At 41.5% G+C, this 72,089-nt stretch overlaps 1 long non-coding RNA gene across 1 annotated transcript; it reads left to right on the plus strand.

Moving 5' to 3' along the window:
• The first annotated feature begins 28,090 nt into the window (after positions 1 to 28,090).
• LOC129059417 (uncharacterized) lies at positions 28,091 to 53,739 on the plus strand. The gene is made up of 4 exons (XR_008525292.2): positions 28,091 to 28,228; positions 47,648 to 47,792; positions 49,624 to 49,808; positions 53,515 to 53,739. It is a non-coding gene; the product is annotated as an uncharacterized LOC129059417 (long non-coding RNA).
• Positions 53,740 to 72,089: the final 18,350 nt, after the last annotated feature.

Here is a 72,089-nt window from a genome sequence, read left to right on the forward strand (position 1 = left end):
TCCCTTATTTGCCTTAATATAACTGAGATAAGCAGTTGGGTTCAAGCAGCATTTCTTAAAAAAAAAAAAAAAAAAAAAAAAAAACACAAGATACTGGGGAAAGTAAGAAATTGCAAATAGGATCAGACAAAGACATAAAGGACTCTAATCTCAAGAATCTCAGTAAAAGCTTGAGACCTCTTTACTGAACCCCAAATCTCCTGCCAGTAACTGTTCTCGAACCACAGACAACTTAGTGCAATGTGCACCGTATTATTTAGGGTACTTCTCTCTGACTTCCCTGCCCCATGTCAAAATTGCTGCTTATTTTTATTTGTCAATATGTGAGGGCTATCTATGGAAGTCCTCCATCTAAGGACACCATCTTCTCAATTACGATCAGAGGAGCAAACCCGATTTGAGTTTCTCCCTTGGGATACAGGGCACCCCAAAGAATGATCCTACACAGGCTGGTCAGTTATCACCTCCACCCACCCACTCCCTGGTTCTGTGACTCATCCCTCAGGGCCACACCCTTCCCGCTTCCCCACATGGTCCGCCCCTCAGGGAAGTGGTCTTTTATAATTAGAGTTTTAATATTTAAAATTAGCTTATGCATACGGTGACCATAACACAAATAGACTGCAACAGGTTATTCTCTTACAAGGCCTTTCCTGAGTATTTATCCAAATCTTCCTAATATAACAGCCTGTTCTAACAACGGTGGACCAAATATCTTTTAACCCCTTAAGACCTAGAAGTGTGCCTGGTACAAAGGCAAACACTCACTCTTACCCATTATCTACAGAGATCCCCATCGGGCGTTACTTCAGATGAAATTTTTCAAATAAAATCTTTAGCAAAATATCATTAGGCACTATTCTTATTTTTGCATACAAAAATACGCTTATTTAGCTTTTTCTTGCGTTCCAAATTGACTAATTTTCCTCCATAATAAAAAAAAAATCAGACTATTAGATCATACAGACTAGAAATTACTGGGTCATAAAAGAATATAATTTTTAAAAGAGCTAATAATATGCACTAACCCTTAATGTCAAAGCCAAAGATTGAGATTCCATATGAATGCATGAATCCATTAAGCAGAAGTCATTTTCAATTATCAAGAAGAAGAGATCTGTATTCTTTGCAGAAATTAGAAATGGCAGAAAATAACATAAACATTCATAACTGCTACAATTAGGACCAATAAAATTTTTAAATCAAATTAAAATCAGAGTGATGATAATAAGAGTAATGAAATTTATGTACCACCATGTGGCCCTATTTCCACAGAGAAACCCCCGAGTCTATTATTTTGCAGGGATGAAAGGAATCAGTAGTCACTGCTTGCTCTTTCCAGGAGACTGGACTAAGGATTCACCTGCTCCAATAGGGAAATGTACCAAATGTCATCACACGGCTGTGGCTGATGCCTCTCCAGCTCCCCATGACACCCAGCCCCCTCAGCTTCACTTGAGTTATGCAGTTCTACCAGGAGCCAGGGCAGGGTTTTTTGTTTTTTTTTTGATATATGTTTAAGGGGTACAAGTGGAGGGAGTTTTGGGGTTGTTTTGAAACAGAGTTTTGCTCTGTTGCTCAGGCTGGAGTGCAGTGGTGCCAACTCAGCTCACCGCAACCTCCATCTCCTAGGTTCAAGCAATTCTCCTGCCTCAGCCTCCCAAGTGGCTAGGATTACAAGCATGTGCCACCATGCCTGGCTACTTTTTTGTATTTTCGGCAGAGATGGAGTTTTAGCTTGTTGGTCAGGCTGGTCTCGAACTCCTGACCTCAAGTGACCTGCCTGCCTCGGCCTCCCAAAGTGCTGGGATGACAGGCATGAGCCACCACACCCAGCCAGAGTTGTTTTTACATAGATATATTGCATGATGGTGAAGTCTGAGTGTTTAGTGTCACCATCACCTAAATAATGCATATTGTACTAACGAATTTCTCATCTCTCACCTCCTCCCACACTTCTAAGTCTCCAATGTCTATTATTCCATACTCTATGTCCATATCTATATATTATTTAGCTCCCACTTATAAGTGGGAACATGTGGTATTTTACTATGTTTCTGTGTTGTTTCACATAAGTTAATGGCCCTCAGTTCCAGCCATGTTTCTGCAAAATACATGATTTCAGTTTTTATGGCTGAATAGTATTCCATTGTATATATAGATACATTTTCTGTATCTAATCATCCACTGATGAACACTTAGGTTGATTCCTTATCTTTCCTATTATAAATAGTGCTGTGATAAACATACAAGTATCTTTTGATATGATTTCTTTTCCTTTGGGTAGATACCCAGGAGTGGGATTGCTGGATCAAATGGTAGTTGTATTTTCAGTTCTTTGAGAAATCACCATACTTTTTCTGATAGAGGTTGTACTAGTTTACTGTATAAGGATTCTCTTTTCTCCATCCTGCTAACATCTGTTATTTTTTGACTTTTTAATAATAACCATTCATATTGGCATAAGATGATATTTCATTATGGTTATAATTTGCATGGCTCTGATGATTAGTGATGTTGAGCACTTTTTCATATGCTTGTTGGTCATTTGTGTGTCTTCTTTTAAAAAATGTTTTTTCATTTCCTTTGAAGCCAGGGCAGACTGAGCCTAGGAAATGCCTGATCCTATGGTTCCACATATCCCCTGCATTCATTTGGCACTTGTGGATCCCTATCCTGGGTAACCTGACACATAAGGGAACGAGAATCAGAATGGGCTTTAGAACTGAGAAGTCGGGCTGGGTGCAGTGGCTCACACCTATAATCCCAGCACTTTGGGAGGCCAAGGTGGGAGGATTGCTTGAGCTCAGGAGTTTGAGACCAGACTGGGCAACATGGCGAAACCCCATCTACAAAAAATGTGAAAATTAGCCGGGCATGGTGGCACACACCTGCATTCCCAGCTACTCAGGAGGCTGAGGTGGGAGGATCGCTTGAGCCTGGGAAGCAGAGGTTGCACTGAACCAACACTGTGCCACGGCACCCCAGGTTGGGTCACAGAGTGAGACCCTGTCTCAAAGAAAAAGAACTGAGAAGTCAGATTTGTATAATTTAGCACACCAATGGTGGCTATATTTGTTTTTAAGGACTTATCTTGAAGATCCCACCCTATCAACATAATGCACATTTTTCATAATCCAGAATCAATAATAGGTATTAATATATTTAAGCCCATAAATCACCTTGAGAGTCTGATAGATGTCTCAAACCCTCTCACCAAAGACAGTATACAAAAAGTATACAAAATACAAAAAAAAAAGCTATAAATATTTGTTTTTAAGGACTTATCCTGAAGATCCCACTCTATCAATATACTGTACATTTTTCATAATCCTAAAATCCAGAATCAATGATAGGTACTAACCTATTTAAGCCCACAAATCACCTTGAGAATCTGATAGATGTCTCAAACCCTCTCACCAAAAAAAAAGTACACAAAATTCACTCAAATTTTTTCATTCAATTTCAGGAGGTTCACAAGCCTACCAAAGCCCAGCCAGACCCTCAGGGGACCTATGAATTAATCCCAAGCTAAGAAACCTGCTTTAGGGTCTTTTTGCGTTTCCTTGATACTCAGGATTAAAATTAACTGGCTTAATTTGAAGTAAGAAATTAAAGTGCTAAACTAATAAGGTTGATGCTTATTAATGTTATTATGTATTTGGGGCCATGTCAAGACAGCCAGATATCTGGTCCCTAGTCTGGGGTCACTGTTTGGACAAATAGGAGCTTAAAGAGAAACAAAATAGCTCTATGGAATTGTCACTGGACTGGGCATTTAAGTTTTATTCTAATGAAGTAGGATGCACTGTCCTGATGCCTTTTCCTGACACTAGTCTTAAGCAAACCTCACAGAGAGGAGAAGACACATATATAGAGAACATGTGCTCTAAGATGTCCTCTCACTCAAGAATCAGGAGCATGATATGACATCCTGACAGGTTCTTCTTGCCTGCTGCCCAGGACAGCCAATGCACTGAGAACAGCAGGTTTTGCAGCAAAGAGAAGTTTCATAATCACAAGGCCAGCCAAGCAGAAGGATGAGAGATAATTCTTAAATCCACCTCCCTGAGAGCTCAGAGTCTAGGGTTTTGAAGGATAATTTTGTGGGCAGAAGGCTATAGAATGGGTGCTGCTGATTGGTTAGAGATGAAATCATAGGAATGTCCCAAATGTCTTCATGTGCTGAGTCAATTTCTGGGGGGAAGGGGGTGGGGGGTCACAAGACTAGGTGAGTCATGGGTCCTGGTGGAGTCAGTCAATTGCCAGAATGCAAAAGCCTGGAAAATATTTCAAAGACCTACCTTAGATATATTATCTATAGGAACAATTAGGAAAGTTTCAAATCTTGTGATCTCTGGTTACGTGACTCTTGACAGTAAACAATTTTAGAAAAGCAAGCTAGGGAACAATACTGGTTATTGTTTACACCTACATCTCAGCAGAATTCAGGCCCCTCCCATAATGCTAATCTTATTGCCTTTCATCAGTATCACAAAAGCAATTTTGGTCCCCAAGCAAGGAGGGAGTTGGTTTTGGGAGGAAACTGTTATCATATTTGTTTTAAAGTTAACAAAGGCAGTTAGCTTGTGAGTTTAGAAACGAGATGGGGCTGGGCGCAGCGGCTCAAGCCTGTAATCCCAGCACTTTGGGAGGCCGAGGCAGGTGGATCACAAGGTCAGGAGATCGAGACCATCCTGGCTAACACAGTGAAATGCCATCTCTACTAAAAATACAAAAAATTAGCCTGGCATGGTGGCGGGTGCCTGTAGTCCCACCTACTCGGGAGGCTGAGGCAAGAGAATGGCGTGAACCCAGGAGGTGGAGCTTGCAGTGAGCCGAGATCGCGCCACTCACTGCACTCCAGCCTGGGCGACAGAGCAAGACTCCATCTCCAAAAAAAAAAAAAAAGAAAAGAAAAGAAACAAGATGGAATCAGTAAGGTCAGATTTCTCTGTTATAATTTTTGCGAGGCAGTTTCAATGACAAGAGTACTTTATGAAGAACTGAACACACTACAGGCTCTTAAAAATAAACATAATAAGCCATATATAATTTGATGTTTAAAATATAAAGAAAAATGCTTTTTTATTGCACCTGAGTGTCATGGAGCCAATTCATACACAAGTTAGAGACTTCTGACCTAGAGCCTCTTTCTGAACTAAGAATCATGGAAAACCATGAATTAACTCTCCCTTCTTCTTTGTGGGCCTTGGTTTTACACATATCTTTCAGCAGTCCACTTCAGTTCTCTTACTCTTGTCCTGACACGGATGTAAGCTACTGACAAAGAAATCATGAGTGATGGGATCACACAGAGGGTAGAGTGAGAAGATATGACTGTGGTGCCCATTCTTTACAGCAATTTCTCATTCCAGGCTAAAACTGTGAAAAGAAGAGGAAGAGAGGGTCCTCGGGAAAAGTACATTAGCAGTGGCGAGTATCCGAGTCACCAGCAGCATATCCATACAGGTCTACAGCAACCTCAATTCTTGCCTCCTCAGAAGAAAGAATTTGACTGAGGGGCATAAGGCAGAAAAACAGACTGAAGCAAGTTTTAGAACAGAAGTGAAAGTTTATTAAAAAGCTTTAGAACACGAATGAAAAGAAAGTACACTTGGAAGAGGGCCAAGCAGCCATCTTGGAGGACAAGTGCAAGGTTTGACCTTTTGACTTGGGGTTTTATATGTTGCCATTCTTCCAGGGTCTTACATCCCTTCTTTCTTGATTATTCCCTTGGGGTGAGCTGCCCACACGGTGCAGTAGCCTGCTAGCATTTGGGAGGTGAGCATGCACAGTGTGTTTACTGGAGTTGTATGCATGCCTACCTGAGGTGTTCTTCCCTTTATGGCCTCTGAAGGTCATAATATACCAGTTAAACTCCACCATTTTGCCTCAATGTGCATGCTTGGGCCCATTTGCCCGACTCCTGAGATCTTATTGGTAAGCTGCTGATCACCACTTTCAGGTGATTGAAAAGCAGTTTCTCAATTGCTGAAAATACTGACAATGGACAGATTAATAGGAGAAAAGGCATACTAATTTATTGAATGTACATAAACCCAGCATGATTCCCCAACAACCCAATGGGGCACAGATGCTTATATACCCTTCTTCACAGGGGATGGGGAAGTTGGGGAATGTAGGCAATTCTTTAAAGGGGTAGTAAATGATTATTAGGGAGAATGAATGGACCAGGGAGACAAAAACTATTGGGAAACTGCCTTTCCCTGGCACTGGCTGTGACTGATTATTATTTTAGAGACAGCTTAACAACTGCCTGACCATCACCTGATGGTTTCCTGCTGAGAGGTGACAGCGTGCTGGCAGCCCTCGCTCAATCTCGGCGCCTCCTCGGCCTTGGCGCCCACTCTGGCCACGCTTGAGGAGCCCTTCAGCCCACCGCTGCACTATGGGAGCCCCTTTCTGGGCTGGCTGAGACCAGAGCCAGCTCCCTCTGCTTGCAGGGAGGTGTGGAGGGAGAGGCGCGGGCAGGAACCAGGGCTGCGCACAGCAGGCCAGTGTGAGTTCCGGGTTGTTGTGGGCTCAGCAGGCCCCGCACTCAGAGCAGCCAGCCAGCATCACCAGCCGGGGCAGTGAGGGGCTTAGCACCCGGGCCAGCAGCTGCGGAGGGTGTGCCAGGTCCCCCAGCAGAGCCGGCCCACCAGTGCTGTGCTCGAATTCTCTCAGGGTCTCAGCTGCCTCCCCATGGGGCAGGGCTTGGGACCTGCAGCCTGCCATGCCCAAGCCTCCCCCCAGCGTGGGCTCCTGCACGGCCTGAGCCTCCCCAAGGAGCGCAGCTCCCTGCTCCGTGGCGCCCAGTCCCATTGACCGCCCAAGGGCTGAGGAGTGCGGGTGCATGGTGCAGGACTGGCAGGCAGCTCTGCCTGCAGGCCCCGGTGTGGGATCCACTGGGCTCCTGAGTCTAGTGGGGACTTGGAGAACCTTTATGTCTAGCTAAGGGATTGTAAATACACCAATCAGCACTCTGTGCCTAGCTCAAGGTTTGTAAACACACCAATCAGCACCCTGTGTCTAGCTCAAGGTTTGTAAATGTACCAATCAGTGCTCTGTGTCTAGCTAATCTAGTGGGGACTTGGAGAACTTCTGTGTCTAGCTCAGGGATTGTAAAGGCACCAATCAGCACCCTGTCAAAATGGACGAATCAGCTCTCTGTAAAATGAACCAATCAGCAGGATGTGGGTGGGGCCAGATAAGGAAATAAAAGCAGGCTGCCCGAGCCAGCAGGGGCAACCGGCTTGGGTCCCCTTCCACACTGTGGAAGCTTTGTTCTTTCGCCCTTTGCAATAAATCTTGCTGCTGCTCACTCTTTGGGTCCACACTGCCTTTATGAGCTGTAACACTCACCGCGAAGGTCTGCAGCTTCACTCCTGAGGCCAGCAAGACCACGAATCCAACACAAGGAAGAAACTCCGAACACATCCTAACATCAGAAGGAACAAACTCCAGACATACCACCTTTAAGAACTGTAACACTCACTGCGAGGGTCCGCGGCTTCATTATTGAAGTCAGTGAGACCAAGAACCCACCAATTCCAGACACGCTGCCATTCCTTATGGGGGCGAGGGCCCTCTAGTGCCCTGCTCATGTCTGACTATCTACCTACTGTAACAAACATAGCTACCAACAAGATTCCTTAATATTGCATCCTTGCTAATGTCTCCCTTTTAAACCGTTAGATCTCTCCAAACGACTCTAGTTATTTACATTACTTTTTTGTGGCATTTCAAGTTGTTTGCAAGGAAACACTCTATATATAGGTGAAGTAGCCCAGGGAATTCCACTCCAACATATAGCACCATGGTATACTGATATTTTAAATTAAAGGCACTTGAAGGTCAGCAGATGCTTGAAAGAGGCTGTCCTCTGATATTCCATTATCTACCTTAAGACTGGATCTGCCAAAGAGAACACAATTGCCTTCCATCCCTGCTCTGAAATCTCACTGTCCATCACAGAAAAGAAGACTGAGGAATGCAACCACACCTGGATGGACTTTTTCACAAGATAATGCCCGCCTCTTGGGCTCATTCAAATTGCAAAAATAATCATTTACAAGTTAATTTCTGTCTCCCTGTTTCATTCATTCTCCCTAATAGTCAGTTACTACCCCTTAAAAGAATTGCCTACATTCCCTAACTTCCTCATCCCCTGTGAAGAACAGTATGTAAATATTTGTCCCCCACTGGGTTGTTGGGGGAATCATTCTCATGCAATTCCCCTGGGCTTATGCACTTTAAATAAATTGGTACACCTTTTCTCCTATTGATCTGTCCATTGTCAGTACTGTCAGCAAACCTTCAGAGAAGTTTTCCTCCAGGGAAAGCTTTCCTTAGCTCCTTCAGCATAAGTCTAAGCATAAAACAAGAGAAGAAAGCAACAAGAGAGCTCAAAGGGGAAACGCAGGTGAGACCAACAGGATTGCAGGAAGCAACCTGCTCCTCTTAGATTCAGGTGGTATTAAGACAGCCCTGCTGTGAATGTTGCTTTGAGGGTTGGATTTAAGGTGAAGTCACTGTTGAAAGAATAAGGCATGCCCTCATATCAATGATAAGTCTCCTAACCAGGATTGATGATTCTTATGTATGGACTCCAATTATTTCAATGCCACATATTAAATTTCACCCCAGATTCTCAAAAGTGAATTCATTTTTTAATTTTAATAAGAATAGATTTTCAAGTTTTACACACTTTCAGTTAGATGATGGCCTTACAAAAAAAAAAAAAAAAAAAGGAGGTGTTGCCATGCCAAAAGATTTTAGAAATCCTGGTCTAGAAAGCCCTTGAGAGAAGTAGTTCACAACTCTGGCAACCCTGGCTGCACATTGGAACCTCCTAGGACCCACTCCTAGAAAGTTTTATTGAATTTTTATGCCTCATACTCAGGCATTAGTATTGTTAAGGTTGAGAACCAGTTCTAGAAACTTGTTATAACAAATATGTACTTTTTTTCAATATCCCAAGAACTGATCCCACATTCTTTTTGCTCTTGACTCTTTATAGCAGGTGTCTACATCCTGAAATTATCAGTATGAGAGAAAAAATAAGAAGTATGGCCTTCCCAGATTGGTGAGGCAGGGGATGACCTAGGGGCAGAGAATAAGATGCATGATTTGGTCCTATATAGTAGAAACACCTGTCAACAATAACTTAAGCATACCCTGAGAATGACCCTTGTGGCAGATGCACCTGACAGCAACAATTTAAGAAATTAGGGCTGCCACCAGGAGGTTGCTAGGGAGAGGGTGCTGAGTGAAGGTGCTACATAAACTGCGTGCTTTTCACAAGTGGTTGTTTCTTCTGTGCAGCCCACTCCCTCTGGACCGTCCCTATATATTCCCTGTATGTAAGTTCCCCCAAATAAAACCTTATGTCTTGTTTGCTGGCTCCAGGTCTCTTCTTCGGCCTCTTGAAGTTGGTGCCATCCCTAGTAAAGTTAATAGAAGTCTGGGCATCTGGGGTGACAGATTCCTCCCCAACTCACATTCCTGCTCACACCTGTGCATAGTCTCAAAAAAGGATGTGATGACTGAAACTCATTTACATCCCCATTATTCCTGCATTATCATTGTTTGTAAATGCCATTTTTCTTTACCCCTGCCTAAAAGAGAAATGAAAGCAAGAGGAGACAAAAAGGCTAATGCAACATTCCAGTAGAATCACAAAAGCAGGGCATGGGACTGCCTTATTAACTTGTTAATAAGGACTGCCTTATTAACTTCATTGTAGTGATGTGTTATAAAATGCAAATTGCAGAAAGGGGGCAGTAATTTGTTAATAAATATGTTAATTAGGCAGAGTAAATGCCATACTGCATGGAAAGGGGAAGAAAATCACTGATTGTAAGCTCCACGCACAGCAGATTTCAGAGGGCAAGATGTAGTTAATAAAACTACCTTTATGTTTTATATTGCTGCTCTTTAGCATAAATAGCTAATAAGCAATTTACATTAATGGTGTGGGCACAAATGTAAATTAGCCCGTCTTTGGTTTATATTACTGCAATGTGGTCCTAATGCTAAAGTGTTGCATTTGGCGATTTCATTAAGGGAAAGATCTGAGAACCCCATACAGTCCTAGGGCCCGCTTCAAGGGATTTTAATATGAAACCAAAATTACACTGCACATTCTTGTTCACCACGTGGGAATTTCCAGAAAGGGCTCTGCTATCAAATATTTCCCTGTCCATGGCTATGTCCACAACTCTGAGCTCCTGTGGGTGTTCAAAATATCCTGCTCGCCAAAAATGCCTCACAACCCTGAGGCTGCAACAATATGGTCTTGTGCAATTGCAGTCTGGACTTCTGCTCAACTCTCTGCTTGCCGACTGGTAGCAGCCCTGACTCAACTACAAACAAAGAGACCCTTGTTATCAAAGGGACTTTCACGGGTCCAGGTGGCTGGAGGAAGGAACTGAGGAGGACCTGCAGGGCCTTCTGAGTCTATATTCCTACTAGCCACAAAGATCGAATGCAAATGCTAGCAAATTCCAACAACACACGTTTGTGCTGCTTGAACCCATGGAAGTTTTCCATTTCTGGCCTCATTCATCTGCAACCTCTCCTACTCACAGGGTCTTTCTTTAATCATGCTGTGCAAGCAGCTACTGTATATACCAAAAGTTAATTTTACTACACACTTCAGTGTGTCGCCGGAGGTGCAATAAATCACGAACCAATTTCCAATTTTGTTATGCCCTACTTGATAAGGACGTGAAGCATTCTTTCCCCCAGTATACATGTTTTTAAACATAAGGATTAGAAGTAGGAACACATCTCTTGATGCACAGTGAAATTTTAGCCTTCCTTTACGAGAGAAGTTGACCCCTGCAGGTCCTATTAGAATAAAACATCAACTTGGGTCCAGAAGCTGCCTACAGGTCTTTAGAACACCTTGTAGAAGAAGTTTTGGTTTTATTTTTTTTCCCAACTTTAGCAAATAGATTCCTTTAGATGAAATACAAGTTGTTGGGGCAGTTTTATTCTGAATTGTGCTGCCTTTTTTTAAAGGTATAGAATAAGGTATTGAAAAGTTCATAGAATCCTGTTCTTAGAGATGGATAAAGAGACTTTAGCATTCCTTCTACAAATTTAACTTTTTTTAATTTGCAAGTAAAAATTGCTTACATGTTTATAGTATATGATATTTTGATATACATTATGGAATGGCTAAATCAAGCTATTTAACATATGGTAACATATGACAACTAACCCTTTATATTAATTCCCTTGCTGCTATCTATACTCACAATGAAAATAAAGCATATTTCTTGAGGTTATTCTGAGGTTTAAGTAAGATTATACATCACTAATTGGCAATCACCACAGTAATAACTGTGTTTAGTGGTAATCATCAATGGATGCTAAAACTAGTGGGTAACACTTGGATGAGAAATAGGGTATTACATAGTCTTTAAAAATGTCCCTACAAGAAAGATATCCGCCAAAAAGTTGCTGGGTAGTTAATCTAGCAAGCAAAATGATACTGGAGTGGAGAGAGTCGAACAGGAGACACATATTACTTGGGTCTCAAAAAAAATGGAGTTAAGATTTAGAAGAAGAATGAGGAAAAGAAAAAGAAATGCTCCATTACAGTGCAGGAGAAAAATATATTTTCTCATCTATCACTAGATTCACGGCTAAGCCTCCTATAACAAAAGAGATTAACAAGAAAAAAACATAGAAATCTATTTCATGTAAGTTTTACGTGACATGGGGGCCCTCATAAGGAAATGAAGACCTGAAGAAATGGGTAAACCTATGTGTTTTTTATGCTTGGTTTGATGAAGTGGACAGTTGTAGAAAACACAATTGGACAAAGAGTATGATCTAATGGTAATAAACTGGGGGAAACTTAACAAGACCTAGGTGTTAGATTCTTCTATGTCCCTGTGTCTTTAAAAATAAGGGGGCTCCCTTCCTCTGGATATAGGGAGGCTGCCTCTCACATGAGGGTCTTATGACTTGCATCAGGGAAAGGTCAGAGAATCCTTACTAGGTTTATGATTTGTTTCAGAGGAGAAGGGAAGGGGAAGGTGAGAGTGACCCTCCAGCTTCTGCTGTTTTGTCACATGCCAAAATGCCCTATTTTGGTGTAGTACATCCTGAACCCCACCATCAGCAAAAGAAAGGGAGCCAAGGATTAGGGTCTCCTCCACAATCACATAAACAAAGTACCACCCAAGCTACACATGAACTGATACTTTCACTTAGGCTCAAATCTCATATGCAAGGACGTAGGATGCCTTCAGGTAGAGGAGACAAAATATGAAACAACAGAAAGTGCACAGAGTTTGAAGTAGAAGTCCTGGGTTCAAATCCCAGCCCCATCTCTTGCCAGAATCACACCTTTTGAAAAAAAAAGGACATTAATAAATAAATCAATACAATTCCAAAACCTGACTATTACACATACATACCACTCTCGGTCAATAAATAAATTTGAAAGGATACATACAATCACTTTGGAGAACAGTTTGGCAATATCTAGAGAAGTTTAAAATACACATCCTATGACTAAGGAATTTTCTTCCTAGGTAAATACCTTAGAGAAACTCACACACTTACATCGGGAGGCACATATAAGACTGTTCATTACAGTATTGTTTATGGTAGCAAAAACTGAAAGCAACGTAATCATCCATCAAAAAGAAAATTAATGTATAGATTGTGATATATTCATATAATTAAATACCATATAGCTATGCAAATGAATACAGTAAAAGGCTGTATATACCTATGAAATGGGAGAGTTCTCTGGCCCCTTCACGGGACTTACGATAGGGGTGGCTCATTTATTCGGCCACCACATTCAATCCCATATGGAAGGGAGCACACAAGTGGACAAGTGTGAGAACTAGAGTGAACCAATGCTGGAGCCGGCCGCTTCTCTCTGGTGGGAGCAGGCTCTATGTGGGCCCTGTGGCAGCATCCAAGCATGTTATGTTGCTGTTTTAGGAGGGTATGTCTGCAACCCCCAGAGCCCCAGAGGGCATGTGTTAACAATCAGTGCTCTTTTAGCTTTTGCCGTCTGCAGATGGCTGTTAAGCAGCTCAGTGGAGTTCAGGGTGACAGCCTTTTACACCCTGCCCTCTTGGTACCTGAGTTCTTGTCCAGCATCCAGGAAAAATCAGGTCACATGAATGAATTGAACTATTGTGAATGTGGAGGACTTTATTGATGGTGAAATTGGCTCTCAGTGGAAAGGGAAGATGAAAAGGGGGTGGAGCGGGAAGATAATCTTTCCCTGGAGTCTAGCCATTCCTGGCCAAATTCCTCTCCAACCATAGTCTCCGACATCCAGCTGCTGCTTCTCCTCTCAACATTCAGACCCTTCTCTCTTCTGTGTGAGTCTCCTGAGTCTGGGGTCTGGGGCTCTTATGGGCACAGGATAGGGGGCAGGGCAGGGTAGGCCAAAAGGCAACATTCAGGTGGAAAAACAGGGATAGTTCTTACTTTGGGCCACAGTTCCAGGCTTGAGGGTGGGGCCCTCGCTGGGGAATCACCCTCCTGCCTCTATCATGGCGTCATCTACATGAATGACTCTTATAATGCTGAATGAAAAATCATGATTTTCCATGCCACATACAATATGATTAGAATATGTACAATATGTATAATATATAATATGATTCTATAAATATATTATTTTAAAACATTACAGTTATGCACCACAAAGACATTTTGGTCAATGATGAACCACATATACAATGGTAGTCTCATTAGATTAAAATAGAGATAAAAATTTCCTATCACCTAGTGATTTCTTGATCATCTTGACCCTACGTAGTTCTAGGCTAATGTGTATGTCTCTGTCTAACTTTTCAACAACAAAAAAAAGCTTAAAAAGTAAAAATAAAACATTTTTAAATAGAAAAAAAGCTGGCTGGGCATGATGGCTCACGCCTGTAATCCCAGCACTTTGAGAGGCTGAGGCGGGTGGATCACGAGGTCAGGAGATCGAGACCATCCTGGCTAACACAGTGAAACCCAGTCTTTACTAAAAATACAAAAACTTAGCCAGGCGTGGTGGCACACACCTGTAGTCCTAGCTACTCAGAAGGCTGAGTCAGAAGAGTCTCTTGAACCCAGGAGGCAAAGGTTGCAGTCAGCCAAGGTCATGCCACTGCACTCCAGCCTGGGCAACTGAGCGAGACTCTGTCTCAAAAAAAAAAAAAAATGCTGATAAAGATATAAAGAAAATATTTTCGTACAGCTATACAATGTGTCTTTTAAGCTAAGTGCTATTCCAAGAGTCAAAAGTTAAAAATTAAGTTTATAAAGTAAAAAAATTACAGTCAGCTAAGTTAAATTTATTACTGAAGAAATATTTTTAACAATTTAGCATAGCCTAAGTGTACAGTGTTTACTGTAGTAGTGTACAATAATGTCCTAGGCTTTCACACTCACTCACCACTGACTCACCTAGAGCAATCTCCAGTCCTGCAAGCTCCTTTGATGGTAAGTGCCATATACAGGTGTTTCATTATTTTTCATACCATATTTTTACTGTACTTTTTCTATGTTTAGATACATACATACTTACCATTTTGTTACAATTGTAGTATTCAGTACAGTAACATGCTGTACAGTTGTATAGCCTAGGACCAATAGGCTCTACCATGTAGCCTAGGTGTGAAGTAGGCTATACCATCCAGGTTTGTGTAAGTACACTCTATGATGTTTGCACAATGATGAAGTCACCTAATGATACATTTCTCAGAGCATACTCCCATTGTTAAGCAACTCATGACTCCCTATATATTGTTTAGGACACATAAATATATCATAAAAGTATAAGGAGTGAGCATAGCAACCAAATTCAGAAGAGCAATTACCTCTTGGAGGAAGATGGAATCAGGAAGGGGTTTCAACTGTATTGGCTTTATTTATTAGAGGGTGAGAACACATATGCTTGTGGCATTATTCTTCATACTTTTGTCTTAAATATTACTTAATAATTACCCAATTTTCAAACAAAACTATATACATAGAAACCAACATATTCATAGATTTCTGCAAGGAATCAAAAAGAAACTAAGGACAATACTTGCCCTCAGAGAGTGAACTGGGGGCCTAGGGTGGAAGAAAGAGTCACCCTTCATTATTATACAGTTTGAATTATACTGTTTGAATTTACACCATGTGAAATGTTATTTTCAAAACAATAACAATTTTTCTAACAGCTTAGCAAAGAGGAGTCACTTGATACTACCATCACAAGGGCTTTTGTGCTAATCGTGGTCTAGCTCATTGCCTCGTGTATCTAAGCAGTTAATGAGCTCAACTCCCCTTCTCAGGAAATGAGATATTAACTCTGTAGAGTGATATGGGCCACAGATGTCATGAACTCAAGGCACGTTAGTACCGCATTTCGTTCTATGTGTAATATTTTGCCTCCATTAAATCCTGTGTATGTGATCTTACAAACCTTCAGAAAAGTGAAAAGAATAATTTCAGTATAGAGTCATGTTTCACTTAATGATGGGATATGCTTTGAGAAACACTTTTTTAGGTGATTTTGTCATTGTGTTCTTACACCACCCTGAATAGTATAGCCTACTACACATCTAGGTTACATGGTGTCATGCCAAGTGTCAGGTTCCAACTAAGGTCCAAGGGTAGTCGCTGGAGTGGTAGGTAGCTGGAAAAACACTCAAAGAATCATAGACAGTTTTGACATGGCTTTACTCTATCTCTAGGTACAAGTAAGCCTGGGCACAAGCAAGCCATGGGCACAAGTGGTATGTACAGCATCAGCAGGGTAATTATATCTTTTACAGACCACAGTGGCTCCAAGTCAAGCATAAGCTCATGTGAGTGATCACCTAATGCAACTTACGTGGTGTGGTTACATGACACGCCTCATGTGGCGTGGTTACATAACATGCAGAGTTGTGCCCCTGCGCTCTAAACCCACTGAGTCATGCTGTGCCAGAAAGCCACCTCAGACTACTGCTGACTAAAGCACAGCCATCTCCCTTACACTCCACCCTCTAGGCTGAGGGCATCCTCCAGACAGGGACACATGCCCATAGGGTGGAGTCCTGAATTAATAACCCACAACAATACAGACAGCAACAGTTCCAGATTATGGCAGGCAACCACTTCATTGTGATGTTACCCCAGTGTTGCTTTATACATCAAGCCAGGTTTTTATTTCCCTACCTTTAGAAGCACTGGGGCAGGCAACAACAGGTTACGGTTCATTCCCATACCTGGTCAGAGGAACTCGTTCTTCCTTCCATAAGTTTTGCCACATGGCTTGACCCCACATAGGCCAGTGACCAACTATTCACTTTTGTAACTTCTAGGTAGTTAACCACAAGGTTAACCCTCGATAAACTGCCCAGCTATTGGTGCAGATCATTATAGGTGTCACCTCCTTGGTAATCACCATTCATACTGCTCTAAGTTCAGCCCATTGGCTACTTTCCCACCCCTGGTTTCAAACCATATGATGTCAGTACTAGGCTGGACTGCAGCAGTGGTCCAGGCAGCAGTAGCACCTTGGCTAGACTCATCTGTGTACCACGCCCCATCAGGAATGGGAGAACACTTCTTCTTAAATGGTGAAGACTCAGGGTCTAGGGGTGCCTCAGGCCCCATGGCCTTATCTTGCATTAAGACTACAGGTCCCAAGACCTCTTGCAACTGTTCTGCTAAGGGACTTTGTACTCAGCGTGCTCTGCTGCTCTAAGTAGGTGCCCCACTTTGCTAAAGTGGAAGGTCTGTGCTTTCCCAGTCTCAGGGGTCATTATCCATGAATACACCCATCCCACTATCAATGACTGTAGCCCGTCCCATCATGCTCCCATGAGCCTGAAGGGTGGCATATGCAGCTACTAACTGCCTTCCCAGTTCAAGAGGTCATTATCCATGAATGCATCCATCCTGCTATTGGGTAAGTCATCCACACAACAACTGTAGCCTGTCCTGCCATGTTCTCAGGGGCCTGAAGGGCAGCATATGCAGTTACCAACAGCTTCTCTATCAATGAATATCAGAAGTCAGCTCCCTTCCATAGCTGGAACCAAAAGCCCACTGGCATTCTCAAGCACTCCATGCACTATAGGCTCCAGCCAAAACTATCTGTGGTCACATACACATCCAGCTTGGGCTCCCCTGGTCAACTACCTGTAGGGCTTGTGCCTGCTAAATAGCCCACTTGGCTGCCAGGAAGGTGGTCTCAGCCACACCATCTCAATTCTAGGCAAGTAGAGCATTGCCACTTCTAAATCTGCAAGAGAATTAGAGGTTAGTATAATATCATTAACAAGACCATGACATATGGTGGGGCTACGCATATAGCCCTGTGGCAACACTGTGAAAGTCCATTGTTGCCCTCCCATGAAGGCAAACTGTTACTGGCTCTCTGGAAAAGAATGTATTGGCCAAGTCCACTACACAGTGGTACTGTCCCAGCTCTGTCAAGTGGTCCATCGAGTCCATGATAGATGGCACAGCTGCCAAGCCATGTAAAATATCCACCCCCAGAAGGTGTTTACACACCCAGAATGTATTTACATGTATTTGCAAAGATACAAGTTTCACTTTCATTGACCAGCTTTCATAGCTGTCTATGCTGCCTTACCTGGAAACTTATACAGGTTCCCATAGACAAGGCTACAATCTGAGCTGGTACCTACCAGCGCCAGTGCCCACTGTACAAATTAAACAGAAAAGGCTCTACACCCCCGCCTGGCTGCAGTACATAGCCTTTGAACTGAAGCACCTGGAGGGGACCAGGTCATGCAGCAGTGTCCTTCTCCCCCTTGGCCATTTTCTGGAATTGCTGCTCCTGAGACAGCTGTCTCCACAAAGTTTAGAGTACTACATTGGGCTGCTTATCAATTTTCTCTCAGTCAACCCCAACCAAAATCAAATCTATCCACATTTGTGAGCGTGTCACTCATTGGGGCCCCATTTTCTCCCATGGAGGGAGTCCCCTGAAGGTGGGGCATCTTCCCCTTCTTTACAGCGCAGACTCCTTTGTCCTGCCAATGGCTTCCTCAATATCAGACCAAGTGGGGATCTCCAGCCGAGACGACAGACCCAGGCCTGCATTTACAGCAGCCTCTAATTCCTTTTCCAAGCTCTGTAGCCAGGCCTCCAGGTGCTCCACCTGCACCTGAAGGTCCCCATTCATGGCAGCTTCTAACTCTTTTTCTGAACTGTGGAGCCAGGCTTCCAGGGACCCACCTGTTCCTGCAGGGCCCCTACCTCTGCTGCATCCCTCAGAGAATGGGTGTGTACTTCTCATAGCATAGTGAAAAACACCCATCCAACTCTGCCAGCAAAGGCTTGCTCCTTCTCAGTGCTCTGTGCTTCCAACTGCTTCAGTGCCTTCTCTGTGCTCATCTACCACTGCCCAGGTTTCCACTGGAGCCCATCTGAGCAGCACAGCTCTGGATCCTGTTCATGATATCAATTGTTAGGTTGTAACTAAAGTCCAAGGGGAGTCAGTGGCATAGTGGGTAGCTGGAAAAACACTCGAGGAATTGTAAAGAGTTTCAACATGCCTTTACTTTATCTCTGGGTGTGAGCAAGCCTGGTCACAAGCCTGGGCACAAGCCACGGGTGCAAGCTGTATGTACAACGTCAGCAGGGTAATTATGGTGTGGTTACATAATATGTGGAGTTGTGCACCTGCACTCCAAATCTGCTGAGTCACACTGTGCTGGAAAGCTGCCTCAGCCTACTCCTGACTAAAGTGCAGCTATCTCCCTTACATATGATATAGTCTGTTGCTCCAACCACCATTGTATATGTGGCCCATTGTTGACTGAAATGTCATTATGCAAAGCATGAGTATTATTTTGTGATAGTGACCATTAATATTTTTAGCCATACAATGTAGTCTACTGCCATTTCAAATTTAGTGCACTTTAATTCAAAAAATGGTTATTGAGTTCCTACTGTATTAGAAACTAAGGTAGAAACAGGAATAAGACACAAGCCCTGATCTCTAGAACAGAAGCTTGTATTCTAATGAAGTATAATTGGCCATACTTTATCTTCAAAACTAATAATCTGAACTTGTTTTGAGAGCAGATTCATCACCACTGCTTACATTTATCTTTCTTCAACCTATCAATGAATAGCAAGCGTCTTCCAATATTACCTCCTTGTTTTCAAGGTGTGAGAAAATGTCCATACTATGTGAACAACTCACAAAGACAACTGAGCAGATGTGCACATTGATTAGCATTGCAATCAAATCTTACAACCAACTTGATCTGCCACACATTTGATGATATGCATAATTGTTATCATGCCGCCTGGTAATTAAGGATAATTGGTAAATAATTCATGTAAATTACTGTAATTGTTTCAGCTCTGCAGTTAAGCCAAGCATTTCTAGGGTCAGCTGAGTGGAGTAAGAAGTAGTAAGTTGGCCCAACTGAAAACCCCCTGGATCAGCTAACACAGAGGAACCCATGCCTTTACTTGCCCCACAAAAGCCTCCCACTATCTTGTTCCCCAGGAGCCCCAAGCTGATGGCTGCACCCACCCCACTTCCCACCACAGCTTCCTAACTCTGACACTTCCAAAGTTTACAGTTGAGCTTGGTTTCCTTTAGGTAGTGGAGTTTTCTCCTATTTATAAAGGAAAAAATGGTCAATAAGGTTAACACAGACCTCAGGCTTTGAGCTAGAAGCTTGGACAGAAGGCAAAGGAAGACAATTAACTCCTTTCTCCAGCATTGTGAGGGCCAAACATGGGTTTTCTAAGGGCTGTGGCTGCAGCTTCCTTTTACCGCTCTCTTTTTTCTTCAAATTTTAAGTTCCAGGGTAGATGTACAGGATGTGCAGGTTTGTTACATAGGTAAATGTGTGTCGTGGTGGTTTTCTGCACAAATCAACCCATCACACCTAGGTTTAAAGCCCAGCATCCATTAGCTATACTTCCTGATGCTCTCCCCACCCCATGACAGGCCCCAGTATATGTTGTTTCCCTAACCCCATGTGTCCAAGTGTTCTCATCATTCAGCTCCCACTTAGGAGAATATGTGGTGTTTGATTTTCTGTTTCAGCATAGTTTGCTGAGGATAACAGCTTCCAGCTCCATTCATGTTCCTGCAAAGGACATGATCTTATTCCTTTTTATGGCTGCTTAGTATTCCATGGTACCACTTCCTTTTTAAGGACAGGCCCTCATTAGGAAAAACTGTCAAAGAACAGAACAAAAAAAAAAGGCTTCTGCCTAAAGTTTCTCCTCTGAAATTCTCCAATTTGCAGACTAGTACTCTGGAAGTGTAAAGGGGGCCCTCAGTCATTTGCACCTTGCACCTCTGGGTGCTTTTGTTTACTCAGCTTGGTTTCCCTACCCAGCTAGGAGTAGAATAGTAGTGGGAACTCTGATGGGGTTCTTGCTTATGAATCATAGGTGGGAAATCATCCTAAAGGAAAGGAATGTGGCAGAGAATAGGACCTAGGTGAGAGCAAAGTGGTGACTGGGTGCCGTAGCAGCAGAGAAGCAAAGAGAATAAAAGGTAGAAGAGAAACTGAAACATACCCACTCTTTGAAAAGAATATACACATTGGTATACACAAGCAGTAACAGAGTATGACTTCTTTCCTAATTTCATAGACTGAGCTTGTCTGCTTCTCAGCTCACTGTACAACAGAAAGCCATATGTGTGTCCTGTTTGCTGAAAAAGAAAGGGCCTCAGCAGGCCTGTGTCCTAGCAGCACTGAGGCAAGTGCAGGTCTTTCAGGTCTGTCCCAGTGCTCATCTGCTAATCCTTGTTATTATCCCAGACTTGGAAAGTCTCTCTGCATGGTTAATCCATCCACGTATATGGACAGGGTTCTAGGAATATACTTCAAGTGCCTATTGCCTCTGGGCTCACATCATTAATAATGCCAAGGAACATGCCTGTGTTTTTGATGCCTAATGGAAGAACTGCAGTGACCTAGAAGCCCACAGAAAGCCCTAAGGAAAGAATAACCTTTCCAGGAATGTTGGAAAGCATAGTCCTAGAATGCTGGAAAGGCAGTGAGATTGAGGGCAAAAGAGGGTTCAGATGAGTTGAGCTTATAGGACAGAAACAAGCATTGTCCCTCCATGAGAAGACACCAGAACCTGTTCTTATGGTCTCCTAGGCATGAACAGTAATGTGTTCACACAGAGCTACCAAAGATTTCCTAAAGAGCATTCATAAGAACACTAGTTCTATGGGATGTTAGTAGGTTCAGCGATCAAATAAATTTGGAAGCCTCTGGTTTAAACCAATTTAAACTGGTTTTCTTATTACAGGATGATACACTTTGGATCTGTGTCCCCACCAAATTTCATGCCAATTTGTAATTCCTAATGTTGGAGGTGCGGCCTAGTGAGAGGTGATTGGATCATGGGGGCAGATTTCTCATAAATGGTTTAGCACCATCCTCTTGGTACCATCCTCGTGATCATGAATTCTTGAGAGATCTGGTTGTTTATAAGTGGGTGACACCTCCCTCTTCTTTCTCTTGCTCCTGCTCCTACCGTGTGAGATGGCCCACTTCCTCTTTGCCTTCTGCCATGATTGGAAACTTCCTAAGGCCTCCCCCAGAAGCAGAAGCTGCTATGCTTTCCATACAGCCTGCGGAACCATGAGCCAATTAATCCTCTTTTCTTTATAAATTACCAAGTCTCAGGTATTTCTTTACAGCAATGCGAGAATGGACTAACACACAGGACTTCTCAGAGCCTTTGCTATGTCAATATATGTACACTGTGGAAATCCAAGCTAGGAAAAGAATAGGCACTGTTTCACAAACTCATGTGATAAGATAATTTTGTGAGATATCAGTGCATATTTTCTCCCTATGATTTTCATTTTCCCTTTCACCATTAGAGAAAAAGGAAGGCTCTACTCTGTCTTGCCTCAGGGGAGAGGGATATCAGGGCTTCTTGATTCTTATTCCCAAATCAAAGAAGTTTGGAAGAGAGAGAAGGTTAGAGGTCTTAAGAGCAGAGACACATGCTCCCTATTCCCTAGTTTTACCCAAAGGCAAATCTTTGGGGCTTCTAACCTCATCAAAGACCGTGTGCCCCAAGCACAGGACAGAGGCAGCAGCAAGCCCACCTGAAGGGACTATGCAGGTTGGTATAGTGAGCATCTCCACAACAAGCACTGTGGGTAGCATTTCTCCATTCCTTGGCAATCGGTAAGGCCACAGAATCTTGACACAACCCTTTGGAAGGAAAAGTTTGCCCAAGTTTGTCTGAGTTGAAATTTCCCATCAATCCGGAGGGATGGCAGATCAGAGCTAAAATCAGGTTGATTCATGGAAATAAAAGAATGTGATATTTCCCTGTATAATTAAGTTTGTGCACTGAGAGTCATATCTGCAATGATTATTGTCCATGGAACCTTTTTGTTGTTGTTGATTATCTCACTAGTTTTTTGCAGAACGTACATAAGAAAAATGCTGAGGTAGATTATCCCATCTGAAAAGAGACAACCACTGATCGATATTCTTGACTCAAGAACTGTTGCCTCTACAGAAAAGCTGTGATCTCTGAGTAAATCAGGAAGAGAATACCCAGAAGACCCAGAGGAAAGCAGGAGGCCCTTCAAGGAAATGTGTTGATGGAAATTGTGATGTTTGAGACCCCACTCTTTGAAGAAATAATTTTGAATGCCTAGAGAACAGCCAAAATTTTTAACAAAAATCCTAGGAGACACCAAGCAGATGCACACTGGAAATAAAGGGAACCTTCAAGGTCAAAAGTTGCTCCTACTAACTACCCACTGAGCCAGGTTTGTTCAAGCCCATGAGTACCACACAAGGAGCAGAGCTCACTCCCTGCATGCACTGGGGCCTTTTGGCTGTGGCCCTCCCTCACTCATAATATGAAGATTGAATGTTGATGATCTTGAACACAGAATCTCTCTCCCTTTGTTTGTCGATTGCAGCATTCTTCACAATAGCCAAGATACAGAGTTGACCTAAGTGTCCATTCACAGATGAAAGAATAAAGAAAAAGTGGTATATGTACACAATGAAATACTATTCAGCCTTTGAAAAGCAGGAAATCCTGTCATTTGTGACAACATGGATAAACCTGGAGGACATTATGCTAAGTGAAATAAGCCAAGTAGAGAGAGACAAATACTGCATGCTCTCCCTTACATGTATTATAGAATCTAAAAAGGCTAAACTCTCAAAAGCAAAGAGTACAATGGTGGTTGCTAGAGGCTGGCTAATGGTGGATGGGGGAATACAGTCATGTTGGCCAAAGGGTACAAAGCTTCAGTTAGACAGGAGAAATATATTTTTGACATCAATTGCACAGCGTGGTTACTATGGTTAATAACAATGCATTATATACCTCAAAATTGCTAAGAAAGTAGGTTTTAAATGTTCTCATAACAAAAAATCATAAGTATTTGAGGTGATAGACATGTTAATTGGATAGATTTAATCACTCCACATTGAATATATAAACATTACATTATAATCCGTAAATATATATAATTATAATTTATCAATATGAATTTTTTATTTAACTGTTAAGTTCAGGGATACATATGCAGGTTTGTTATATAGGTAAGCTTGTATCATGGGGTTTTGTTGTACAGATTATTTTATCACCCAGGTATTAAGCCTAGTACCCATTAGTTATTTTTTCTGATCCTTTCCCTCTCCCCACCCCAACCCGACAGGCCCCAGTGTGTGTTGTTCCCAACCATGTGTCCATGTGTTCTCATTGTTTAGCTCCCACTTGTAAGTGAAAACATGTAGTGTTTGGTTTTCTGTACCTGCATTAGTTTGCTAAGGATAATGGCCTCCAACTCCATCCATGTTCCTGTAAAGGACATCATCTCATTCTTTACAGCTGCACAGTATTCCATGGTGTATATGTACATTTTCTTTATCCAGTCTACCATTTATGGGCATTTAGATTGATTCCATGTCTTTGTGACTCTGCATAGTGCTGCAATGAACATATATATGCATGCAATAAACATGCATTGAACTCACGCATGCATGCTTTATGATACAATTATTTATATTCCTTTGGGTATATACCCAGTAAAGGGATTGCTGGGTCAAATTGTTATTTCTGTTTTTAAATCTTTGAGGAATCACCACACTGTCTTCCACAATGGCTGAACTAACTTACACTCCCACCAACAGTGTATAAGCATCCATTTTTCTCTACAACCTCGCCAGCATTTGTTATCTTTTGGATTTTTAATAATAACCATTCTGACAGTGTGAGATGGTATCTCCTTGTGGTTTTGATTTGCATTTCTCTAATGATCAGTGATGCTGAGCTCTTTTTCATATGATCGTTGGGCACATGTATATCCTGTTTTGCAAAGCATCTGTTCATGTCCTTTGCCCACTTTTTGTTTATTTGTTTTTGGTATTGCCAGACTGATCCATTGGTAGACATTTTGCCCACTTTTTAATGAGGTTGTTTGTTTTTTTCTTGTAGATTTAAGTTCCTTATATATGCTGGATATTAGACCTTTGTCAGAAGTAAATTTTGCAAAAATCTTCTTCCATTCTTTAGTTGTCTATATATAAATATAAAAAATGTTTTTTAAAAAAATGTTAATGTGATGATCCTAAGGCATTTAGCAGAGTGCTCGGTCTATCGTAAACATATCAGGGTGGTAGTGGTGGTAATGGTGGTAGTGCTAATGGTGAAACCACATATAATCAAAAAATAGATGGACGTTCTCTTGTAGCAAACTCCCCAGGGGAGCTAGTTATCCTTAAGATGTGTTAAAGCAGGAGTGTCATTATCATTATAGGACGAGAGGGGAGTGATATCAGACCTGGCAGCCCACCATCCCAACTCAGGCTCTGACTACAGAAGAAAGGGCACATAATGAAATTCCTCTCTTCCAAGAAGTATTTCAGGGTGTTAGACTGTCATTACTAATGAACTTAGATATTATCACTCATTTGTCAGAAATAAATCTTCCCTTGAGCACATAGAAACTGCAAATGGATTCTAATAGGGATTCTAATAGAATGAATTCCTACACTTCCAGATGACGTATCAAGCCTGCATGAGCTGTGACTGCATAAACATTTCTGATCCAATGGCTGTATAACTTTTTAAAATTAACTTTTTGTTCTTTGAAATCCCCTAAAAGTACAATGTCTTGCCTTTTTCCAGATTCATATGACTGTGAGGAAATAGCCCCATTACTATGAAGTCACTAAGTATTAATATTATTTTTTAATATGCATGTTCCCTATTTTCCACCTTCCCTTACTCCTCCCAATGGTTTTTCTTCCACAACAAGCCACCATTACCTACTCATTTCCATACACAGCAGCCATCTGGAATGGAGTGCTAAGGGAAGATATTGCTCTTTCAGAAATCCCCCTCCCACGCAAGATATGTGAAATGCAGAATTGATTTTTTTAGCTTTTAAATCTCTTTATCAGGAGTCTTTCATTATCTAAGTCATCTGTTCTGAAAAACGTGCAGCCACATCAATAATTGTATGGCTTCCTTTGGAACTCAAAATATGTTTTAAACCCATAAATTTTATTTTGTCAATCTTTCTCCTCAAAACTGACAGCCTCAGAGTCATGTATGGATTATTTAAAAAGCAGTTCAACTAGCTTTTCTTTTGCAGAATTTCAGCCACAATACTAGGCTTAATTTAGCCTTGTCTATGCCTTGTTCCCTTGAGCAACAGCTACTTCATTGAAAATCAAACATGTAAGAAGGTAATGGATGAATATTTAACAAGAGGCAATAGAACATTGTGGTCAAGAGATCAAACCAGTTCTGGCCATATCCCTGCTCTGCCACCTACCAACTCAAAGACCTGAGCAAGTTACTTCACCTCCCTGGACTTCACTCTCTTTATCTACAAAATGGGGCTATAAAATAATCCATTTATTCCTAATGTAGGTGACGGGTTGATGAGTGCAGCAAACCACCATGGCACGTGTATACCCATGTAACAAAACTGCACATTCTACACATGTACCCCAGAACTTAAAGTATAATTTAAAAAAAACAAAAAGAAAAGAACGCATTTCAAAGGATTGCTTCCAGGATTAAACAAGTGCTAACTAAAGCACTTAGAATAGTGCCTGGCACATAGTAACACTCAAATTTTAGAACTGGAAAAAACTATTTTAAAATTTATAGAAAACCAGAAAAGAGTCCAAATAGCCAAATGGCTTGACTCTTTTTGCTTAAGATTATCTTCTGACTTCGATAATGAGACTTAGATAACCTGACTTCAAACTGTATTCTAAGGCTATAGGAACCAAAACAGCATGGTACTATACAAAAAACAGACACATAGACCAATGGAACAGAATAGAGAACCTAGAAATAAAGCTGCACACCTACAGCCATCTGATCTTTGACAAAGTTGACAAAAATAAGCAACAGGGAAAGGACTCTGTATTCAATAAATGGTGCTGGGATAGCTGGTAAGCCATATGTAGAAGAACGAAATTGGATCCCTATAATTCACGATATACAAAAATTAACCCAAGATAGATTAAAGATTTAAATGTAAGACCTCAAACTATAAGAATCCTACAAGAAAACCTAAGAAACACCATTCTGGACATCGGCCTTTGGAAAGAATTTATGACTAAGTGCTCAAAAGCAATTGCAACAAAAACAAAAATTGGCAAGTGAGACTTAATTAAACTGAAGAGTTTCTGCACAGCAAAAGAAACTATCAACCGAGTAAAAAGACAACTTACAGAATGGAAGAAACTATTCATCTGACAAAGGTCTAATATTCAGAATCTATAAGAAACTTCACTGAACAAGTAAAAAACAAATAACCTCATTAAAAATGGGCAAAAGGCATGAACAGAAGACGTACAAAAGAAGACATACAAGTAGCCAACAAACATATGAAAAAAATGTTCCACAACACTAATTATCAGAGAAATGCAAACCAAAACCACAATGAGACACTATCTCACACCAGGCAGAATGGCTATTATTAAAAAGTCAAAAAAAAACACAGATGTTGGCAAAGCTGCAGAGAAAAGAGAATGCTTATACACTGTTGGTGGGAACGTAAATTAGTTCAGCCACTATGGAAAGCAGTTTAGAGATATCTTAAAGAACTTAAAACATAACTACCACTCAAACCAGCAATCCCATTACAGAGTACATGCCCAAGTGAAAACAAATTGTTCTACCAAAAAGACACATGTACACACATGTTCATCACAGCATTATTCACAATAGCAAAGATATAGAATCAACCTAGGTGCTCATCAACAGCAGACTGGATAAAGAAAATGTGGTACATATACACCATAGAATACTATGCAGCCATTAAAAAGAACAAAATTATGCCCTGTGCAGCAACAATGGATGCAGCTGGAGACCATTATCCTAAGTGAATTAACACATGAACAGAAAACCAAACAACACATATTCTCACTTATGAGTGGGAGCTAAACATTAGGTACTCATGGATATGAAGATGACAACAATAGACACTGGGGACTACTAGATGAGGGAGGTAGGGATGGGAGAAATGATTGAAAAGCTAACTGTTGGGTACCGTGCTCAGTACCTGGGTGATGGGATCATTCATACATTCATAACCCAAACCTCAGCATCATGCAATATATCCAGGTAATAAACCTGCATATGTACCCCCAAATCTAAAATAAAAGTTGGAAAAAATAAATAAAAAGTTAAAATCCAGGATTATAATACACATTTCTCAAATTCTAACAAGAAATCGAAATATGAACATGTTATTTTATGTTAGGCTTTTCAAAAAATAAAAAATAAACTGGGGTTAATTGTGGTACTCTGATATTTAATCAACTTGTGAAAATTAAACTGAACCCTTCATAAATATTTGTTAGTGAAAGGAAGGAGAGAATGCACACAATGGTCACACATCAGCCTCTGGCACAGAGTGGAAGTTCAATAAATATGGTCTAAGGATATTCAGATGTCAGAGCCTGCCCCCTTGAGATCTTGTCAGCTTGGGTAGAACCACCGAGACCTATGAAAACCTGAAGTCCTCACCTGCTTTCTGCAAATTCCCAAGAGGTTTCATCCTCATGATCTCTGTCTCCTGGCAACCAGTGTCATCTCAACAATTGAATTCCACCCACTTGCACTTATAACACACACACAACCTAACTTTCATGAAACACTGGTAAGCTTAGCAGACTTTATCAAAGACTGGACCAGGAGCAGAGGAAGTCAAGTAGACTCTCTGAGGACATAAAAAACGAAGGTGAGTTCCCCTCACAGCAACACATACAATTTTTTTTTTTTTTTTTTTTTTTTTTTTTTTTGAGACGGAGTCTTGCTCTTTCGCCCAGGCTAGAGTGTAGTGGCACTATCTCGGCTCACTGCAAACTCCACCTCCCGAGTTCGCACCATTCTCCTGCCTCAGCTTCCCGAGTAGCTGGGACTACAGGCACCCGCCACCGCACCCAGCTAACTTTTTGTATTTTTAGTAGAGACGGGGTTTCACCATGTTAGCCAGGATGGTCTTGATCTCCTCACCTCGTGATCTGTCAGCCTTGGCCTCCCAAAGTGCTGGGATTACAGGCATGAGCCACCGCGCCAGGCCCAACACACACAATTTTAATAAATCAGGAATAAATCAAGGAGCACCACAGTTCTTAAAATGTCCTTTATCCCACCACCACCACCTTGCCAATTCGTTGGCCTCATCGCCCTCCTGTTTCTCTCCTTTTGGCTGACTCCTCTTGCCTCTCTCCTCCCTTCTCTTCTCCTCACCCCAATCTTCTTCTTCTTCTAAAAAGAATGGAGCTCTCCCAGTACCCATCTACCTCTCAACTCCTCTTGCTAGGTTTTCACAACCAAACCCAAGGCACTAAATAGGAAAGGGACATTCCCTTTAACCAGACCCAACGTCCTTGAAAAAGGAGTTTTCATTAAAACAATGAAATTTCTGTTCCTATAACATTATATGTATAAATCCCAATAAGGATGGATTACTACCTTCATTTTACATACAAGGAAACTGAGACTAAAATAGGTTAAATCCCTTGTCCAAGTCAAAGGGTAGCGTTAGAATTTGAACCCAGGTCTGCATAATTCCACAGACAGCATCGCAAACACTGCACTACCAAAAAAAAATCCCTAAGAGGCCATTTGCCAATATTCAAGTCTGTGGCAATAGTCTGTCCCATAATCTCAGCCAGCTGTCCCTCAGAGATATGCCAGCACTTTCAAGGGGCTTGGGCAAATAGCATGAATTATTCAGCACAAACTATCAGTCCCATTAAAGAAACAATGCAACAAACATAATCCGCCATCTTCTATGAAGGGTGATTTTCATAATCATTTGAGATGCCATATTCTTTTGATGTTATTTCTTCAGACAAGTTATTTGTGAATACAAGCTCTTAGAGTCTCTTCTACTTGGAATTATAGAATGTAATAATTCAGTGCATAATGGAGTACGTGTTCAATGGGAGTTTGATGATTAACCAAATGAATGACAGTGTTTCCATCATGTGCAGCAGATGTGGGTAGTAGCAGGTGTAGGGGCCATGGAGTGGGTAGATATCTATTATTGAAGGGATTTTCATCTCGATTTCACTTCAGCCCAAAGAAGGTGAATTCAGTCTTCATTACTTAATAATGGTTCCACGGATCCAAACTCATGTTCATTTTACCACTCTTCTGTAAGGATTCATTTATTCCAAAAGACAAAGTATTTGTTTTGTTTTTGTCTTTTTTCTCAATGAAATTCCTTAGTGACTGAGTTATTTCAGGCCCTAACAGAAAAAAAGAAGGAACATTCAAATGACAGTGAGCTGAAGGCTTCAGTAACATTGATCTAAGACCACTTGCTCTGAAAACATCAAGAAAGCAGCATTCCTGCCTTGACAAAATAAGATCCTGGGGTCAACATCAATTCTTACCACACATAAGTACTTTGCTCTGTGTTTAGAAGCAATCAACACAAATCTGGAAACATTTGCAAAGGCAGAAATATTCGGTGGGAAAATTTTAAATTTTGAGAGCCTAAAGTAAATTTTTGCAAAAGTACTTTTTTCTAAGGCCACTGTTCCCTAAAATGTCTTCATCAGACCCCGTACTTTAGTGAATTTCCCACTGTCTTCATCAGACACCCACCCCCTTTGGTAAACTTCCTGAGAATTGTAAGAACCTTTCAGACAGTTAGTGGCTTAAAAGAATTTTTCCACGATATTCAGTCTGCTTTTATCCCACATGTGCCACAAATCAGCAGCGTGGCTTTAAATAAGTCATTAAATGGCTGTAGGCCTCAGTCTCCTCCTGGGTAAGATGACAGATTGGCCCTCATGCTCTCTAGAGCTGTCTTAGTCCATGCAGGCTGCTACAACAAAACTGTCAAAAACTAGGTAGCCTATAAACAACAGAAATTTCTTTCTAACAGTTCTAGAGGCTGAGAAGTCCAAGATCAAGGCACCAATAAACTCTGTGTCTGGCCAGGGCCCCTTTCCCTGTTCATAGATGGCACCTTTGTGCTCCATCCACACATTTCTCAGAGGTTAGAACTGTTAGTGGTGGGGATACCACATCTCCATCTCTGGGCTCAGATTCCCTCCTAAGTTAGAGAAGTTGGTCCTGCACAGGAGAAAGGGCCGGGGCTGCCACCTGGGCCTTGCACATGCACGGGCAGGCCGCCTCTACTCAGAAGGACAGTCTCTTCTTAAGTCACTTAAAAAAAAATTGTTCTGGGCTCCTTTAAAAAGAAAACCAACAACTAAATAAAAACATACTTTACTGCCTATTTAATAAGAGAATAGAACACATAGGTACAAGAAGGCCTGTAATTTCTTCTTCATTTCTCTTAAACAACAATAACAACAAAAGCCAACTTTAAACAAATGGAAGAATACCCCTTACAAAGATTCATGAGAGAAATCAATATAGGATTTTAAGGACATTTGTTGAATGGACCTCAGAAGATACTGAGAATTGGATTTAGAGGATATCTCCTTAATTTCAAGGCTTTCTCTGATGTGTGTCAGACCTTCTGAGTACCCGGCCTCCATGTCTCTCCCCTCAGCCCTGACATCACTCTTTCCTATTTTAAGCTTTATTCTTAAACCTGGGAGCACTCAGTAGTAGTCCCAACTGCACAGTGAATGGGCCCAACCTGACCCAGCATGGGCAGGAGATATGCAGAAAGCAGGAGGCCAAAGGGGAAGGCAGGAGGCAGCTGTCACTCCACCATCTACACTGCTCTGTTTAGGACCAAAGTAAGGGGAGCCTGATTCCCTCCTCCAAGACCATGCTCTCTTTTACAGGATATCAGGGAAGGTCTCTGGAGGAGGCAGCATTTAAGCTGCAAACAAACTGATAAGGAGTCGGGCCTGGGAAGTATAGGAACAGAACATTCAGGCAAAAGGAACAGCATGACGTACAAAGCAGCCTAGAATGTTTAGAAGCATAAAGAAGAGCAGTGCAGCTAGAAAGCAGTCTGTGGGGTACAGTGGCTCTAGATGAGCTGGAGAGGTGGGCAGCCCAGACCAGACAAGACCAGACTTTTGGCTTATGTTGGGTTCCCTGAATCAGACCATGTACAAGGATTTGAACACAAGTAGTATATTTTGGAGGAAGTACAGAAAAGGCACAGGAAAGTGAGGCAGGGTGGGATGAAAGGCAATACACGGTATGCTAGCAAGCAGTTTACCTCTGTGGGCAGCTGGGTCTCACTCCCATGGGAGACTGCACCAAGCACACCTCAGAGTTCTACCACCTGAGCGGCAAGACAGTGGGGTTATTTATCCACCTATTCTTGTCCATCACTGATTGAAACCTGCTCCTGGGATATTAACTCTCAGACACTTTTTGTCTGCTACTAGCCAGAAAACCTCAGGTGGGGAGTTTTGGGTGGTCACAGCAGAAAGCTGCCGAGTATTCAAGTACAACAAGTCTTAAAAGGAATATGGGCGGGACATCGGCCATCTTGTAGCAGCCTTGTAGACAAAGGTAAGGACTTTGAATTGTATTCTAAGTGCAATGGGAAGCAACTGAAGGGTGTCAAAGCAGGCACAACACTTTCTAATATACATGTAAGATGACTGTTACTGCTGTGTAGAGAAAGTTTGGAGGGAGGGTAGCAGCACAAGAGTGGAAATGTCATTCATTCCAAAATGCCATATTGTTTAAGGTTAAGTAGTTGTCCCAGACCTCTCTCATACAGGCAAACCCCAAGTGTCTCCTGACCTTCTTCCTTTCAGCCATCCCCTCCTGAAGCCTCCCTTCCCTTTTCTTTCAGACAATCTGTGTTCAAATCCTGACTTTCCCACTTAATTCCTATGTGACCTGTGGCAAATTACTTAACATTGCCAAGTTTATAAAATGGGATAAAATTCTTTCATAGAGAGTTTGAGCAATAAATGAGATATTAAAGGCATAGCACAAGTACCAGCACACAATAAAGTCAACTAATGTATGTACAGTTTAAAATATTATTAATACACAGTGAATATTCAAGTATGCCCTTACCACAGAGTAGTCCCTTATGGAGTCAGAAAGAAAATGAAGCTGAAACACATATGCACACACACGGGCACACACACACACACACACACACACAACTTTGTTTATTCTGATGATCTGCCTGGCTTGAAGTAATCTAAGCCAAGGTTTTCTCCCATTATCCTGAAAAATTGTGTACTGGCGCTGCATGCGCTGTTCCCTGAACATCTAAGAAATCATCTGACTTATTGTCTAGGCACTTCAGAATGTCAGCATGAAGAATGTCATGCAAAATTTAAGGAATATTAAGCAACCATCTGATATTCCTAGTTCCAAAGCCAAAGAGGAACATTTTGTTCCTACTTTAAAGCTATCATATAGGGAGAAAATAGTGATTTTCTCTAGAAATTCAAGTGCTATGAGGAAATTATATGATGTCAAGGACTGGGTCCCACCCACTCTTCCCCATGTAAGTGAACAGCATGACTTTGGCAGCAATTAAAAGTTAATGGTTTGCCAATAATGAGCTCTTCATCAAAAAGATAAACTAGAAGCTATTTGGGACTTTTTCTGTTTTGACTTACACCCATTTCCTAGTGTCCATAATTTAAAATGAGCCAAATACCACATTCCTCACTTATTTAAATGAAAGTGGAAAGTTACAATACTGACCCACATATAGACTGACCTTTTTTAACAGGTATTACATCGGAGAAACTAGGGGTGAAGGGAAGGCGTCTTAGTCCATGCCTCCCCCTTTCCCTGCCATACCCTGTGATTACTAAGCATGCAGACTCAGTGAAGACACTTCTATTAGAGAATAATTTAAGAGCATCAAACCTGGAATCAGGAGACTCCATCTCTGGGCTTCAATTTTGTCATCAGTAAAATGAGAGTGTTGAATTACAGACCGATAAGAAACCTTTCTGGACTTAAATATTCTATGCTGTCAGGTTCTGGTAAGGCAACTAGACCAATGCTTCCCCCCGGGAAAATGCAGGTGGCGGGAGGTGGTTCCAAACTTTTCCAGAGAGGAATAAAAGTGGTGGAAAAGGTGCAGAATCAAGGCACAAAGGGAGGAGGAAATAGTAGATATTGTTGCTAAGAGGATCTCCAGAACCCCCTGTGAAGAAGTACATGGTATAAATGAGGAATCAGTCATGAGACACAACCTCCTACCACCTATTGGAAAGATGAAAAGTTGATCTTCTCTACAATTCTAAAATATCCAAACTTTACAGTGCATATTCAGCTTTCAAAGTAGTTTCAAAATCATTTCAATCCTTGTCAACACCCTAAGCATCCTTCTGAATATCTAACAAATTTAGCAGCTTCTCCCAGAGTTTATATGTCTAAGCACATACCTCCCTTAGTGTTTTAGTTCAAGATGTGTTCTGTCTCTGCACACTCTTACATTACAAGGACTGTGTTCTTTTAGATTGCATTTGACAGTTTCTTCTATCAGCTGCGTGCTCATGTAGACCCACAATATTCTTTTGCCAATTCCATCCCCTGTAGGAGGAAATGCAGGATGTCTTAAAAATTCAGAGCGCTGGTCAGCTTTAGCAAATACTCTTCGCTTCTCTCGTCAAATCCACAAAGACATGACAGATGTAGATGTACCACCAATACATGCCTAAGACCAAGCTGTCAAAGAAAGAGCTGTAGCAGCCACGTTTTACAATAATTATGCGTGATGTTTCCATAGTTGTTTTGTTCCTGCCACTTTGAAGTTAATATTTAGGACAATGAGTCTCAAACTTAAGTGTGGATCAGAATCACCTGGAGGACTCTTTTTTTCCTTCAACCTTTAAGTTCAAGGGTACATGTGCAGGATGTGCAGGTTTGTTACACAGGTAACACGTGTCATCCTGGTTTGCTGCAGATCATCTCATCACCTAGGTATGAAGGCCAGCATCCATTAGCTCTTCTTCCTGATGCTCTCCGTGCCTCACCCTTGACTCCAACAGGCTCCAGTGTGTGTTGCCCCTCCATATGTCCATGTGTTCTCATTATTCAGTTCGCACTTATAAGTGAGAACATGCAGTGTTTGATTTCTAGAGGACTTTTTGAAACATAGATTGCTACCCTTCACCACCCACTAAGTCTAGGATGGGGCCTAAGAATTCACATTTCTCACAGGTTCCCAGGTGCCTGATACTGGGTGGGCCAGCACCCACACTTTGAGAATCACAGGTATGGAGAAATCTGTGAGCAGTCAGTATGTTGGAACCTGCTCTTTCCTCAGCTCAAAAGAAGTCAGAGAAGGAAATCTGGGCTCATTTTATTTCTTCATTAAATTCAGATCCAATTAACATTCACTGAGTTATACAAGGCACTGGGTTAAATGCTTTCCAACACTTTTAATTCTTGTAATGACCTGTGCTGTAGCTATTGTCATCCTCATTCTAAAGAGGAGCAAATTGAGGCTGCAGAGAGATTGAATAACTTGGCCAGGACCACAGAGCTAGTAAGTAGAAGAGCCAGAATTCAAGGTCAAGTCTATGGATTCCAAGTCTCTCAGGTAACCTCAGTGATGCTGTAAATTCCCACTCTCTATGAGGCAGCCATGGGGCTTGGAGTAGGAGTTGTAAATGGCATTGACGGAGGATGGGGACATTCCTCCAGGAACTGCGGAGAGGCATTAAAGGAACTCTCTTCACATGCACATCTGGCTAAGTGGGCTAAGACACACCAATTCCTTTCCCTGTACCTCAGCTCTGCCAACTGTGAAACAGAAGACCAAAATAGTTGCCACCTACCCCCCAGCTTGTTCTCAAGAATGAGATAAGAGTTCCCAGCTATTACATAAGAAACACTTTTCTCTCCAAACTCTAGGCTCCCTGAGTAGTCTGAACGGCTGCAAGCTTCCTGAAGGATGGGGCTCACCCTCACCCTCTTGAACCTACTGCAGTGGTCACCCTTTTATCCCATCCTCTGACCTCCACCCCTCCCGTCTAGCCCTATCACTGACAGGCTGGGAACTCAGAGTTCAAAACGTGTTCCCGAAATGATGCGTGTATTTCAGAACCTCTACTTGTTCCTGCAGAGTGACTATCAGAGAATTTCTCTGACAGCCCAGTTGGACGCATTTTTAGGTGTTCTCCAGATTCTTCCCCAGTCTGTACCTCACAGGCCCCTAAGGCATAGTATGCTGGAGGCTTTGCCTGCTGGGGAACTGGCAGGAGGCATGTCACACCTATTTTGTAAGCTTGGAAGGGCTCCTGTGGAGAGCCTCATCCCCTCAGAATTAAGAATCCTTTGCTGTGCTTCACTGGTCCCATCTAATGAACTGGGAGAAACTCTCAGGTTCCACATTAGTCAACGACAGAAACATCCAGAGAATACATAAGTGTTCTGGAGTCAAAGTGAGCAAATAAAAGATTGATTTCTTTTTGTTTCCTTTTCTTGGCTTCGTGTCTCAAAGGGATGGCCAACCTCCCTTATCCCCAATCCTTCCTTGTGGGTGTTTGTTTATTAATGGAGTGGAGTGAGACCCTGAAAGCTGTGCCCTTGCTCTGAAGTTCTGATTGTAATGGAAACAGTTGCCAGGGAGGTGAAGTGTCACCATGGTTATCTACTGATCAAGGACCGCATGCCTGAGAGAGAGAGCAGCCAGAGCCTCTGCCTGTCAAGACATGCCTCATTCCGCCTCCACTCGCTCTGCCCTGCCAGTGGCTAATTGATTTGTGAAAACGCTTGGAGGTAGTCTGAGTGAGAAAGACACTTTATGTCTGCTTACGACAAATCCTCGGAGGAACAAAAAATCCATTTCATGCACACATTCCCCTGCTTGAGTCTTTCTTCCATTCAATTCCCAATTAGCTAAATCTTCAGCACCCAAAGAACTAAGCAGATGAAAATAATCTTCTGATGGCCAGCTCCTGCCAAACAGAGAGAATGGCACATACAGAAAAGAAACCTGCATCAATGGTAATAAAATAAAATAAAAATGAGGAACAGAAAAGCAGGCAGTAAGGAAGGAAAATGGCCCTCTGGCCTTTAAGCTACAATTTAAGAGAATAACTAAATCCAAAAGTCAAGTTCTAACAGTGACCAGTAACAAGAATAACTCATGAAAAGCCTGAATCCTGTAGTGCAACCTCCTGGCAACCTCATTTAACACAAGTAAATTCTAGTACACTGATTTTCTGTTGACGTCCAGCAATCAGTCTAGTGTCTCTATGCATAGACTCAGAAGTACTGTCGGTCTTCTATAAACCCATCCCCCGCAAAATGGATCAGAGCGTTGATTTGGGATTTCCTGCTGCCCAACTGGGGATGGGACCTGCCTTCTGACTTTCCAGTTTAGCTTCTGCCTACAGTGTATTTGCTTTTCAAAAAGAGTTTGCCAGGGCTGCTGAAAAAGTTGAAGGAATATTGATAACAGAACTGAGTTTTTATCAAAAGCTGCTTCTTGCAAGTGAACTTGGCTCAAACTCAAAGCTCTTCCCCCGTTGCCAATTGATCCTTGGGTACCCTTGGGTAAAAGCCAGTAAAGTTATTCCTGGGCCTTTTTTATGTGCAAGTGTTAAATTTTTTTGAACAGCTGGGATAATGAGGCTAACTACATTCACTTATTCACTCAGTCAGTATTTATTAATTACCAGAAATGTGCCAGACTCATAAGTAAAACTTATTCTTTAATCACTAATTGTAATGTTTGTTCTGCAGAAATAACCACTCCACTGTTTTGGAGCAGCATACCATGAGAAAGTAGATGGAGAGAGAAAAATAAAGGAACCCACTTTTTTCCCTTCTTCACAGCCTCTAAGTTTCAAAGGGCAAGGATAGTAGATTTCCAGAGCATTGAGCTATTTTCAAACTGCTAACTACATTGGATTACTTTGGCAACTCCTGTTCCAATGGTTTAAATCTGGTACAACACAGCACAATACATAGCTTTCCAGAACCATCTACATCCAGAACTCATTAAATACAATCTCACTAAGACATTTTCTAGGGCCGGGCACGGTGGCTCACGCCTGTAATCCCAGCACTTTGGGAGGCTGAGGCGGGTGGATCACAGGGTCAGGAGATAGAGACTATCCTGGCTAACGTGGTGAAACCCTGTCTCTACTAAAAATACAAAAAATTAGCTGAGTGTGGTGGTGGGCGCCTGTAGTCTCAGCTACTCGGGAAGCTGAGGCAGGAGAATGGCATGAACCCAGGAGGTGGAGCTTGCAGTGAGCAGAGACCGCGCCACTGCACTCCAGCCTGGGTGACAGAATGAGACTCCGTCTCAAAAAAAAAAAAAAAAGACATTTTCCAAAATACCCACTTATGCAGCTGAGATTTTTTTTTTTTCCCAGACAGAGTCTGGCTCAGCCACCCAGGCTGGAGTGTAGTGGCACAATCACAACTTATTGCAGCCTTGACTTCCTGGGCTCACATGATCCTCCCACCTCAGCCTCCCAAGTAGCTGGAACTACAGGCATGCCACCACACCAGGCTAATTTTTTATTTTTATTTTTTTGTAGTGATGAGGTCTCACTATGTTGCCCAGGCTAGTCTCGAACTCCTAAGCTCAAGCGATCCAACCATCTCAGCCTCCTGAAGTGCTGGGATTACAAGTGTGAGCCCCTGCACCTGGCTGAGAATTTTTTTAGTGAATTTTAGAGATACTTGGAGGCTATTCTCCCACCCATTGCCGGGCTCTCTCAATCCCCACAGGTGTCCAGGCAAGACATCAAAAACAAGTCAAAAAAAAAACCACGGCTGACCTTTTTAACCTCTTCCAAATTCAGTCTAATTGCCATCATTCTTGTTCTATAAAATTGATAGATCAAGTATTTGTCCAGTCTCATAGGATTTAAATCTATCTTTCATTGCTGTAAAGGCAAAGTAATGCAATTATAATTAAATAAAGAAGTTGTATTTGTACCATCCTTACTGGTTGATAAAACATTTTTATGGTTTACAGAGCATTTTTCATTTAATTAAAAGAACATTAAATATTCATTCAACAAACACTTTTTGACACCTCCCCCCATAGATATCCCCGGTGCCTAGCACAGTACTTGACAAATAAAGAATAAGATACATTCTGTACCCTCAGGAAGTCCAGAGTCAAGTGGATGAGAAAAACAAGTCAACAATGATTACAATAAGATAAAAGTGCAATTGAGAAATATAAAAGTATAGTGGTAGGCAGAAGAAGGAAAATAGACATATTAAGAATTCAAAGTTCAAAATGGTATTGGGGTCCAATTTACTTATAAGTATCTAGGCTACAAGGATGTCTAAGTATACATGCATAGATAGAAACATAATAAAATGGTTTTGATGGTGATGGCAAGGCTGAGGGTAGCCACTATTGTGGGGGAAGGGCTGCTGGTGATAAAGGTGATGATGACGGTGGGTTTCAGAAGACAGGGATATTTATTGGGTGATCGGAATTGGTATCCTTTCTTGCTACAGTACCAATTCTCTACCATCCCTGAGACCTCTCTCTTCATACATTCCAGCGGTTCACCATAGAGCTAATATCCATCCAGCCACAGCAACGACAGCCACAGAATGTTAGCAGCAACGGCCTATTTGGTAACAAACCATGTGCTGAATTGCTGACAGCCTGTGGTCACTTAGAGATGCACCCAAATGCCAAGAAATCAAAAATGAAGCCCTCTGCTCAAACCTGCCTTAGATTAGTTGAGCGCCATTTGCCTGACCAGGAGAAACAACAATAACTTTGAGGAGGGTGAGAAAGCCAGGAAGGGGAGGAAGAAACTAAACATGAATTGAAAGCAGATGACACGCGCCCCTGGCTCACGTAACCCTGCAAGAAAGAGCATGAAACATGTTTCTTGCAGAAGGATGACTATCAGAAAGGAAAAAAAAAGATTACAATAAATCCTAACCAAAGCCAACAGAAGAAAATGTTGGACAATTTGTTGGATAAATATTCAGTCAGGCTGATCCACCTCACTGAGTTGTTATAAAGAACAGCTAATAAAAAAAGATTGTCAAGGACACTGCAAACATAGAAGAACTAACCAATAATAAGAACATTAATAATAAGGGAGGACCTAGGAATAAAACCAATTCAATCAAGACCTACAATGTTGAGCAACTAGCACAGAAATAAAGAAAACAGATATGACTGTCTGGAGGTGGTCCAAACAAACAAGAACCAAAACTACTTTTTTGCTCTTAATTTTTAAAAGAAGACAAGTTTACAGGGTATACGACTATAAATAAATATTGGCCAATGGGCTCTTGCTTTTCCCTGGAGACAGCTCCCTTGGAAATGACTTCCTGGATGGAGAGGGTAAGGAAGTTGAAGTCTCTTACTCTCCCCCCCAGAGCTCAGGGTCCATGACAGGAAGACTTCCCTCACTAGTCTGACAATTTGGGATTGGAAAAAAAACACTGGAAGGAATCCAAAGCTGTGGTTCATTTCATTCTTTCATTCCCTGCTTTTGCCAAATGCTGACAATTACAAACAAATGTTTTCTTCACAAATACTTTCTTCTAGATGAACATTCTGCTCATTTTGGTGGCTTATGTATAAATGGCTTGAGAAACACTTTCTAAATCCCCAAGGTGATGGAATTTCCACGTAATGATAATGATTATTTAATGTCATCATCACAATGGGCTGCCTGGGCAAATGAAATGCTTGCTGGGTCTAAAGCATTCACTCAAGTGAGGTAAATTAACGCTTTCCAGGGTACCAGATTTCCCGTTGGGGCCCTAAAGAAGATAATTCATTACCCAGGCATTCTCTACCCCCAATGCTGCTGTCTACCAGCAAGTTCTTCAGTTGCTTTAAACTGTCAGGCTTCTCAGCCAGTGCAGGGAAGTCCAAGAGAGATAAGAATATGCTGAGAAGGTCCACACTATGTGGATATTTTTAGTCATCTGAAGATAGTCCAGGAGTGATAATCATCATAATAACCCATGTGGCACAGCCCATCTTCCTTCTCAAAGCACTTACAACATGTTAATCATCCCCTTTGATCCTCACAATAATCCCTGAGGTATGCAAAGCAGGTATTATTATAGTCAGCACCTGGCTATAGTAGCGAGAAGGACATAGACAAATGGTATGGAGGTAAGCCTCAGAGACACAGAAAAGCAAGACAGGGTGTAGAAGGAAGAGGGAGCAGGCCCCAAAACCACTAGCATCAAAAGCAGTGAGGGTTTGGGACCAGGGTCCCTGTGGAGTCAAAACGCACATTAGCACATGGAGACAGAAACATGAAGAGGCTTGAGGGTCTAATTGGGTAGACTGAGTTTAAAAGATGATCTAGTGATTATTTACTGTTTAAAGATTATTGCTTGTAGGGCCAAAATCAAGAAAAATTGAAATGAAAATGGGCTATGCATCCATTTTACTATTTGTACTATGTGTCAGATGTTTTTCTATAAAATACTAACTAAGTCTACACAATTAATCTCTGCAAGACAGATATTATCAACCTATTTTATATTACAGATGAGAAGACTGAGGCCCAAAGAAGTTATGCTATTTACCCAAGGTCACATATCTGCTAAGTGGTGCAGATGAGATTTAGGGACTAGGAGAAAGAAAGCAACAGAAGGTTGGGGGCACTGGCCGGGAATAACTGAGCCATAAGTTACAGGCAGCAACAATAAGAGCATCTAGATAAGCATTTAAGAATAAGGAATGAATGCTTTCTGAGCCCTGGGCTTTATGTCCTTCCTGCCCAGAGCATCGCCTGCTCTTGAATCGTATCAGAGGCTGGGCTCACAGAGCCTGGTGAGAGGGCCATCCGACTGAGGTGGAAGAGAGGGGATAACAGGCAAGATGATTCCTGGCCATTAGCCCCCTTTTACAGAGGGGGAAACTAACTCCTAGAGAGGAAAGTTCACGAAACAGCTGGGGAGAAGTTGCTTTTCTTCTGCAATAGCAAGGGGAAGCTATAATGTCTGAAAACACAGAAATCTAGGAGGATCATGGTAGCCAGCAAGCAGTTTGCCTAAAGGATTAGGTTAATGTTGGTGAGAGCCAGAGATGGTGGAAGGAAGTAGAATGACCAGAGCCAAAGGAACATAAGAGAAGGCGTAGATTTGTGGAAAAAAGTCCTCTACTTTGGATTCCTTTGCTAGGACACCTTGGACAAGATACTTCTCCGAGCTCCATCCACAAAACTGAATCAATAAAATCCACCTCATCGTGACTGTATATATACGCATCATCGTAACAATACATATAGTCTGAGTGGCCGTTGTTATTCCTAAACTTTTGAAAGAAGTTTTGATGTCGAGGTAGATGGTCTCCAGGGAGAGTAATATAACAGGCAAGAATTTGGACTTGGAGTGATCCTCTTCTTTGCAGTAAATAAAATGTTTCTGTTGAAAACCTACTTTCACCAATCCTTATGAATTTCAACCTATGTCATTAGCAAGACTTGATTCTAAGAAGCACATAGAAAGCCATTTCAGTGACCTTTTCCTTCTTCGAGATTTATAGAACATGTTTCTTCTGACAAGCATGAACCATCATACTTTAAATAAAAAGGTTCCTCCTGGAGGGAGAATTAATCAAGAGCAATAACATTCTGCCCAACCTTCTTAGCATGTAAGGGTCACATCCAGTTAACAGTGCATGAAGACTTCAAACAAATTGCCTTCAGTCTCTCTAAAAGATTTGTCCAACAGAGCCCATTCGTGCTTATTTCTGCAGAAACTTCAGGCACCAAGACAGCATTTTCCAAGATGGAGATATAGCAATTGTAAGCAATGTTATTTATAGAATTATCTGCAAAGGTGCTTAGAAAGGTTCATCTTACAAGCCTGGAATAATTCAGAGAATCTTAGAGGTGGCAAGAACCTTGTAGACCACTAGGCCTAACCCCCAATCTAATCCCGCTGTTCAGTGTCCTTCCAGAGCTAATATGAGGCTTCTTTGTATAGACCTGGGTTTGGGGAACTTATTTCTAGAAGTGCTCAGAGGACTCTTGGAGCTGAATATAACAGTACCAGAGAGGCCACCATATGCAAAAACATGGATGAACCTAGGTGACATTAGACTAACTGAAACAAGCCAGACACAGAAAGAAAAGCACTTCATGACCTCACTTATATGTGGAAACTGAAAAAAGACATCAAGTGTATAGAAACAGCAGAAAAGTGGTTATCAGGGCTGGGAAAAATAAGGAGATGTAACATAAAGAGTACAAAGTTGTAGTTGTGCAGGATAAATAAGTCTAGCGGTCTAATGTACAGCATGAAGACAATACTTAATAATATTGTATTATATACTGGAAATTTCCTAAGAGAGATTTGAGGTACTCTTATTACACAAAAAAAGTACCTGTGAGGTAAGGGATACGTCAATTTGCTTAACTGTAGTAATCACTTCACTATGTATATGTGTATCAAAGCGTCATGCTGTACAACTTCAAGTTATACAATTTTAAAAATGTATAAATGCAATAGTACCAGGAGCCACTAAATGATTCATATTCTAATCCTCTAATTCTAGTATTATTTCTGAACATTTATATTTTATATTAATATAATCTTTTTTTTTTTTTTTTGAGATAGAGTTTACTCTTATTGCTCAGGCTGGAGTGCAATGGTGTTATCTCGGCTAACTGCAACCTCTGCCTCCCAGGTTCAAGCAATTCTCCTGCCTCAGCCTCCAAAGTAGCTGGAATTACAGGCATGCACCACCATGCTTGGCTAATTTTTGTATTTTTAATAAAGATGGGGTTTCACCATGTTGGCCAGGCTGGTCTCAAACTCCTGACCTCAGGTGATCCACCTGCCTCAGCCTCCCAAAGTGCTGGGATTACAGGTGTGAGCCACCATGCCTGGCCCAATATAGTCTTATAATATGCACACAGCCTTGCAGCGCTTAGCCCCTCTGTGAATAGGCCCAGCACATCCTCTTCATCTTCTCCCCCTCTGCCAAGTCCCCTCCACAGGCCACAACACTGTCTCACCCTCCAAACACAGACCCAGAGTGAGCTGAGATGAGCTGAGCACAATGGCCATGAGATGATCCTCCCTGCATGCCCTCCCATCTGTCAAGTGAGGACAGAGGAGGGCTGATGCCTAAAACCAGACCAGTCAGACTCCAACTCAGCCCTGTCCCTGTCCTTTGTCATCCGGCAGCATTGTGTCACAAGGCATTGCAAGTGGACATTAGTTTACTTAAGGTTCAGCATGGAAGGCCACCTGGCCACCAAAAGCTGGCAAAGAAATGAGGACTCCTTGCAGGTTATAACCAGCCTGCAGCAACTCCCGAGGACCTGAAAGGGGCTGCAAAATAAACTTGGGCTTCCCTCTTTACAACGTGATGTGGGATGCACGGTGCTTCTGTCATAGAGTCAGGCAAACTTTATGTGTGGCTGTTAAAGTAGGGAGCAAGCCTTGTGCTCTAATCCATCTGATATATTAGCCAGGAAAATATCACTGAAAACATTCCATGGCATTTGTTTTAAGGTTCCCAGTCAGCACAAGCTATTAAAATGAAACAAAGTCATAGCTTGCTCCTCAGTAAGTCTTATCTTTCTGTTGTCTGAGGATTTCCCATGATATTAGGATAAGGTTTGTATAATGTTTGCTTCAGGTGACTTAGTCATCATTAGAAGTGGAGAAGAGGGAAAAACTCAGTGGGTTATTTCTGCCTAAATGCCCCGCCAAAGCCGCCAACTGCTTGGCCTGGCTTAACTCGAACAAGTAGAACAGTGGTTTTCTTTTTCTTTTTTAGAATGGGTGGCTCTCCAAACTTGAAATGGAGAGAGGGGCCTGAAGATGCAGTGGTATGACTGAAGCTACCAAAACTGTCAGCCAATACCATCCTCCTCTGTTTCAACACAAAAGAGAATCAGTTTTGAGAGCACAACTTTAGAATAAACTGTGTTAGACCTAAAGGTTGCAGGGAACTGGAAAGCCTAGCTGAACTCTCCCCGGCAGAACAAGCAGCTGGCTAAATCGTTAACTAGCAGTTCTCTCCTGCCCCCCAGTGCCCTTGGTTGCCCAAAGGGCCCCTGAGCCCAAGACTCCAGATCTTTCCTTTCCTCCAAGTCAGCTTCTTCTGTGTCCTGTTCCCTCAGGGCAAAGCACTGTACTTTCCAAGGTAACACCTAGCTAAGCTAATATAATCTAATCTGAAAGACTTAGTATTATTGGATTATTATGCTATTACTCCTAGAGAATACAATTTGCATTCTAGAGACACACAGGCTTAAACTGAAGGAGTGGGAATTTCCATTACACTGTCAGGAGAGGAAGGGATGCAATTTTACAAGGGGTGGGAATTTCAAGACCAAATGTTAAAACTTAAAACAGCCTTGCCTGTTCCTACAGCTGGGAAGGTTTTGAGTTTCATTATTTAAAAGCTACTAACTCAACGGGCACAGTGACTCACACCTGTAATCCCAGCACGTTGGGAGGCCGAGGCGGGCGGATCACCTGAGGTCGGGAGTTCGAGACCAGCCTGACCAACATGGAGAAACCCCGTCTCTACTAAAAAATACAAAAAAATAAGCTGGGTGTGGTGGCACATGCCTGTAATCCCAGCTACTCGGAGGCTGAGGCAGGAGAATCGCTTGAACCCAGGAGGCGGAGGTCGTGGTGAGCCAAGATTGTGCCATTGCACTCCAGCCTGGGCAACAAGAGTGAAACTCTGTCTAAAAAAAAAAAACTACCCAACCCCTGCCTCTATGCAATCTTTTTTTCTAAAATGTTCCCCCATCTCCTCAGTATTGATGTGTTCAGAGGCTCTGGGCTTTCTTTTGACCTAAGTAATAGTAATGATTGGTCATGGCAGAGCTGTACTTCATCAGTGGGATTTTTTAAATAATATTTTAAAAATAATACTACTTCCCCAGTTATTTAAAAGTAACCAGGCCCTTGTTCTCACTCATAGGTGGGAATTGAACAATGAGAACACTTGGACACAGGAAGGGGAATATCACACACCGGGGCCTGTCGTGGGGTGGGGGGTGGGGGGAGGGGGGAGGGATAGGAGATATACCTAATGTAAATGACGAGTTAATGGGTGCAGCACACCAACATGGCACATGTATACATATGTAACAAACATGCACGTTGTGCACATGTACCCTAGAACTTAAAGTATAATTTAAAAAAAAGAAAAGAAAAAAATTAAAAAATTAAATATAAAAAAATAAAAAAATTAAAATAAAATAAAATAAAAGTAACCATGCCTTACATTTAATTATTTTAATTTTGGTCTATTTTTTAATAAACCTAATAAGCTACTTAAAAGATATGCAAGAACTCTTAGAAATAACTACCACTTATTGTATATATGCTAGATGTCAATATAGTATACAAGAGATGCTAAGCCAATTATATATGTTGTCTCATGACACACAACCCTATGAACTAGATGCTACTATTTCTATTCTTTAGGCCTGAAAACTGATGTTCTGAGAATTTAAATAAATGTAGCCAAGATCACAGTAGTTGAAGTGTTGGAGGAAGAATTCAAACACAATTCTGTCTGCATTCAGAGCCTGCCGTCTTAATTACGACCTTTTCCTACCAGCTAAGGGAAAGGCAGGGTAGGGACAAACAACAATACTTCTACTATCTTGAGCTTAACAATCTTGCAGTAACTGAGGTAGTAACTCCCAGGTATGGTCCCTGAAACAGCAACATCATCATCCCCCAGCAAACTTGTTTAAACTGCAAAATTTAGGGCCCACCTCAGACTTTAAAAATCAGAAACTCTGGAGATGGAACCCAGCAATCTGTGTTTCAAGACACACGCTTAAGTTTGAGAACCCATAAACTAAGCATCTGTATTAGTCCATTCTCACACTGCTATAAAGAACTACCTGAGCTTGGGTAATTTATGAAGAAAAGGGGTTTAATTGACTCACAGTTCCACAGTTTTAACGGCAAGCATGACTGAGAGGCCTCAGGAAACTTACAATCATGGTGGAAGGTGAAGCGGAGGCAAGCAGCTTCTTCACATGGTCACAGGAGAGAGAGAGAGAAAAGGGGAAGTTCCACACACTTTTAAAGCCTCAGATCTCTTGATAACTCACTCACTATTACAAGAACAGCGAGGGAGAAATCCACCCCCATAATCCAACCACCTCCCACCAAGCCCCTCCTCCAATTCGATGCGAGATTTGGGCGGGGATACAAATTCAAACCATATCACCATCAATGTGAATACTTTGGAAATGGATCAATCATAACTGCTTTTTTAAACATTCATTTCTTGAATAATTCTTTTTCAGTAGAAACTTGCACATAATTTTATTCTAACTCCAGAGAGATTTGAACAAATATTGTTGCCACATGCTTGACAGGTGTGTAACATTGTGAGCGGAAAAGAAGTAATCAAGAGAAAACCATTTCTCAAAATCCTGTGAGGTAACCTAGTACGACTGACTTTAAAATCAGTGTAACAGGTGTTTCTGAGTTTTAAAAGATGAAGAGTTATCTAAATTAGTTATATAATACCTAGTGAGTTTGCAGTAGTCTGCTCCTTGTCTGTGCAAATTCAAGGAACGGTGTTAAAAAGCACCTGTAGGGCTCATTTGATGAGCATCTAAACAGCCTGCCTCACCCTTTCTTTTCGCTCTGTGCTGCTTCTTTCTCCAATCAAAATAAGACAGGGGCTGGGCATGGTGGCTCACGCCTGTAATCCTAACACTTTGAGATGCTGAGGCAAGTGGATTGCTTGAGCCCAGGAGTTCAAGACCAGCTTGGGTAACATGGTGAAATACTGCCTCTACAAAAAATACAAAAAAATTAGCTGGGTGTAGTGCTGTGTGCTGTAGTCCCAGCTACTCAGGAGGCTGAGGTGCAATGATCACTTGCCCTGGGGAAGTCAAGTCTGCAGTGAGCCGTGATCGTGCCACTGCACTCCAGCCTGGGTGACAGAGTGAGACCCCATCTCAAAAAATAAAACATAAAAAAAATTAAGACCGAGAGGCCAGCTTTGGTCTGGGTGACACCACCAGTTTGGGGCCTTCCACTCCCTCTAGCTGGAGAACCTCTGGGCAATCGCCCAGTGTGCAGGTGCTCTGTGCACCTGCCCTAATAACTCAGATCTGGGAATGGATCATTTTCCAAGAGGCAGGCTCTACATTCAGTTTCTCAAACCCCTTGTGTCTTCCATTTCCTTGAAGTTTGTTCAATATTAGCCTAGGTGTGCCCTGAATAAAAGAAAATAGAAATTCATGGCATCATTTTATCTTTACCTGAAAAAGAAAAACGATTTGAGTTGGTTTTCAAACAGGGCCAGAGGTCAGAAGTCAAAGGGAAACTTCCTTGCTGGGGCTGAATCAGTGACTTCAACCTTCTCAGACCAGAGTTCAGCCGTGCACCCCCTGCTTCCTGCAGGGAAGGAGTTGTTCTGGTACAAAACAGTTTGGATTCTACAGGTCAGTGGTGCAATTGCAGCTCAGGAACTTGCTAGCTCCGAAGCAGTCGTTCCTCCGTGTCTGACTTTGGGCGATATACTTCACATTCTTCAGCCTGGTTTCCTGAACTGCACTGTTTGGGATGGAAAGGGCAGGAATATCAACCCAATGAGAATGGAGAGAAGTAGGACTCAGTGGCCTAACCTCACTAGACTACCTCAGGAAATGCTAAATTAATGTCAGCACTGACTGCTGGGCATGGTGGCTCACAGCTGTAATCTCAACACTCTGGGAGCCTGAGGCAGGTGGATCGCTTGAGCCCAGGAGTTCAAGACTAACCTGGGCAACATACTGAAATCCCGCCTCCGCAGAAAATACAAAAATAGCCAGGCATAGTGGCATGTGCCTGTAGTCCCAGCTTCTCAGGAGGCTGGGGTGAGAGGATTGTTTGAGTTAGAGGTTGCAGTAAGCTGAGATGGCGCCCCTGCACTCCAGCCTGGGTGACAGAGTGAGTCTCTGTCCTTAAAAAAAAAGGTTGGGGTAGGGGAGTGGTCAGTGCTTTTCCTCTTCCCCTTTAAAGTAATAAGACAGATTTTCACCTGACTTTTTGGGAGCACTAACCTGAAAGAGCAGTCACCAGGGGTCATATAAACAGGGGTTTACGGCCCGATCATCTCACAAGCATATCCCAGAAAACTGGGATATATGTGTGTGGTTTCCAATCTTGAAACACAAGACAAGGACAGGAAGCCTCATACCCTAAAGAAGGGAAAAACTATAATCCCTGGTTCTAGGTCAAGTCACAGGCTTTCTCCTCAGACCTCTGGGGAATACTGGACTCTCTTCCTCTCCACAACACCCCACACATAAACACACTCAAAACACAGACAAATTCAGTATTCAGCTAATCCCTAAATATTCAAGGGAGCCACACACCAATCCACTACAGAGAAGACAAACACTACACTCGGTGCCCGGGTGTGAAGTTTAAAACCTTTCCCGGAGACATTTGTATTTTTCCCAAAAGGAGAGAGCCCTCTGCTGGTGAGTGGACACCGTGCTGGGAAAGGGTGACCGGATTGTCCACGTTAGTCACCCTTACCGGCTGTTTGCTCCTTTTCAGGCAGCAAATGTGTAAGTTATTACCAACTGGCTTAAGTTTTCATCCGTGGCAGGAACAAATTCCAGCATTATTTAATGAATGTTGATGGTACAAAGCCCAAATCCCATAAGACCCTCTTGGCTGAACTGATTACAGTTTACTACAGCAAAAAGGGGGGATAAAGAGAGGATACAAGAACTTTTTTCGGCTCCTCCATAGTTCATGGATAATCTCGAAATGTTTCATGCAGACGGCTCTGCGCAGTATTTGGGCTGTAAAAACATCGTGTCAGACAGTTTGGAAGACGTTGTAAACAACCTAAATGTCCGTCAAAAGAAAATAAGTAGCTGAGTTATGGTGTATCCAAACAACGGAATACTATGCAGCTTTAAAAAAAAATAATGAGGAAGTTCATTCTGTAAGAATGTAGAAAGATCACCACATCGTTATGTTTGTGGAGGAAAAGTATAGAAACAATATGCATAATATACTGTCATTTGTGTAAGAAGGAGGAGATATGTTTGTGTTTGCTTCTACATGCATAAAGTATTTCTTACTTTTTTTTTTTTTTTTTTTTTTTTTGAGACAGAGTCTCGCTCTGTCACCCGGGCTGGAGTGCAGTGGGGCGATCCTGGCTCACTGCAAGCTCCGCCTCCCGGGTTCACGCCATTCTCCTGCCTCAACCTCCCAAGTAGCTGAGACTACAGGCACCCACCACCACACCCGGCTAATTTTTTTTTGTATTTTTAGTAGAGACGGGGTTTCACCGTGTTAGCCAGAATGGTCTCGATCTACTGACCTTGTGATCCGCCCGCCTCGGCCTCCCAAAGCGCTGGGATTACAGCATCAAGTATTTCTAGAAATTTGCCCAAAGAACTAATTCCAGTGGTTACATGTTTATAGGAGTGTGAGAACTGCAGGAATGGAGGATACAGGTGAGAAGAAACGTTTCATTTTGTTATATATTTCGACCTTTGATGTGACTATTTTAATCAAACATTAAGTAGTTTTTAAATGACAGCCAGAATGGCCATGAAGTTTGCCTTTACCCAACACTTTGATGACAATTAACATTTATTTAGCACTTACTATGTGCCAGGCAACATGCTAAATGCCTTAGGTGTATTAACTCATTTATTTAACCCTCACAACTACCCTATAAGGTAGGAACTATTCTTGTCATCCACATTCCAGAGACAAGGAAACTAAGGGACAGAGAGGTTATTTCCCCAGGTTCACACAGAGAAGACCTCCCAGCAGGCTGCCTCCAGATTTCTGCACCAACACCGTTCTATGCAGCTGCTCCAGAGAAAGTGTCTCCAACACAGTAAAGCTGATATCAGAGAATATTGCTGGCTAAAATTCCAGGAATCCTAAAGTTTGGAGAAATCCTTTACTAGTGGTCTCAAACATGAGATTTCCTTTGATTAGACAAACATGTACACCATTATTCACAAACATACACTCATAGATTCTCACAACTCAAACATGCATACATTCTCCACTCACACATACTCACACATCCTACAACACTCACACACACATCCTCTCACGCACTCACACTCATATATCTCACACATATTCACACTCACATCCTCTCACACACACTCACATCCTCTCACACACACATCCTCTCACACACTCACACACACATATCCTCACACAGTCACACACATACATCCTCCGGCACTCACTATCATACATCCTCTCACACACTCACACTCATACATCCTCTCACACACACGTCCTCTCACACACTCACATCCTCTCACACATGCATACACACATCCTCTCACACAGATACACACATCCTCTCACACACATACACATACCTCCTCTCACACACTCACATCTCACACACACACATCCTTTCACACATATATCCTCTCACACACACACATCCACACACACACATATACGTCTTCACATACACACTTATACATCCTCTCACACACACACACATCCTCTCACACACTCACGTCTTCTCACACACACACATCCTTACACACACACACATATCCTCTCACACACATACACATATCTTCTCTCACACACTCACACATATCCTCTCACACACTGACACTCACATCCTCTCCCACACACACATCCTCTCACACACATAAATCGTCTCACACATCCTTTCACACACACACACATCCTCTCGCACATTCACACACACACACATTCTCTCACACACTCACAGTCATACATCCTCTCACACACACACATCCTCACACACACATCCTCTCACACACATACATATACCTCCTCTCACACACACATCCTTTCACAGACACATCCTCTCACACACACGCACATCTTCTCACACACTCACACACACATCCTCTCACATACACACACATCTTCTCACACACACATATCCTCTGACACACACACATCCACTCACACACATCCTCACACACTCACACACATCTGCTCACACACTCGTGCATCCTCTCACACACACATCCTCTCACACACACATCCTCACACACACATCCTCACACACACACACGTCCTCTCACACACACATCCTCTCACACACACGTCCTCTCACACACACACATGCCCTCTCACACACACACACACGCCCTCTCACACACACACATCTGCTCACACACTCACATACACCCACTCATACACTTACACACACATCCTCTCACACACACATCCTCTCACACACTGATACACTCATACCCACTCCCACACACACATACACTCATACCCACTCCCACACCCACTTGCCAACTCAAACACACCCTCACACCTTCTCTGGCTCCAGCCTGCCCTCTCCTCTGTCCCGCCCCACACAGCCCCAGAGCGTTGGTCCTGGTACACTCCAGCCCAAGGATTCCTGGGCCTCTCTCAGGCCCACTCTCCCTTTGCCAATCTCAGGATCTCCTCTCCATGCATCAGCCTCTCCTGACTAAAATGTGGGCATCCATATTTCTGTTCCACACAACCCACTTCTACCTCCTAAACGTGCTCCACACACATTTACACAAAGAACTAATAACACTGGTTACTATCATTAGTGCTCCATGCTACCCAATTCCAGCTTTATTTCTCCTGACAACAAAGACTTTCTCTTTCTCAGGACCTTAAGAAGGAAAGATTGTTTTTCCATTCTACTTATACTTTCAGCTTCTCTGCTTGCACAGTGAATGAAGAATTTCATGCAATTTCATTTTTGACAAGAAAGAGGTACAACCTTCCATCTACCTTAGGACAAGCTGCAGCGCATCTCCTCCTGGTGCTGGAGGACACACAAGCACTGTGAGACCAACATTTTGTTCTGCCAACAAGCCATTTAGTGTCCCTGGAGCACTGACCTGTAATATGCTAGATGCAAAACCATTTAAAAGGGAGAATGGGATATAGCATTTGACACATACACTTTTCATTTTTGGGGGGGTTGGCTTCCACTTTAGAACATAACAATTCTTGAACATTTTACTGCGGCCCCAAACTCCCTGTTGCTCTACTGTTTCAAATTCTGAAGGCCAAAAATCTATGTCTATGTCTATGTCTATGTCTATGTCTGTGTTGTACATTATTTTATTATATAGTGGCTGTAAAAGGATATCAAGGCCAGGCATAGTGGCTCATGCCTATAATCTCAGCACTTTGGGAGGCCAAGGCAGGCAGATGGCTTGAGATGGCTTGGGCCCAGGAGTTTGAGACCAGCCTGGGCAACACAGCAAGACCCTGTCTCTAATTTCTCTTTTTTTTTTTTTTTGAGATAGAGTTTCACTCTTGTTGCCCAGGCTGGAGTGCAATGGCACAATCTCAGCTCACTGCAATCTCTGCCTCCCGGGTTCAAGCGAGTCTCCAGCCTCAGCCTCCCGAGTAGCTGGGATTACAGGCATGTGCCACCATGCCTGGCTAATTTTGTTTTTTTTTTTTTAGTAGAGACGGGGTTTCTCCATATTTGTCAGGCTGGTTTCAAACTCCTGACCTCAGGTGATCCGCCCGCCTGGCCTCCCAAAGTGCTGGGATTACAAGCGTGAGCCACCATGCCCAGATCTGTCTCTAATTTTTTTAAAAAAGAAGAATATCAAAATGCCAGAATGCCAGGCATTCATCTGGAATTGTTCCATTTATAATAATTGTTAATATTAAAAAGTACTCTTAAGTCCATTAAAAGTTCATCATCTCATTTAATGTCCCTCTGTAATATTGAGGTTATTGTTCCCATTTTACAGATAAGAAAGCTGAGGTCACAAAAAGGAAAGTGACTGGTCCAAGTTGAAATTGATCGTAATTAGCAGAGCTAGAAGTTGAAACCAGTTCTGTTTTATTATAAATCCACACCACACTTTGGATCACACATCATCAGTGGCCCAAACTCTCAGCTCTTGCAAATAAAAATAAATCAACAGTTTTTAGTGTCAAGTCTCTGTACAACATGTGCTGGTCCACCTTTCATGCCTTGGGGCTAGTTATTGCCTTGTATTAATTATTATCTTTCGTGTGGACTTTGCCTCCTAAGTAGTAACTAAATTGCTAGCTCTTTATAGTCAAAAATATGTCTTTTCCATCTTTGTGCCCCACACTTAGAAGAGAAGGGAAGGGAAGGGAAAGGAAGGGAAGGGAAGGGGCAAACATGTTTCTCACAGGATTCTTTACACTGGCAAATAGGAAGAAGCTCAAATACCTACCGGAAAAGAGAAGTTAAATGAACTATGAACTATGGGACATCTGCATGAGAGAATGTTACACAACTATTTAAAATCATGTTTTCAGAAACTACTGAATAAGAGGAAAATGTTCACCAAATATTGTGATGCCTTTTGCATTTATAGCAAAGGAAAAAAAAGCTGAGAGAAAAATACAATAAAATGTCAACTTTTGTTATCTCTGTGAGGGGAGGTAAAATGCAGAGAACTTTTATTTTCTCTTTCCAAACATTAACTTCTTTTCTGGTAATTCTTAGGGCCACTCATTTCAACCTGTGAGCTTCATTTCTCTTCACCTATAAAAATAGGAGCAATATTAGTTTCCTCACAAGGCTCTTATAAATAGTTAAAACTTTTCCAATAAGAATTGGTTTCTAAATGAAAAACAATGGTATTAAATTATACAATAAAATAATGGTATAATTTTATGCAGGTTTCATAACAAAGTCTTTAGAGTGAGTGATGCCCTGTCAACTAGGAGTAGAATTTTAGTGGAATTTTTCTTTTAAAACCTTACAAATGTATCCATTCTTTTAAAAAACTAAGACTGTGCCTGTCCTAAAGTCAGTGAATTATTAGAAAATGATTCTCCATTAATAATCCAAGGAAAACAGCAACCCACCTGCATCCCTAACCTAAATAGTTCAGCATCTCTTTGTATGGGATGGAGGCTAGACTTACCAGCATTATAACCTGGGGATCCCCTTGCTTTGCTGTTCACATCATTGCGTGATCTAGATAGGGCAGGCGTGACCAGGAGCTTCTCCCCAGCCTGCTCAGGGTCCACTGCAGGCCCGACACAGAGCAGGGGCAGGCCACGTGGCATGGCTATGGGACCAGCCAGGCTTCTCACCTGGTGGGAGCCCCTCCAGGACCAATTGCCACACAAAACAGCCATTACCCAGGCAGCCCAGCTACCACCAGCAGGTTCCACTCCAGGAGCCCTTCCCTTGCAGTCTCCCCAGGAAGAATTTTCCCTCCTCTCCCTCCACCACATTCCATCGCATTCAGCTCTAGGTGTGACAGCCAGAGCACTGGGTGGGAGAGAGCCAGTCTAGAAAGCAGTTCCTTTCAGTGCTACGAATATGCATTCAGCACCCACTCTGCGCCCATCTGCTCTTTTCTTTAAACTCAATAAATCAGCTAGGTGCAATGGCACATACCTGTAATCCTAGCTACTTGGGAGGCTGAAGCAGGAGGATCCCTTGAGCCCAGGAGTTTGAGGTTACAATAAGCTATCATTGTGCCACTGCACTCTAGCCTGGGTGACAGGGTGAGACCTTGTCTCAAAAAAAGAAAAAAAAATTAGAAAGAAAAACCTCGAGTCATTTTTACAACAGCTTTTCCTCCTCTCTATTTCATCCCCCTTTCCACACAATCCAGCCATATACATGACTTCACTGTTAAGTAACCAATAACCCCATATCTCACCAACCTTAGTGATTTCAGTTCTACAAACCCAGAGAAAAAGAACCAACTTTAATCACCTGGTAACACCTCAGCCTCACAGAATCCTTTGGGAAAAGCCAAGCTTTCTAGATGATCACAGGTCTTTTAAGCATCGAAACTTCTATGACATCCACGGTTTTGAATGGAAATCCTTCTCCATGACAGCCTGTGCTCTCTGCTTTCGTCCACAGATTACACTGAACTTAACTTCTCCCTGATGGTGCAGCCTCAGGCCCACCAGTGACTACCTTCATGGGGGCTGTTGATGGGTAGGGCCCTTTGCCTTTAGGTTCATTAGCCCCACACTGCTCTCTTCTGAGGTTTCAGTTTTTCTGTCTCTTTCATTCGGGGGCTCACTGTTTCTGCTTCCTTCCACCTTCCCAGCTCCCTTTTCTAATCCATTGCTAATTATCTGCTGGACGTTTGGACCTTGAGAGCTTGTTTGGAGGTTCTAGCAAGCGGGCACAGCTACTTGTATACCCTTGACCAAAGACTGGTCCTCCTCTATCCGGGATGGTCATCCTCTTCAACCAAGCGCACAGATTCAGGAGGGACACACACGGAGCAGTAAGCGGGGAAAGGGACACCCACCTAGCCAGCCAGAGCAACCGAATCAACCCTGGTAATCAAGGGGGTGACAGATGTCACAGCCAGATCACCCTCACATGTATCTGCTGGGTGTTTGGAACCCACTGATCACACTTGTTGTTTTCAGCGCATACTCAGTGTGGGTTCTGAGGGCCTTTCCCATGAGTAAAATGCCCACGCCTCAGTTCATCAGCTTGATGCTGCCTCTTTTGCTCAGTCTTGTCAGCTCATTTCCTGGTTCTTGCTGTGTTCTAGGCAGATGACTCAAGAGATGTTTTAGACAGTCTCAGTAGAAGCTTTCACTGCATTTGAAGTCATACCTGGGAACTAGACTTAAAATAATTACTCTCCGATGACCCCTGGAGGAACAAGTGGGTGACTTGAGAGGAACACACTGCTATAGCAAAGATTGGAAATTTTAAAAAAGAAAAAGAAACATAAAGACAACGGGAATAAGAGGAAGATTTTTATACTTTCTCTTTTTTTCCCTAGCTAGCTGGTTGCTTCAATTTTTCAAATATTTACTTCTTCACTTCAACCCTGTTCCATAACCTCAACAGAGGGTAAAGTAGACCACCAGAATACATGATGGAAAGTGTAATAAAGAGAGATGAAGATGATTCCAGACATAAGAATAGGCGTTATATATTCTAATTCATTCAATCACTTGGACCTAAAAATAATTCTATTTTGTTTCAGTAACTAAACTAGATAAAAGGGTGAGACTTGTTGCTTATGAAACATACTGCCAGGTTTTCAGAGTTTCACAGAACCCTTCTTTGTGAACACAAAGTTGTGTTTCCAAGTTGTCTCCTCAGTCTTCAGAGCTGTTTTTTCATCCATGTTACCAAAACTCCTCATGCTAACTTTGACCTTCGTTCACTTAGTAACATTTACCCAGGTCCTGCTACATGCCTGGCACTTTCCAGGGCATAGTCCCAACAGCACTTCCCTCAGCTTTTTGTCCCTCTTTGATTAAAGACAACCAAAGGCCTCTAGAACTTTATTGTTAGAATTCTTCCTAACAAATGAACATAAATATACATAAGCATGTTCACTGCAACACTGTTTAAATAGGAAAATGTTGACAAGAATCTAAATGCTCTAAAATGGGTAATTGATACAATGGAATATGCTGTGCATCCATAGTTATGGACCCAAGAATACAGTCATCTTGTATTAATAAGTGAGAAAAGATACATTTTACAGACAGACCAGTAACTACAGCGTAATCACTTTTATAGAACTCCATATTACTTATAAACATAGAGATGCATTTTTTAGTTAGAAGAATGTACACCAAAATAGGTGACAGAACTGTGAATGATTTTCCTCTCATTTTTACTTGTCTCTATTTTCTAATGTTGTTCTAAGCAATTACGGATTTTAAAAAATCAACCAAAATTTTTTTTTAATTTTCTCTGATCAAGAGAAACAACTCCATTGCCTTGTCAGTCACTGCAAACCTTACTAAAGTATGAGAAAGCCTCTCCTTAAAACCAAGTGCATTAAATCCAAGAGAGAGAAACAGAGATGTCAATAATCTGCGTCAGGAAAATCCCAAATGTTATGTCACAGAACTACTGGAACTGGTGTGCAGAGAGGATGCAGGCAGAAATACAATAAGAAAAGAGGCAATTCACCAACAAAGCAAATTAAAGAGGCTCAGGTCCCAGGTAGACCAGTGGGCAGGGATGAGATACAAAACAGAAAAGAGAAGAATGAGGGTAAGGGGGAAGTTTCTGTAAGAGCAGCTGCTCTGCCTCTTCTCTTCCCACTCTCAGGACATAAGGCTCTGTATAGTACAAATCAAGGCTCAGGGTGAACTCACAGAAATTAATTGAAAGTATACACTGAAAATGATTTCACTCCAAATCTTTCCATCCACTCCTTAGAACATGTCCAGTCAGGCCAGGCGCAGTGGCCTGTAATCCCAGCACTCTGAGAGGCTGAGGCAGGCAGATCACCTGAGGTCAGGAGTTTGAGACCAGCCTGACCAACATGGTGAAACCCAGTCTCTACTAAAAACACAAAATTAGCCAGCATGGTGGTGCATGCCTGTAATCCCAGCTATTCGGGAGCTGAGGCAGAAGAATCACTTGAACCCAGGAGGCGGAGGTTGCAGTGAGCCAAGATTGCGCCATTGCACTGCAGCCTGGGCAACAAGAGCGAAACTCCATCTCAAAAAAAGAAAAAAAAAAAAAAAAAGAACACGTCTAATCAAAGGGCTATCTCCAGCTAGGCATGGTGCCTCATGCCTCTAATCCCAGCATTTTGGAAGGCTGAGGCAGGTGGATCAGGAATTCAAAACCAGCCTGGCCAACATGGTGAAACTCCGTCTCTACTAAAAATACAAAATTAGCCAAGCATGGTGACAGGTGCCTGTAATCCCAGCTGATTGGGAGGCTGAGGCAAGGGAATCACTTGAACCCAGGAGGCAGAGGTTGCAGTGAGCTGAGATTGTGCCACTGCACTCCAGCCTGGACAACAGAGCAAGATTCGAGAGACTTTGTCTCAAAAAAAAAAAAAAAAAGCTATCTCCCAAGTCAGGAGATCAGAAGACTCTTCTCTGAAGTACCAGTGGAAAAAATTCTTCTTACTGACATGAGGGGAATCTCCCATAAAATGAGTCTCCTGGTACAATGATGTAGAAGCAGATCCATCATTCGACAAGCTTTACAAGCCAGCATGACTTCCAATTTGCTTTTTAGTGCCTCATTCTTAATATGAAATGGCAACCTAGGATCACCAGACCTATGAGAAAACTCCTAAAATGAAAGGGTAGTACCTAAAATCAATGAAGCAAAAAGCAACTCAGAAGAAACCAAAATGATGCATGGGGCAGGAACACTTTTTTAACGCCCATTAATACCCTCAAAGAGACTTCATAGAGCAGAGAGGCAGGGCAAGGTGGCAGAAGAGTAGACTTCATCAGTTGTCCCCCAACCCCCACAAAGACACCAATTTGACAACTATCTACACAGAAAAAATACCTACATAAGAACCAAAAATCAGGCGAGCACTCATAGTACCTAGTTTTCACTTCATATCATGAAAGAGGCACTGAAGAGATAGAAAAAATGGTCCTGAATCGCCGACGCCACCCCTCCGCCATCCAAGGCATCAGCTTTGTAGTGCAGAGAATATCTCTGAGCACTGTGGGAGGGAGAGCACAGCAATTGTGAGGCACTGAACTCTGTGCTGTCCTGTTAGAGGAGAAAGGAAAACCAGACCAAACTCAGCTGATGCCTGCCCATGGAGAGAGCATTTAAACCAGACCTAGACAGAGGGGAATCGCCAATCCCAGCAGTCTGAACAGTAAACTTGAAAGGCAGTCTAGGCTATATGAACTGAAACTCTTAGGAAAGTTCAGGTGCTGAACTAGGCCCAGAAACGGTGGAATCAGGGGACACACGACATACTAAGACACTAGCTGTGGCAGCCAAAGGAGTGATGGCATCACCCCTCCCCTAACCCCAAGCTGCACAGCTCACCCCTTCCTTCCACTTGAGGAGAGGAGAGGGAAGAGTGGGGAGGACTTTGTCTTGCATTTTGATACTAGCTCAGCCACAGCAGTATAGGGGACTGGTCAGAGTCGTGAGGTCCCTGTTCCAGGCCCTAGCTCCCAGATGACATTTCTAGAGATACCCTGGGCCAGAAGAGAATCTGCTGCCTTAAAGGAAAGGACCCAGTGCTGGCAGCATTCATCACCTGCTAAATGAAGAGTCCTTGGGCCCTTGAATAACCAGTAGCAATACCCAGGTACTACATCAAGGGCCTTGGGTAAGACTTCGAGACTTGCTGGCTTCAGGTGAGACTCAGCACATTACCAGCTGTGGTGCATATGGGGAAAAACTCCTTCTGCTTGAGAAAAGCAGAGGGGAAAGTAAAGGGGACTTTGTCTTGCACCTTAGGTACCAGCACAGTCACAGTGGGGTAGAATACCAAGTGGGCTCTTGAGGTCTCCAATTCCAGGACTTGGCTCTTGGATGGCATTTCTGGACCTGCCCTGGGCCAGAGGGGAGCCCCCTGCCCTAAAGGTTGAGTCCCAGGCCAGGCATCATTCACCATAAGCTGACTTAAGGGCCTTTGGGTCATAAGGGAATATCAGAGGTAGTCTGGCAGTACTCCTCATGGCCAGGGGTAGTGGTGGCTACAGAGTGAGGCTCCTCTGCCTTTGGAAAGGGGAGGGAGAAGTGGGAAGGACGGCATCTTGTGTTTTGACTGCCAACTCAGCAGCACTACAATAGAATACCAGGTAGGCTTCTAAGGTTTTTTACTCTAGTCTCTGACTTCCAGACAGTACCTCTGGACCCACCAAGGGCCTGGAGTACCTCCCCGCCATGAGGGGCAAGACACTGCACTGCCTGACTTTGCCGCTGGCTGATTGTAGAGCCCCAGGACCTACAGTGAACATAGGCAGCAACCAGGGAGTGGTTACAGCAGGACTTGAGCATGATCCAGTTGTGTGCTGGCTTCAGGTCTGACCCAGAGCAGTCATAGTTTTAGTGGCCACAGAGTGCTTGTGTCACTCCACCCCCAGCTTTAGGTGGCTCAGAACAGAGAGAGAGAGACTATTTGTTTGGAAGAAAGTAAGCAAAAAGAACAAGAGTCTCTGCCTGGTAATCCAGAGAATTCTCCAGTATCTTGTCCAAGACCAAAACAGTACCTCTATGAGTCTACAAGACTCCACAAGAACCACAGCATTACTGGGGCTAGGGTGTCCCCTAAAGCAGACACAGCTTAGGTCAAAACAGCCACGACTTTTCAAATATCTGCAGAGCCTTCCCAAAAAGGATGGGTACAATAAATATCTAACTTTTCACTGCCTAGACACTGAAGAACATCTACTAGCCTCAGTACCATCCAGGAAAACCTTATTTAGTTCACCAAATGAACTAAATAAGGTACCACAGACCAATCCTGGAGAAACAGACATCTGTGATCTTTCAGACAGAGAATTCAAAATAGCTGTACTGAGGAAACTCAAATAAATTCAAGATAACATAGAGAAGGAATTCATAATTCTTTTTGGGGGGATTCATAATTCTATCAGATAAATTTAACAAAGAGATTGAAGTAATCAAAAAGCATCAAGCAGAAATTCTGGCACTGAAAAATTCCATTGGCATAGTGAAGACTGCATCAGAGTCCTTTAATGGATCAAGCAGAAGAGATACTTAGTGAGCTTGGAGACAGGCTCTTTTTGAAAATATACAGTCAGAGGAGACAAAAGAAAAAAACAATAAAAAACAACAAATAATGCCTACAGGATCTAGAAAATAGCCTCAAAAAAGCAAATCTAAAAGTTTTGGCCTCAAAGAGGGGATAAAGAGATAGGAGTAGAAAGTTTATTGAAAGGGATAATAACAAAGAACTTCCCAAACCTAAAGAAAGATATCAATATCCAAGCAGAAGAGAATTATACAACACGAAGAAGATTTAGAGTACCTCAAGGCATTTAATAATCAAACTCCCAAAAGTCAAGGATAAAGAAAGAATCCTAAAAGCAGCAAGAGAAAAGAAACAAATAACATACAATGGAACTCTAATACATCTGTCAGCAGACTTTTCAGCAGAAACCTTACAGGCCAGGAGAGAGTGGTATAGCATATTTAAATTGCTGAAGGAAAAAATTTCTAACCTAGAATAGTATACCCAGCAAAAATATCCTTCAAACGTGAAGGAGAAATAAAGACTTTCCCAGACAAACAAAAGCTGACGGATTTCATCAACACCAGATCTGTCCTACAAGAAATGCTAAAGTGAGTTCTTCAATCAGAAAGAAAAAGACATTAATGAGCAAGAAGAAACCATCTGAAGATACAAAACTCACTGGTAATAGTACGTATACAAAAAAACACAAAATATGATAACACCATAGCTGTGGTGTATAAACTACTCTTATCATACGTAGAAAGGATAAATGATGAACCAACCAAAAATAATAACCACAACAACTTTTCAAGACATAGTACAATAAGATATAAATAGAAACAACAAAAAGTTAAAAAGCGGGAGGATGAAGTTAAGGCATAGAGTTTTTATTGGTTTTCTTTTTGCTTATTTGTTTGTTTGTTTATGCAAACAGTGTTAAGTTGTTATCAGGTTAAAATAATGGGTTATAAGGTAGTATTTGCAAGCCTCATGGTAACCTCAAACCAAAAAACATCCAATGGATACCCAAAAACTTAAAAGCAAGAAACTAAATCATGTCCATATTGTTATTGATAAGTAAGAACTTACATAATATTATGTCATTTACATAACATTGAATGTAAATGGACTAACTTATCCAATCAAAAGACATACAGTGGAGGAATGGATGAAAAAACAAGACCTGTTGATCTGTTGCACACAAGAAACACACTTCACCTATAAAGACATACATACACTGAAAATAAAAGGTTAGAAAAAGGTACTTCATGCCAACAGGAACCAAAAAAAGAGTAGGAGTAGCTATACTTCTATCCGACCAAATAGATTTCAAGACAAAAACTGTAAGAGACAAAGAAGGTCACTATATGATGATAAAGGGGTCAATTCAACAAGAGGCTATAACAATTATATATGCACCCAACACTGGAGCACCCAGATATATAAAGCAAATATTATTCGAACTAAAGAGAGAGATAGGCCCCAATACAATAATAGCTGGAGACTCAACAACTCACTTTCAGCATTGGACAAATCTTCCAGACAGAAAATCAACAAAGAAACATCAGACTTAATCTGCACTACAGACCAAATGGATTTAATAGATATTTACTGGACATTTCATCCAATGGCTGCAGAATACACATTCTTTTCCTGAGCACATGGATCATTCTCAAAAACAAACCATATCTTATGTCACAAAGCACACCTTAAAACACTCAAAAATTGAAATAATATCAGGCATCCTCTCTGACTACAATGGAATAAAGCTAGAAATTAATAACAAGAGGAATTTTGGAAACCATACAAATACATGGAAATTAAACAATATGCTCCTCAATGACCAGTAATCAATGAAGAAATTTAGAAGAAAATTGAAATTTTTCTTAAAACAAATGATAATGGAAACACAACATACCAAAACCTATGGGATACAGCAAAAGCAGTACTCAGAGGGAAGTTTTATTGTAGGCTATAAGTGCCTACAATAAAAAAGAGGAAAATCTTCAAATAATCTAATGAAGCATCTTAAAGAACTAGAAAAGTAAGACCAAACCAAACCCAAAATTAGTAGAAGAAAAAAAAATAAAGATCATAGCAGAAACAAATGAAATTGAAAAAAACAATACAAGGCCAGTGCAGTGGCTCACACCTGTAATTCCAGCACTTTGGGAAGCCAAGGCCGGCAGATCATCTGAGGTCAGGAATTCAAGACCAGCCTAGCAAACATAGTGAAACACTGTCTCTACCAAAAATACAAAAATTAGCTGTGCATGGTGGCACGTGCTCGTAGTCCCAGCTACTTGGGAGGCTGAGGCAGGAGAATCACTTGAACCCAGGAGACAGATGTTGCAGCAAGCCAAGATTATGCCACTGCACTCCAGCCTGGGTGACAGAGCGAGACTCTGTGGAAAAAAAAAAAAAAAAAAGATCAATGAAACAAAAAGGTGTTTTTTTTGAAAAGTTAAACAAAAATGACAAATCTTTAGCCAGACTAGCAAAGGAAAAAAAAAGAAGATACAAATAAATAAAATCAGAAATTAAAAAGGAGACATTATGACTGATACTGCAGAAATTCAGAGGATAATTAGTGGCAACTATGAGCAACTATATGCCAATACATTGGAAACCCTAGAAGAAATAAACAAATTCCTAGACACATGCAACCTACCAAGATTGAATCATGAATAAATCCAAAACCTGTACAGACCAATAACAAGTAACAAGATCGAAGTCATAATAAAAAGTCTCCCAGTAAAGAAAAGTCTGAGACTTGATGGCTTCACTGCTGAATTCTACCAAACATTTAAAGATGGACTAATACCAATCCTACCCAAACTATTCCAGAAAAAGAGGAGGAAGGAATACTTCCAAATTCATTCTATGAGGCCAGTGTTACCCTGATACCAAAACCAGACAAAGACATATCAAAAAAAGAAAACTATAGGCCAATATTGAATTGAATATTGATTAATATTGATGCAAAATTCCTCCACCAAATACTAACAAACCAAATTCAACAATACATTAGAAAAATCATCCAACATGACCAAGTGGGATTTATCCCTGGGATGCAAGGATGGTTCAGTATATGCAAATCAATCAATGTGATACACCATATCAAAGGAATGAAGGATAAAACCCATATGATCATTTCAACTGGTGCTGAAAAAGCATTTGATGAAAGTCAACAGCCCTTCATGATAAAAACTCCCAAAAGACAGGATAGAAGGAACATACCTCAACATAATAAAAGCCATATATGACAGACCCACAGTGAATATCATATGGAATGGGGAAAAACTGAAAGCCTTTCCTCTAAGATCTGGAACACAACAAGGATGCCCACTGTCAGCACTGTTATTCAACATGGTACTGGAAATCCTAGCTAGAGCAATCAGACAAGAGAAAGATATAAAGAGCATCCAAATTGGAAAGGGGAACGTCGAATTATCCTTGATTGCAGGTAATATAATCTTATATTTGGAAAACGCTAAAGACTCCACAAGGAAACTATTAGAACTGATAAATTCAGTAAAGTTGCAGGATACAAAATCAACATACAAAAATCAGTAGCATTTCTTTATGTGAATAGTGAACAATGTGAAAAAGAAATCAAAGACTGGATTAAGAAAATGTGGCACATATACACCATGGAATACTATGCAGCCATAAAAAATGGTGAGTTCATGTCCTTTGTAGGGACATGGATGAAATTGGAAATCATCATTCTCAGTAAACTACCGCAAGAACAAAAAACCAAACACCGCATATTCTCACTCATAGATGGGAATTGAACAATGAGAACACATGGACACAGGAAGGGGAACATCACACTCTGGGGACTGTTGTGGGATGGGGGGAGGGGGGAGGGATAGCTTTAGGAGATATATCTAATGCTAAATGATGAGTTAATGGGTGCAGCACACCAGCATGGTACATGTATACATATGTAACAAACCTGCACATTGTGCACATGTACCCTAAAACTTAAAGTATAATAATAATAAAAGAAAAAAAAAGAAATCCGATTTACAATGGCCACACATAAAATTAAATACCTAGGAATTAACCAAAGAAGTGAAATATCTCTATAATGAAAACTATAAAACACTGATGAAAGAAATTGAAGAATTTCTTTCAAAAAATTCTTCAAAAAATTTTCCAAAATTTCAAAAAATTCTTCCAAAAAAATTTCTTTCAAAAAATGGAAAAATATTCCATGTTCACAAATTGGAAAAATCAGTATTGTTAAAAATGTCCATACTACCCAAAGCCATATACAATCCACAGATTTGATGCAATCCCTATCAAAATACTAATGACATTCTTCACAGAAATACAAAAAAAAATCCTAAAATTTTTACAGAACTACAAAAGGCCCAGAACAGCCAAAGTCATCCTAAGCAAAAAGAACAAAACTGGAGGAATCACATTACCTGACTTCAAATTGTACTACAGAGCTATAGTAAGCAAAACAGCATAGTACTGCCATAAAAACACATAGACCAGTGGCATAGAATAGAGAACCCAGAAACAAATCCATACATCTACAGTGAACTGATTTCAACAAAGGTGCCAAGAACAGACACTGTGGAAAAGATAGCCTCTTCAATGAATAGTATTGGGAAAACTGGATATCCATATGCAGAAGAATGAAACTAGACCTGTATCTCTTACCACATAAAAAATCAAATCGAAATGGATTAAAGACTTAAATCTAAGATCTCAAACCATGAAACTACTAAAAGAAAACACTGGGGAAACTCTCCAGGATATTGGACTGGGCAAAGATTTCTCAACCAATACTCCACAAGCACAGGCAACCAAAGCAAAAAATGGACAAATGAGATCATATCAAGTGAAAAGCTTATGCACAGCAAACAAAGTGAAGCAATCAACAAAGTGAAGAGACAATCCACAGAATGGGAGAAAATATCTGCAAACTCATCTGACTAAGGATTAATAACCAGAATATATAAAGATCTCAAACAACTCTATAGGAAAAAAAATCTAACAATCTGATTTTAAAATGAGCAAAAGTTCTGAATAAACATTTCTCAAAAGAGGACATACAAATGGCAAACAGGCTTTTGAAAAAGTGATCAACACCACTGATCATCAGAGAAATGCAAATCAAAACTACAAGGAGATATTATCTCACCCTTGTTAAAATGGCTTATATCCAAAAGACAGGCAATAACAAATGCTAGAGAGGATGTGGAGAAAAGGGAACACTTGTACACTGTTGGTGGGAATGTAATTTAGTACAACCACTATGGAGAACATTTTGGAGGTTCCTCAAAAAACTAAAAATAAAGCTACTATATGATGCAGCAATTCACTGCTGGGTATACACCCAAAAGAAAGGAAGTAAGTATATCAATGAGATACCTGCACTCCTATGTTTGTTGCCGCACTGTTTACAATAGCTAAAATTTGGAAGCAACGTAAGTGTCCATCAACAGATGAATGGATAAAGAAAATGTGGTACATATACTCAGTGGAGTACAATTCAGCCATAAAAAGTAATGAGATCCCATCATTTGCAACGAGGATGGAACTGGAGATCATTTTGTTAAGTGAAATAAACCAGGCACCGAGAGACAAATATCACATGTTCTCACTTATTTGTGGGATCTAAAAATCAAAACAATTGAACTCATGAACATACAGAGTGGTTACCAGAGGCTGGGAAGCGTAGTAGGGGGCTGGGAAGGAGGTAGAGACGGTTGCTGAGTACAAAACAAAAATAGAAAGAACGAATAAGACCTACTGTTTGATAGCACAATAGGGTGACTATAGTCAATAATAACTTTTTTTTTTTTGAGACAGAGTTTCGCTCTTCTTGCCCAGGCTGGAGTGCAATGGCATGATCTCGGCTCACTGCAACCTCCGCCTCCTGGGTTCAAGCGATTCCTGCCTCAGCCTCCCAAATAGCTGCGATTACGGGCGAGTGCCACCATGCCCAGCTAATTTTTCTATTTTTAGTAGAGACAGGGTTTCACCATGTTAGCCAGGCTGTTCTCAAACTCCTGACCTCGGGTGATCCACCTGCCTTGACCTCCCAAAGTGCTGGGATTACAGGCGTGAGCCACCGAGCCCGGCCAATAATAACTTAATTATACATTTTAAAATACCTTAAAGAGTGTAATTGAATTGTTTGTAATGCAAAGGATAAATTCTCGAGGGAATGGATACCCCATTCTCCATGATCTGCTTATTTCACATTGCATGTTTTTATCAAAACATCTCATGTACCCCATAAATAATACACCTATTATGTAACTCAGAAAAAATTGTTTTAATTTTTTAAAGGCAAAAAAATAGAAACTTCATAACGATATTGTATAACAACATAAGAACAGGGATGTATGAAAAAAGAAAAGTAAAAAATTAAGAAAAGCACCTGGAAATTAAAAATAAAATAGCCAAAATAAATGAATAAATAAACAGCCAAAAGAAATATTTCAATATAAAGTTTGGGAGACAGGCCAGGCGCGGTGGCTCATGCCTGTAATCCCAGCACTTTGGGAGGCCGAGGAGGGCAGATCACCTGAGGTCAGGAGTTCGAGACCAGTCTGCCCAACATGGCAAAACCCCGTCTCTACTGAAAATACAGAAAATTAGCTGGGCATGCTGGCGGGCGCCTGTAAGCCCAGCTACTCAGGAGGCTGAGGCAAGAGATTCACTTCAACATGGGTGGCAGAGGTTGCAGTGAGCCAAGATCACGCCATTGCACTCCAGCCTGGGCGAAAAGCACGAAACTCTGTCTCAATAAATAAATTAATTAATTAATTAATTAATTTGGAAAGAAAGTCAAGAAATTCTCAGAAAAATAAAAGCTTAAAAACCAGAGGGAAAACATGAGAAAAAATACAATAATTGATGCTCATTGAGTGCTTATCTTATGTCAGTTCTAAGAATTTTACATGTATTCATACATTTAATGCTTCACAGTTTTATGAGATAGGAACTATTCTTATAATCAACCCATTTTACATATGAGAAAACTGAGGCATGGAGAAATTAAATAACTTGCCCAAGGCAAACAGCTAGTAAATAAATGTCACAGCTAGAATTTGCAACCCGAGCCGTCTGCCCCTTAACCAGTATGCTATACTGCCAGATGAAATATGAAGATCGAAATATCATGCTATCCTGATTGAAATAATGGAAGAAGGACTCGAAGTATAATTGCAAATGTTGTCGAAGAATGTATTATGAATGCATTGAATGATGCCCTAGAGAAATTCAGCCATAGGAGGTTGTAGTAAGCCGAGATCACACCACTGCACTCCAGCCTGGGCAACAGAGCAAGACTCCATCTCAAAAAAAAAAAAGAAGAAAAGAAAAGAAATTTAGCCATAAATTTCCAGCTGCAAAAGCCAAAACCTCTCATTAAAGATGGCACCACTAAAGAGGATCTACATTATTTAGCAACCTCAAAAATCCAAAGCTAGAAAGTAAACACAAATAACGATTGAATTTAATTGATATCTAATAGCTGGATATTCCTGTATTGTAAGTCGTAAAAGTTAAGAAAAAAAAGTGTAAAGGCATTAGAATAGTAGTTGGTAAATAACATAATAGATACCAATTTCCAGTCAAGAGCAGGCAATGAGTTCATGCTTTGATTTCCTCTTTATTATCCAAATATGTGAAAATATGGGATAAAATATATAAAAGGAGAAAACGTGTCATATTCAAAAAAAGACAAACATCTCCATGGAACAGAGGTGCAAAACTGAGAGCCAGGCTAAAGCTGTGGCTGTGGTGGCCAGAAACAGCTCCATGGGAGTCAACGAGTTTTAAAATTTCCATAAATAAGGCAGAAATCAGGCTTGCTGCTTAAGGAAATAGACTGAACAAAACATAGCCAACTTCTGCTTAGAGCTGTTGCAGTGTTTCTCAACTTTTATTTTCATTATTATCCCTCTAAAAAGATAAATGTTGTTTAAATTTTTCCTAGTGAGAGAAATTAAATGCTAGAGAATATAATTTTTAGGAGGTAGGATTGTGCTTTGAAGAGCCACAAACTATTGTAATATCTAAGATTATTCACCTTCTAAGAATCAAATGTTAAATGATCAGGAGCAACATTGCCCCTGTGGAGAATGCATACATAATAGCTTAAAAACCCACAGCCTTGCCAGTAAGAATGGAGTCAAACTGCTCATTGGCCATATGACTGGCTCTTGGGTACTCTACCATCACTATAGTGCAGGAACTCCAACCAGCAATTAATTTAAAGCCTCATTATAGATTTAGGGTTCTGAAGGACATTGTAAGGGAGAACTGCAAAAATATTGAACAGAGAGGCATATGGGCAAAGATGGGAGAAGGAGAGACAAATGAAAAATGAAAAAAAAGGCTTATTCAAAATTACTGGTAAACCAAAACTCCAAAAAACAAAAATACATTGCTACTAAAGAAAGCCAACAAAATTAACAATCATGCATTCACTCTGGAAAATTAATTTTATTGGACAGCTGAACAAAGACTTTAAATTATAAACAGTGAGCATTTACAAAAAAGAGAAAACAAAAGAATACAAAATTCTTCAACAAAAACAGGTTTTAAAATACCACAAGAATAAGTGAACATTTAAAAGAAGCAATTAGAAATTTAGAAAATGATATATATTGATTGAATTTTAAAATACAAATACAGGACCAGGCACCATGGCTCACACCTGTAATCTCACTACTTTGGGATGCTGAGGTGGGAGGATCACGTGAAGCCAGGAGATTGAGATCAGCCTGGGCAGCATAGTGAGACCCCGTCTATATGAAAAAAAAAATTTTATTACCCAGGCATGGTGGCACGTGTCTGTAGTCCAGCTATCAGGAAGCTTAGGCAGGAGGATGGCTTGAGTCCAGGAGTTTAAAGTTACCATGAGCTATGATCATACCACTGCACTCCAGCCTGGTCAACAGAGAAAGGCCTTGTCTCTTAAAAAAATAGATAAATACAATAAACAGGACTATACTGTTCTCCCTTTTAGAGAGAGAGAGAGAGAGAATTTAAGTAGCAATGTATGAAACATGAAAGATAGACTGAGAGATTCCAAATATTTTAATGAATAGGATTTCCAAAAGAAGAAACTGAAATGAATGATGAGGAATAAATATCTGAAAAAATTGTTGCTGAACAGGCATGGTGGTTCACGTCCCAGCACTTTGGGAGACCAAGGTGGGCAGATCACTTGAGGCCAGGAGTTTGAGACCAGCCTGGCCAACATGGCAAAACCCCATTTCTACTAAAAATACAAAAATCAGCCAGGCATGGTGGCACATGCCTGTCATCCCAGCTACTTGGGAGGCTGAGGCACAAGAATCACTTGAATCCAGGAGGCAGAGGTTGCAATGAGCCGAGATCACACCACTGCACTCCAGCTCGGGCAACAGAGTGAAACTCTGCCTCAAAAAAAATAAATAAATAAAAAATAAAAAGTTGCTGATCTTTTTCTAGAATTAAAGAAAGAAACCTGATTAATCATCGGATCGGTATGATCCAAATACTAAGTAGAATAAATACAAATAAAACCAAGCTTGGACACACTGAAGTGAAATGTTGAAATCAAGGGTAAAGAGACAGTCTTAAAATTCATCAGTGAGAAAGACAAACAACCTAAAACAGTGTGACAATTGTACTGACAGCAGATTCCTTGTTAGCAAAAGTAGATACAAGAAGTTAATGAAATAATATTTTTAAACTTCAGAGAGGTGGTCATCTAAGATATTAACGTAAGGGCAAATATGGGTGAGGAGCACACAAAAACTCTGTATTATCTTTGCTACTTTTCTGTAACTCTAAAATAATTCCCTTAAAATTAAAGGTTTATTTTTTTTATGTAGTGAAAAGGAAAAAAAACAGTTAAGCTAGAATTTTATAGCCAGCTAATCCATCTGCCAAAGACATGAAAATAATTATATGAGAATATAGAAAAGCAAGAAGTGCATCAAACACAGTGAAAAGTTGTAAGATTACAAAAAAAACTGACTAGCCTAGAAACTGATTCCTGTCTTCCTTTCTTCCTCCTTCCTTCATGAATAATTCAGTCCAAAATCAACTAGGTAGGGCCAAGCAAGGTAGGTCTCTGGAGGCTGTGGGGAGAAAAGTAGCAGTGGCAGCTCAGCATGGGGTATCAAAGCTGGAGCAAAATGAGATCATCTGTGCACCCATTTAGCACCATGCTAAATCTGAACAACCCAAATTTAGCATGAGTTGTCCAAGCTAAATCAAAGGAAGAGGGTGTCTACTCAGTAGAGAGGTGGTCATAGCCCAGCACAAAGGGTCAAAAGCCAAGTAGAATGAGATCATCTGTGCAGAGGGGGAACAGTGGTGGTGGATGAAATGCTCATAGGAGCATTTCAGATTTTGGATTTTTGGATTTGGAAAGCTCAAGCAGTAAGTATAATGTGAATATTCCAAAATCAAAAAAAATGAAAAAAATTGAAACAAAATACTTCTCAGTCCCAAGCATTTCAGATAAGAGATACTCAACCTGTAATAAATAAATATGTTGAGAATAATAAAAGCCACGTTTTTTACTTCAGAGATGAGTTATAAATAAAAGGAGAAAAGTAGAATGAACTCCATGACGTTTGCTTGGAATTGGAAGCATGAGTGGGAACTCATGGTTTTCAATATGTGTGTGCAGGTGTATTGTGTATAGAGCTTTGTCAATTGAGAGAGCCTAAGATGATCAGCACCCAAAAGGTTTGAGCACACCTAGTGCCCAAATCTTCATTTCTGAATATCGTTGTTTGCTAAAAAGAATCAGGGTTCTTGGCTGGGCATGGTGGCTCATGCCTATAATCCCAGCACTTTGGGAGGTCGAGGCAGGTAGATCACCCGTGGTCAGGAGTTCGAAACCAGCCTGACCAACATGGTAAAACCCCGTCTTTACTAAAAATACAAAATTAGCCGTGCGTGATGGTGCATGCCTGTAATCGCAGCTACTCAGGAGGCTGAGGCAGGAGAGTCGCTTGAACCTGGGAGGCAGAGGTTGCAGTGAGCCGAGATTGCGCCATTGCACTCTAGCCTGGGCAACAAGAGTGAAACTCTGTCTCAAAGAAAAAAAAAGAATCGGGGTTTCTTGGGAAAATGCCTGTTTCCAAAGCTGGCAGGGGAAAGCTCAGAATATTGGTTTAGTCTACATTTAAGAACTGCTCAAAAAATGATGAGAAGGGCAGGCTAACAATCTCTTCAACAAATGATGCTAGGAGAACTGGATATTCACTTGCAAAAGAATGAAGATGGATTCTTACTTCACGCCATATAAAAAAATTAATTTAAAATGGATCAAAGATCAAAACGTATGCGCTAAAACTATAA

Source organism: Pongo abelii, chromosome 4, assembly GCF_028885655.2.
Source record: "Pongo abelii isolate AG06213 chromosome 4, NHGRI_mPonAbe1-v2.0_pri, whole genome shotgun sequence".
NCBI lineage: Eukaryota > Metazoa > Chordata > Mammalia > Primates > Hominidae > Pongo > Pongo abelii.